This window comes from Patagioenas fasciata, chromosome 2 (assembly GCF_037038585.1).
Source record: "Patagioenas fasciata isolate bPatFas1 chromosome 2, bPatFas1.hap1, whole genome shotgun sequence".
Lineage (NCBI taxonomy): Eukaryota > Metazoa > Chordata > Aves > Columbiformes > Columbidae > Patagioenas > Patagioenas fasciata.
This window is the reverse complement of record NC_092521.1, coordinates 109,677,521-109,749,609: the sequence shown is the minus strand read 5'-3', so window position 1 is coordinate 109,749,609 and position 72,089 is coordinate 109,677,521.

Here is a 72,089-nt window from a genome sequence, read left to right as displayed (position 1 = left end):
GGGACATGCTAGTCTCCTTCTCTCTTGTTGTTGTTCTCTCAATGTCAAATTCCTAAACTTACTCAAAACTCTAATTGAAATACTTTGAGATACTCAAACCTCCTTCTTCTGTAACTGAGTAACACAAACATGCACCTATTCTATACTGTCTTTCAGCACTAATATTCTGGCCTCACATACCACTTCAAAAATATTTTGAAGTCTGTCAGTCCAGGTGCCAGAGAAATTTAAAAAAACTTTGGATATCATGACACTATCCAGCCAATCCTTGGCAAAGAAACAAATGTTGTCAGCTTTCTCTTTCTCACAAGCTCAGGCTTGCTTAACTTTCTCACTCTTAGTAGCTTGCTTTTTCTTAAATTCTCAGGCAACTATTCATCTTTTCAGGTTTCAGTTCCTTCATTAGGTCTCGTGCTGATTTTGCAGTGATGGATTTTTTCCCACTAAGGTGACATAACAGCACAAAATAGTAATGCTTTCTTTTGCTCTCCCTTTCCATTATATCTGTACCTAATAGTTTAGTTAAGCTTTGAATATCCATAGAGAATTGGTTTTCCCTGACTTTTTCATTCTTACGTAGTTGAGGTATGTGGTGTCATCTGCCTGTGAAATAGCACTGGCTATACAGTTCACCAGTTAGAGATTGATATTTAGTCTCAATATTTTGAAAAAAGCAGTTGATGTTCCTGATTTCGGGTATTGTCACCCGAATAGGCCAATCTAGATCTGAATCTTCCTTTCATTTAAGTAAAGTATATTATGAATTACTCTGTATAACTTTGTGAGAGTCTACTGGCATAAAATTAATACATTCATAATACATTTAAATCTGTTTAAATAATAAAATAAAAATTGGCATGGAAATACTTTTTTCCTCTTCTGTGCAATGTAGCAAAACCAAAATCTCTCCCACGGGTACTAATTGGAGAAACCACGGAATTACAAACCCCAGTTCTTTAGCAGTTGTATCTGAAATCTCATATTTAAAGTGTGGGAATCTGTTTCTGGCTTTCTTAATAATTAAGGAGTCACAATTTTCCAGCAGCTGTAGTAATGCACAGTATAACTGTAAGGTGATGAAGTGATTTAGTCTTGACTTTTCAAAGATGGAATTAACACGTGCCTTCCTTTTGGACACTGCTCACTACCATTTGAGTCCTCTAGCTAGTTTGTATGTATTAGCAGATGATCCTTAGAAGGAATGCAAATAAGCCTCATTAACTTCAGGGGACTGATGTTCTGGGTTGGATGTTTATTGTTTATTTTTGTTTATTGTTGTTAATTAGTTGAGGAGTTGCAGCAAATCACTGTTGATGAAGTTATCTCTAAACCAGATTGAAAGAAACCACATTATATATCCTCTGCATTGTGTTAGTGGTGAAAGACTTTTCCAGAGTCACTACATTCTGCTTTACTGTAAGAACTACTGCAGATATTTGAGAATTACATTCAAGCGTTTGCAGTCTTACATTTTTCCCAACACTACTTTAAGCTGTAAATTTCTTGGTGAGACTATGGAAGGATGGATGGTGTATAGGCACTGGTTGTTTGGATTATCCCTGAAGACAAATGACATCTTCACTTTGCATACTATTTTCTGTATTAATACTTTGAAACATAACCTCCTTCACCCATGTGAGAAAATTCTAATGATCTTTTCTTTCTTAAGTTCTAGTTTTTGCATTCTTTAGAGAAGGGAAATTAAAACTGATAGGCCAGTACAAGTATAAGCTTTTTGCACTTCCTGTGTAGAAAACAGCTGGGTGCCTATAGCTATATTAATCAAGATTCTGCCAATATTGGACACTCCCTAGGCTGGAATGGCAAGAACTTTTTTCTGCAGTTTGAAGAACTGTTGGCTGTGGCCTGGTTAGGACCTTCATGCAGGCATCACAACTGAGAGCAGCAAATTAATCTTTTCTAGCTCTCACTGCCACCATTGCAGACACCTTAACCATTTAAAAGAGGAATGACCTAGACTGAATGGAGATGATGGGAATAAGAAGAATGGAGTGAAACAAGTAATTGAGAAGAGGTGCAAGACACTGAGAACCAGAGAGCACAGTTACCTGGACTGGGAAAACAATGGAAAGCAGCAACTAGCTGACTGCCTCAGAGGAGTTTGTGACCAGACAAGAAGCTGAAGGCTTGGAAGAATCCCATGGGTTAGGACTCTAGAATGTAGGTGGTCCAAGAGAGCTGGCTAATATTCAAACATCACTTCCTCCAAGCTCAAGACCAATGCATCCCTGTGAGGAAGAAATCAAGTAAAGGGAGTAGCCGGCCAGCATGGATGAGGTTATCCTACCCTCTACTCTACCCTGCTGAGGCCGCATCTGGAGCACTGCGTCATCCAGTTCTGGGCTCCCCAGTTTAAGAAGGATAAGGAATTACTGGAGGAAGGCCAGTGGCAGGCTACAAAGATGATTAGGGGGCTGGAGCATCTTTCTTATGAGCAGAGACTGAGAGTCTTGGGTCTGTTCAGCCTGGAGAAGAGAAGGCTGAGAGGGGATCTCATCAATGTTTATAAATATCTCCAGTGTGGATGTCAAGAGGATGGGACCAGACTCCTTTCAGTGGTGCCCAACAATACCATGAGGAGCAATGGGCACAGACTGAAGCATGGGAGGTTCCATCTGAATATGAGGAAAAACTTCTTTACCTTGAGAGTAACAGAGCCCTGGAACAGGCTGCCCAGAGAGGTTGTGGAGTCTCCTTCTCTGGAGACATTCAGAACCCGCCTGGACACATTCCTGTGCAATCTGCTCTGGGTGAACCTGCTTTAGCAGGTGGATTGGACTAGATGATCTCCAGAGGCCCCTTCCAACCCCAGCCATTCTGTGATTCTGTGTGAAAGGCTGGAAGAAAAGGAGACTCAGATCTGATGAAGGGATAAGGGTCAGACATGATGATGGAAAAAGTGTCAGTTTTTGAGCAAAGAGCAGGATTGGCATCGATCTTTCACCTTAAGGCAGAGCTTTGAATCATACTTCAGGTCATAGAGGATCTAACTTGAAGTCCCAAGCTTTGTATAGCTTAATGGTGTTTCAAATTCTGCTCTAAACCAAGATGTGAAGCTCAAACTGTTTGGATATACAGACATACCTGAGCAACCAGTGAGACCTGGGATGTCAGATAGAAGACATCTCAAGTTGGAAGGGACGCATAAGGATCAAGTCCAACTCCCTTCTTCTCACAAGACTACTTAAAATTAAACCAGATAACTAAGAGCAAACAGATGCTCTTTGATCTCTGACAGGCTTGGTGCTGTAGACTGCCCTGGGCAGCCTGTTTCAGTGACTGACCGCTCTCTCAGTGCAGAACCTATTTGTAATGTCCATTCTATCCTCCTCACCTATCACTGATCACCAGAGAGAGGAGATCAGCCCCTTCCTGTCCACTGTCCCCCTTGAGGAAGTTGTACTCTGTCACCTGCAACTTAATTAATGGACTACAACATACATGTTATGCTACATTCTACAAGTATGCCGTTAGATGTTATTTTCACCACAGAACACTGGCTATATTCATTGAATATAGTTGGTTAGAGTTGGGTAAAAAACACAAAATGTTTATAAGACTTACGCTAATTTCTTGTAGAACTAGGAATTTATGGAGTAAAAGGAGCATGATTAAGAGTACTGAGGATCTTTGAATCTGTATTTTTCTTAAGGAACAGGACCCTACCCCTGCCTCTAGCAGAGAAATTCAATGTGACTAGCAGCTAGTAGCTAGTAACTTTTCTCACATAGTCATTAAGAATACATTCTTTATTTTCTGGGAATTTGGCTTCAGATTGCTGCATCTCATTTACGGAAAGACTGAGAACACACAGCATCAAGTAAAAGTAGATTTTGAACAGGTAGAATACAATATAATGCTAGGTAATTAGGAAAAAAAAAGAGGAGACTCTGTTATTTTAAATTACTTTGCAATTATAATGGATAATAGTGATTACTGATAGATAATAGTGATAATACACAAAAAATATTTTTAACCTCGGTTTCTACATGCTTGCACTTCTCACTTTATCACGAAGAACTGTTGTACAAATAAATTTATGAGAGTTAGTGAAGTATTCACATATCATGGTGATGAGCACTGTGCAGAAGTCTAGAAAGAAAGTATTCTGTCTTCCAAGCACAATTTGAATATTGTGCAGGAAATAAGATATGGGACCACATATTGAACAAATGAAATAAAGCAAAATATTGAATAGCTGCTGACTAAGTCAGTGGCTTACATTCTGTACCTAAAATGAAGAAGAGACTCTGTGGAAAAATAGAATAGGATCATATAATTAAATGCTGTACCATAACAGATCCTCACTAGCACACAAATTCAATTTCACTGGCAACATTAAATCTTTCATTTGCAAACATTTGAGTGCCTGACTCTGCAATTTAATATTATTATTTTTATTTGAGATTTTTGATATATAATTAATATATAGAATATGTTTATGGTCAGTGACCTGCAGTTATGTAGAAGTATACATGTTAAGAAGTATTCAAGTTCTACAAAACTATGTATATTCATATACAGGCATGCCATATTGTCATCAAAATACAGTGATGATAGATCTAAAATGACGCATAGGTGGAAACTGAAAGTAACATTCACTAAATAAAAATCTCTGCACTTAGTGATTTCTGGACTTCTGCACTCACAAGACTTTCTCAAACACTACCCATAGACTCTGGGAAACTGGTAAATATAAGAAGACAGGAGCTAAAGGCACCTTTGAAAAGGAAATTTAATCTCCTAAATCACTTCAGCATTTTTGATATCTTCACAAGATCCTTGGCCAAACTATGTACTAGTGCTGGTTTTCATTTTATATGGAAGAACAGGGGAAAACATGGGAAAGTTGCATCATCAGAGCTGGAAGTGCCAATAGGGGATCACTGCTATATTTATTCCACTGTTACTATTTTCGCTCTCAGAATTGACTTATGTAAGGCATAAATTTGATCTATTGTGCTTGAAATCCAAGAGAGGAAATATTCCAGTGAAATACTTTAGCCTCAGCAATATGGTTCTTAGCATTTTGCTTTTCTGTTTCAAAAGTAAGAGATCAGTTCCAGTGATTTAATTTCAATATGGGAGTAATTCTTACAGATCAGCAATTACAATCTGCAAAAAGTAAGCAAGAAAAATGGAGCTGCAACTTCAAGGGCTGCAATATGTGATTAGCAGACAAATTCAGCCCTGTGTAAAAAGAAGTACAGACAGGTACTAGCCATGGGGGAGCACTAGATTAAAAGATGTGACTCAGGTCACAGAATCATTTATGCATAGGTAGATGTACCCTGCAGAAGCAAGTATTTTTTTATTCTCCAAATACTGCAATGGTGCAGACAACCTCTCCAATGCACAGTGGTGGATTCTGAGGCAGGAAATAGGCCGCACACCCACTTTGTTTCCAAAGCTCTTCAGCATGACTTGCCGAGTTACTTTTTTTTTGTTGTTTTTAGAACTGAGCAAATGGGGTAGAAACCTATATTCATTCAACTTTCCCTTACATTTTCAGAAAATTAACATGTAGTAACTCATAATTACTTAGAGCACGCTGACATCCCGTTGTACTTGGAGAGCTGTGCATCTGTACTCTTACAGGTTTCCTTTCCTTTGTGAATTTATTTTTACCTTCATCACAGTTTTCCTTTCTCTTCGTATAATGCCGTTTTCAAGCTTTCCGGTCGCTGACACTTGTCCTTCATTGCCCTTTATCTACTTCCCACTGTTGAATTGCTGCTCCCAAGGGCAAAACTGCCACAGACGTCAAGGGACAATGACTTCACACTGGAAGTACAGTTTCTGTATTGATGAACAGAGAGCTTAGTTCTGTTTCTGTTCAAGTAAGTGGCAAAACTCCCAGCGTCTTCATTTTTAACTGGGTCAGACTTTGACTGGACTTCCAGAACACATGGGATTCTCAGTTAAGGTTAGGGGTTGCATTGTGTCTCCTACCACATAGAATTTTTTCTTCACAAAAGTTGTGACAATGATTGAAAAAGGAAAACAAAACAAAACAAAAGTTAATTTTAATCGCTCAGAATTTCAGTTCTAAAACCGTAATAGTTGAATAAATGTCAGAGAGACATTCGTAATCACTGAGATAAAACAAAACAGAGAAAAAAATCCCCAAACAAACCAAACAAAAAAACCAACCAAACAACAAAAGCAACAATGAAAAAATAATGTCTTATGAAAAAAGATCTGCTCAGAAAGGAGGATAAAGCAATTTTACCAAGCCAAAAAGCAGAGCAAAGAGGTTGGGATATAGGGCAGACTCTCCTCATCATGCTGTTTCTCCCTTTGCAAAAGAATTGCTCCTTTCTTTTTAATACTCTTTGAGGACCAGGAATAGGGGGAAGATTTTTTCCTTGGTTAATTACATAAGTACTTGTGTTCTGGTAAGTATAAGCTTCTATTCCAGCTGGCCAGTAGTTAGAGATGTGCTACAGTCTGTTATTTTTATATTTACTAGGAAATTTGATAATCTAAGATCAAGTATTTTTCCTTGTAGTTTATATATCTAGAGCATCCAATTTGTATTAACATGTTTGGTTATACAACCTTAAAATGTATATGTTTCAAAACCTCTTGCTCAGTAAAACTGAAATTCAGATGAAGACAGAAAGGGACAACAAAATGACGCAAAAAAGACCTAGGTCATTTGAGAAACGATCCTTGGGAAATCACTTGTTACAAGTAGTACTTGGTCTTTAAATAACAAGAAAATAAACCTGGTTAAAAAAAAAAAAAAAAGGTAGTTAATACTGCCACATGAGTAGCTAAAACAAGTTAAATGATAATTAATGAATCATATCAAATAATTTATTAGAATACACTGCTGATAGTGCTGATAGCACCTGATGGACAAGGAATAGCTCTGAAAAAATCAGTCATCGTGGAAATCAGTGACGCATTATCTGTCAATCAGAATGGATTTTGTTTTGCTCAAAAAGCTGTAATATAAAGGATATATTCACAGGTTTAGTCTGTGTTAAAATTTCAATTATCATCTATCATTCTAATAAAATATAGATTAAAATACTTTTCTCAAAATGTTGACAGGGAAAGACTGAATAGTCTGATATTTAACTCCTGAACTTCTATATATCTTTATGGTATGAATGCTACTTGGCTTTCATTTGAATCAAAGCACGGGATCACGCTGGTAATAGTGGTAAAGATGAATGCCTAAAACATCTGCAACTGTGAAGTAATAAATTGCATGTCCAAAAAACTGTAGTTATGAGATCAACTAGTACCAGAGGAGCAGTAACCGGTGTTCCAAGAGAAGTGGGACCAAGTATGACGGGAAAGCACCACGCATGAATCAGTGACCAGAAAAAGAGAGGGGCTGATAATTAATGATTTTGAATAACCTTATTTTCTCTGTCACTGGAGAATAATACAACTGTTACTCTTTGGTTTAATGATGAAATTTCACTGACCAGGGGAACAGTAGAATGCTTTAGAGGCTCTCTACACTTCAGTTTGTCCCATTTTCCCTTAAATTAATTTTATTATCATTTATTATTTATTTATGCAGACCAGCACACACACACGGCTTTCTGCAGAGCTATCAACTCTGACCGTGCAAGCATTGTCAGTTTTGTACAAAGTCATTTTGTTTTACTGATCTTCTCCGTATTGGGAATTTTATTGGTTAGCTGTTCAGAAAACCTAACTTGTCTTTCACTAGAGAGGGCACAACTTACCTCTGGACACAGTAAAAACATAAACAGTAGGCAATATAAAATGAACATTGAAAGAATTTGAGCTAGTTTTAGTCATGAATGCTAAGTTCTGATCTGTTTTTAGCTTCTACTTTCAGCAGGTAACTGAGCTATTGAGGTTATATCACTATTGACATTGCTATTGATGTGACTAAACATTCATCAGTAGGATAATAATTGGGCATTTAATATAAATGAAAGACTCTAACATTCAGTGGTTGATCTGGCTCAGAGAGCACCTTATCTCATGCTGCTTTGCAAATGTATGCTCCATTAATATATCCCAGCTGGCTCCTTAAAGGTAGAAACAAACTGAAATCCTACAATGCCACGATCCTACAATGTTATAAAATTAGAAAAATGGTAGAATTAAGTCCCATGACCTTTCTTATGGTGTTGGATAATATTTATTATCACATACAGATTGTTATAGTTCTTATTTAAACAATGCCATTAGCTAGCAAGCAACAGAATTACAGAATTGCAACAACAGCATATGAAAATGGAAGATGTTTGTCTGCTTTGATTAGAACAGCTTGCTCTTTTCTCAGAAATTTTATGTACTATTTACTAAGCTTGCAATTTAACATATACCTAAAAGGACTTATACATAACACAAAAATCACAATATTAAACATTGCATACTACAAGTGTTAGCAAAAAAAATGATGTAGTGCTTCCCAGGAAAGTTCACCGGAACTATCCTTTTAGTTACTTCACTCAGGAAATGGCCTGAGAACAGATGAGCTCTTAACAGCTAAGAGTTGCAGGTTCCCTCAGTCCAAAGGGAGAAGTGAATTGTGTTGTACAGCGCTTTCAATCAACTGTGGGAACAGCAGTTCCTGCTGAAGGGCCTTGGACATATTATGCAGAAGTATGTTTTTTATGAGTGTAAGAAGTGATAGCTCAGGCCAGTGAGAATGATATCTTGGGTCAGAAAACCGCCCCCATCTGTATGATGTGTGAATGTTGGGCCTGGTCTGTGAATGAGTGGGAATGTAACTGAAACAAACATGAGTGTGATGTGTTTTTAATAACAATTCTTAGAAAAAAACATCTTATGTAACATCTTAGTCCAGACCCGTATCTGTAAATCCTATAAATTGTCAATGGCTAATAAAGAGGGACTCTGCCTGGCTCTGCTCTCTTTCCTGAACAAGATCTCTGACTGTGCGTGCATCTCTGTCTGTGTCCCGGTGTGCGTCGTTTCTAATCACCGCAATCAACAACATTCAATTTTAAAATGCATAATTTTAGGAATGCTGCTTAAAAGCCCTGTATTTTATCACAGACATTACAGTGGCTGCTTTTGAAAGGAAAAGGTACCTTCCAAATTGAAGTATAGATTATAAATCCAAACCAACATGTTGATCACACTGTGAACAGAAATTGTGGTTGGTAAATAATATTAGTTAAACAGAAATTACAGGAAATGAACAGTTATGCAATGATATATAAATCTCTGAGCTTCTTCATAGCTCAGGTATCAAAATAAATCAACTTTGTCACTTTTTTTGTCTGTCGTTCCAAACAAATCTGAAGGTACCATGGATTGAATTGACATTTCTTATTTCAATCACTTATCATGTCTTAACTGTAAATTATTCCCTTCATTTTTGAAGCCTCTACCACAAGAGAAATTTCTTCTGATCATCTTTCTGTTCTGCTACAAGTTTTGAAGGCTTCCATTAGATCATGTCAAAGTTACTTTATTTTACAGATGAATTTATGTAACAGTCAGAAAACTATCTGAATTCTGATATAAAACAAAGATATTACACTAATCCTTCAGGATATCTCAAGCAAATCAAAAAGTGGCAAGTGCCAGGCTTCTGTCTGATCACCTTAAACTGTGAAAGACTCATCTTTGCATTCAATAAAAAAAGCAAAACGTTCTATACAGAAATAAGAAAAAAATCACATTGAAAATTCTTTGCTACTCATCTGCCAAGTGTCTACTCTACATATGGATTCTACTGAGCAAGACCAATGCTGTCAACTTTAACTACAGTAACTTGTCATATTCCTTCCATAAACAAAATGATGGGAAGAAAGGAGATTTTTTTAAAATGCAAACCAGTTTGTCTGGATTGTATCTAGACTGGTAGGATGTGATATCTCTCACTGTTGAGGTCACCTCGCTGCTAGCATCCATGATATAGTAGAATACAAAGGTTTTGTTTGTGTGCATGGCTGTGATGTGTTACTATAGTGTCAGTTTCCCATCCCAATCTTTGGCTGCATCCCTGCAAACATCATTTATGCCAAGGGATAATCTTGTCTTCTCTGTTTCCGCATTAATTAAAAACAAAACAAGCAAGTAAATAATCATTTTTAGGAAAAAAAAAAATGCAGGACAAGCTTGCAGTGCCCACTATAGAAACACTGATACCACTGTTAGCTGTGAAATGATGGTTTGTCACAGCAGACAGAAACGTCTTGCCTGTATGCATGGCATTCTCATCCAAACAGGTGTGCACATCATATGATTTATTTCTGTGGATGTAAGAGACTGACAGTAATAAACTATGAGCTTCTCTTGTTATCATAACCCTTGCTTGGATGCAATCCTCTAAACTGTTAGCCCGTGTGCCAATGTACCTTCCCACTGTGATGAATTGTTTCATTTTGGTGAAGGCAGGATAATGTTGATCATCACATGAAAGCTTGGAATGGTGTCTTTAGAGACCGCTTAATTGTGACAAAGTTTTTTGCAAGCAGTAGAATAAACTGACAAGGTAAATCACTAATCCTTACATTTTTTTCTTGCTCAGCACAACATTCTGGCAGTTGCTGACACTTCTACATAGTGAGGTCTGCCAGAATGTGAACAAAATACTTCATTTTCAATTGAGATATGATTCTGTTTCCCCAGAAAATGGGAATTTGGCATTCAGATGTGCCTTGTATTCAGACCTCAGAACAATACCTACGAAGGCTATGTTAACCTGGAATAGGTGTAATCCACAACTTTTGAAATACTGTGGCTAAGTGATCACCTTGCTGTGATCTGGACAGCACAGAACCTTCCCCATATAACTGCCTCAGCTAATGGCCTGTTCTGGGGTCAAGACTGTTGAAAATGTGAGCATTAACTAATTGAATTGCTAGGTCATCAGATGGCTCATCATAAGCTATTAATAATGCTTTTGCATAATTTTTATGTCTCATAGGTCTAGTCAGTGTCAGTCATGCTAATCATGTTTTTTTTCTACTTTCACTTAGCATGTATACTGTCTGAATAATTTCCTATTTTACAAGTGTAATACTTTTCTTCTTCTTTTCTCTTTCTTCTTGAATTAGACCTACATCTCAGTAGTTGGGATATTTCATGGACCACATGTTTCAAGACTGACAGTGGAACCCACTTTAATCTTATATCTCCTAGGAAGCTGCCTCTGTACACAAAATATTACTTCTTATTCTATTTATTAGGTTGTATATCTTAGGAGATTCAACCGGAACTAGAACAAGGACACAAATGACTTTATAAGCTAGTTACTAAACAAGACCAAGACAAAGCACTTGTACTTTTTTTGTTCACATTTATGTAACACTGAATTTTTTTGCATTCCCCCTGCATATATACATGTATAGTCTGGATAGGAAATAATTAACTTTCTATTCCAAGGAAAGCATTTGTGGTCAGTTTATATTCTTGTATATGTTTTTTCATAAACCAATGTGACATTTAGGCTTAACTTGGTGACATTTCTCCTCCCTGCCTCTTTCTGTAACACCTGTTGCTAATCTTGCTGTCATGTGGGAGACTTATCCCATGAAAACACCCTCCGCACTGTATGGTGGCTGATTCTGATTTAATGCATTTTTCATAAAATAATTTATTTCTTTATTTTTATGATGAATCTGTCATGTTTCTGGATGTTCCAGCACTATGTATTTTCTCCCACCCTTGTTCACAAATACTGGGTTTGTTGCACATTTGCATGCCAATTTATGTGATTCCCTCAGAGCTGTTGATGTGACTTTGCTATCAGTTCAGGTCACAGATACTAAATCTACTTGACCTTATGCAGTACACACTTTGCAGCTAATCCAGGCCTGTTTAAAGTACCTACAAATTCATCACTTCATGGATCTACAGCAAGTTACTTGAATTGCACTTCAGTTGAATGCAGCATTTGAAAGATGGGAAAGGAAACAGTGGTTACAAACTTTAGGACTTGAGGTGGGACAAAAAAGATAAAAAGTAGTTTTTCAAGTGCCACATTATTGAGGGACCCAATGGTTTTCTAGGGAAGATCTGTGATTCACTGCACTGCAGGCTCTCATTTTCTTTACATCAGGAGAAAAATTAAAATGGGTGACATTCGGAGACCACCAAGGCTCAGGGTGATATAAATGTGGGTTTTTACCCCTGGTCCATCTTTTTCTTGGTGTGATCAAATAGAGAAAGTAGGTGAAAATCCAAGGAGTCTAAGTGGATGCTGGTTACACTATGAATAGCAAAGTGATTATCAGAGTGCCAGTGTACCTCCTCTTCACAATCAAGTATAAGAGGCTAGAAATTCAGAATTTTTTCTACTAACATCTCATATGTCTGCATTTGTAGTATTTAATACAACACATATAAATTACTCAGCTGCAGAAGGAAAATGCTTCCAAACAGTAGAAGGGATCTTGTATACCATGTGCCCATGAATGTGACACATTGGGGCCTGGCAGCTGATCAAATTGTCGTCCATCCTGTTGCATGGTACCAGAAGTCACAGTAATCTGGTGATACCATCTGTCAATATAATTTATGGGGTCAGTGAACTATACCACTCTCTTAAGGTTTTAGGGATAGCAAACAAGTCTTTGGTGTCAACAAAGCTTTCTGAAGTGATTAAAGACAGCAGTAGATTGAACAAACAAACAAACAAAATCCCTACCAAACAACAAACCAAAACCTGTACTATTTTTTAAAAAGTAATGACGGCATTCACAAACTAAAAAAATACTAATACCAATACTGAGCTTGCTATTTTTTCTTCAAGTATACCATATAGATGTTGTATGTACCTACAAAACAAGCAGAAATGTCATGGGATGGTTTGTGTTGAAAGGGACCTTGAAAGATCATCTGATCCACCCCCCTGCTGCCTATTAAAACAATCATTTGAATTGTGAAGTGAAAGAGTCAGAAGTTGGAAAATGGCAGAATGAAGTTTGCTCGTACAGCTAGCTTTACCTGCATATGAAAAAGCTGGAAGTAACTAATTAACATTCAGTAGAAGTTGAGCATTCCCGTTTAGCTAAGTCAACAATACTAAAGCTTGAATTATTTTTTCAAAACAGCTGATTAGCACTGGTAGAGTACTCTTAATGGCATGTAAGTCATGAGGAAGTGCATTCCTACACATATCAGCAATTTGAGGCATGGATTTGTGACTTGTTTCTTAGACTTTTGTTCTATAAAGTGTGGACTTCATAGGAATTTATCATGTCCACATTAAATGCCTGAGTAATCTTTACCCTTGTATCCAGTGCCTCTGGTTCTCACCCCATTCCTACTGGAGATTTCATATAAAGTACAGCAGCTTATCCTCTTACATTCACTCTCTTTCTATGGTATTTAGGTGAGTGTCTTTCCCACTCCCTGAACCCTTTTGCTTTGGGGAGTTTTAGTTAGCCACCCATACCAAAGTGAAGCTTGAGTGTTAAAGGAAGATTGAGTGTTAAGGGAAGTGTTATCTTTGGTCACCAAAAGTGGAACAAGAATGTAGAATATAAGAACACAGAATTGTAAGAGAGAATGTACTGATTACAGGCTGTTTATCATTGTAGTTCTTTTGGCAGAGCCTTGCCTGACTTCTGTGTCTACATGCTCTACAGTGGTCACACTACACTTATGCACAGCTACTTGTCCAAATTATGCTGATGCTCTTTACTGTCTTTTCTGGATGTACACACAATGGAAATGGGATCATTTTGCATCTCATCATTCTAGACTTATGCTTAGGAAAGCAGAGCTTCTAACACTGAAAAGGTGGTTTACCAATTATTGAGGATATGTACAAGGGAGAACCAAGCACCCTGAAACATGGAGGTCACACAGATCCAGACACAGTCATTGCAGCTGGTTGTTATCTCTGAAATGAACCATTCAGATGAACCATTCAGAACTTTAGATTCCAGAATTTTTGAACTGTAAGAGTCTTTCTTTGGGGCAGGATTGAGGTATAGATTGCTGGACAATCTTGCTCATGACAAGTCTGAGTTTAATTCTCTGATCTGATCTGGATGCTTGCACCAGCATGAGGGTAGCAAGAAATGGAAGAGCAAAGCCCATAGCTGCAAGGAAGTCAGCAGGAGAGGCTCTGGCACTGCGGCCACTGGAGCATTCTGCATAGGAGTCTCTGAGTTGTGTGTTCCCTGTTGTGTCTGCCCACAGACAGCAAATAGTGTCTTGGGAACTATTACTAGTCAAGCCCTGGCCAAGTCCAAACCAGCTGTGATCTGCTCTGGGCTTAGGGCACAAATGGAGCTGGTGTCAGAAGGCAGAAAGTCATAACAAACTCCTTGACAGCTCCTTGCACCATGGTTCCACTCTTGTCTCTTGACTTTAAAATGAAATGACGAGAGATGATCTGCTTAAAGTGCCACACATTTCTGCTGGCAATGGTGGTGTGCAACTAGTCGAGTGCTTTTCTTCTCGCTGTTTCTTGCTGCTGAAAATCTGCAGGGGGAGTAATTAGAAAAAAATTGTCAACACAAATGATGTTTAAGGCCCATGCTAATAGCTCGCTCATTCCATCCGCTTAAGAATACCATCCCTCCAATAATTTCATTTTTAATTTGAATAAGATCCTTGGTTCAGTCACACCACAGTCATTTTTAATTATGTTACTGAGACTGTGTTGGGTTTTTATTGCCCTTCTGGGCTGGTGCTCTGTTTCCTCAGCAGTGCTGACTCTCCTAGACTCTTTATTAGGAAGACAGGGCCTGAAAACATAATACACGAAGCAGATCTGCTACCTTTTTTTTTAAATGTAGGGTGTTGCTTTTTTTTTTTTTCCTAAAAATAAACTCATCCACTTCCCTCATTTCCCCACTGTCACATGGAGAGACTTTTAGCATCTCTTGGTATTAGGAAGCTATAAATAGGGATATATGGGGAGCAAAACTGGGAAATACATTTTTTCCCTCCTCCTTTAAAATAAATGAGAATTAAAAGCATATTTGAAGGAAAACAGTAAAGGAAGGAATGATGAATATGTATGTGTACATTTTCATCTAAATAAAGATAGCAGGTAATCAGTTAAGAGATACATTGCCACTGTGCTTAAAAAAAAAAAGGTGATTCCTACCGAACTCCAGCAGTCTCAACAGATATTTGGATCCCACAAATCATTTTGCATGGTGTTGCATATAGGAGGGTTAATTTAGTAGAGGTAAAGCTCCCTTGCATTCCAGCTTGTCCTCAATGCTTGCAGGGCTGGGGACGGCTGAGCTGAACCCCTGAGTGATGCCCAGTTAAACCCAAATGACCTCAGTTGGCATGATAAGTCTGATCATGCTTAACGGCCAGTCTGGTGTTATGTTGAATTCACACAATTTATGGATTCACTAATAGTGCAGGGTCGGGTTGAGACCATTGAATTTACACGCTTCCACATATTCACAAATAGTATAATATATACTATAAGTCTGGGAGCATCCAATGAGAAATTCTTACTACTAGATCCACAAATAATGAGGTTCATTAAAGCAACAGGTACAAGTTCTTTCAGATGCCGTTGATAAAATATGCTATCTGCTAAAACACACTTTAGTTGCAAAAATACATGTTAGTTACAAGAAATACTTATTGGTACCGAATATGTATATTTTAAGATGACTATATAGTGCTACTGATGTGCTTGTATATACAGGCTTGGAATCTAAGTGTCCCAGGGAGACAGTTGGTATAACCAAGTGTGGAAATCTTACCCAAAAGCATCCTTTTGGGTGGAGAAGATAGGCTCAGCCCATCAACTGATCCCAGAAGTCTGTTATGCTGTACCCTTGACTTCTCAATGATGGTGTCTTCCCTAACTTTTCCCTATTGTTTATGGTATTTTATACTTTTTTCTACATTTAGGTGGAGCTTGAGTGAATTTAGTCATACATACCTTTGTTATGGATTGGTGTAAAAACTCTTGCTTCGATTTTTAAGGTGAAAACTTGGCTGTGCTTGCTCAAAGAGCAATAGGGGCATGAGAGAGGTGTATATCTTTTGAGATGGAGATGTGTTCTGGTGGTATAATGAGATTATATTGAGCAAAGTTCATCCACAGGGCAAATTTCAACACATCTGCTGGCTCAAAACTAGGATTTTGGACAAAAATGAACATTTATCTTTTTTTTTTTAATTGACAGCTCTACCATCTGGTTCCTGTACCTGCCTTATAGACAGGGCCTGGTCATGGTATCTTCACATGGTTTCACTCCCCGATATGTCTTAGCACCAGCACACTGGGCTCCCCCATGCACTACCATCCAAGAATGCAGGCCAGGCTGTGGAGGGTAAACCATGTAGAAAAGATTCCTTACCCACTGCTCAGATGTCTTATATGCTGAAGATGTAGATATAACTTTATTCTCAATAAGTGTATCCTCAATAATTAGTTTCAATAATTTGCCCCCTCAGTAATTATCCAACACATGGGTATTTATTGCAAAAAAATCATGTGCAAACTAAGAAATTTTAAGTGTTCTCCTGCCTACCTTCAGCTTCAACATTTTGTGTGAATTAAATAGTATAGTAAATAGTATGTGAACAGCATATTTGGACTACGCTTCTGATTAGTCAGTCAACAGTAGCACTCACACAACTAGCTCTCTCCTAGGGTAAGTCCAAAGAGTCTCCTCCATGAGGGCAACCTGCTCTGCAATAAAGTCTGCTTCATAGGAAGTGTGATTGATAATCCCTATGGGTAACAAGATATTTCCATTGGAGTGCTGTGAGAAATGCAACAGAAGACAATCAAAAGGATTTAAGGAATTAGCAGTGGCAAGAAGAGAATCAAGATCTCAGATTTAGTGATTCCTTTCAATTTATCATACTATCGGTCATTTCTTGCTTGGCTATTGTTGTTTCCCAGATACTACCTTGTGATGCTTTGCCAATAACTGCAAAAATGTAGTGATTTCTGGAGTGGTAGTTAACTTCTTCCTAAGAGAGATGACACTAGCTTGGCATTTCAACCACTGCATGACCAAGGATATTCTTAGTGCCATGAGCAACAGCAACTGTCCCATGGGCAGCTGCAGCACTGAAAGGAGGAGGATGCTGAATAGCCATTGGCTCTTGACTTGTCTTCCTTGACACAGTACTTTTTACAGGTTTAGTTAGTATGGAGAATTACAGGCTGCAGCCATCACATAACCTCGCAAACTACTTTCTCCCCCTTCATTATCACTCTGTCTCCACTTGTCAAATTAAAAGGAAACTGTCATCTTGCACAGTTTTCTAAAAGTTTGTTTATAGATGCCTAGCCTGAAGGAAGGCTCTTTATTAGACCTCGGTTTGGATCCTGGAAAATAATTTAATTGAATTTCAATAATTCTTAAACTGAGACAAAAGAAGGTGCAGTTGAAAGACTGAAATGTATTACAGCTGTAGGACAAGACTCCAGACTGCTGAACAGTCTTTTGTGCAGTGAACAGTTTTATCCAGGAGAAATGGAAGAGCATCTCACCAAGGGTTCACCAGCAGCACACAGATTTTCAAAAGAAGAGTCATAAGTGACACGTGGTCAGAGCTGTCTTAAGTTAGTTTTTGTAACAGAAGAACTGATTTTATTATCTTAAGCCTCTACCTTATTAAAACTTGGCTGTGATGTTTTCTTTATATTTTGCATTATGTTTCAGGAAATATCTTTTGAATGAGGGTATGAATATGAAATTAATATTTCATGATATATTATAGAGTATTATGATTTTTAATAAATCTTGAAGCTTACTTAGGCAAGGGAAGTATCCTTTCATATTGTGGGATGTGTGGTGTTCTGGAAGTTTTTTATAAAATATCACTAAAAACATACAGATCATTTTTCAACAAAACTAGTACTTTATATGAAAGCGCAAATAAGATCTCATTACTGTAGATAGTTTTGCAGTAGTACAGGCAGGTGAAGCAACAAGATGAGAAGAGCACACTACCCAGGATTTTAAAAGTATATTTACTATGTAGAAGCGTAAGTGCTTACACCTTCACTCTTGTAGTTTAAAGTCATATACAACTGTGCACTTACCGTCTATCTACATTCCTGGCATCTTCTGGGATGGACCTCCACTTTGGTCTATGAATTCAGAACTGTTGTTCTCTTTAGCTTATACTGTGGTCTGTGGAAGAAGGGAATTTTGAACCACTGGGACCAACAGACATGGTTATGAGACTTTGGTGCAGGAAATAACCTACAGATTATGCCAAGATTCTGCCCTACCAGCTCCTGTGTCAGGACGAGGCCCTGCATACTCTTCTTCTTAGTTCAAACAAGCACTGTATGATCTTGACCTTCTTAGTCTGGCAGGAGTTCTCCAAATAAGCCCTCCCTTCCTGTCTGACCCCTCAAAGAGCTTGATAAAGACCCTCTCATCATAGGCTATGCTTGATTCAAAGCCCATGAAATAGCAGAAAAGCAACAAACAAGAAGATTTTTTTCTTCCTGTGATATCAAGTACAAAACATTTTCCCTATAATTTAGGAATGCTAGTGTCCATTGACTTCTCGATATTAGAAGATCATGGAGGAAGTTACTTCTATGATGGTGGCCTATTTTTTTGTTGCGATTACTGATTAAGAGTCCAACAGTTTGAAAGTTGCAGAGCCAGACAGTGGATAAATTTTCTGGATAAAATGTGAGCAACAAGACAAAAGAGCATGAACTACCAGAGCAGAATATGATCTAGGGCATTATAAAGATTATTGGAACATGACAGAAGAGCAATTGTTGTGATAAAGCATGTATTGAAGAGGACGTGCTGCTTTGGGAAGAGAGAAATGGAAGTTAAAGCAGTAGGTTAACACATATATTTATACGTTGCCTACTAAGCCTTAGGAGGAAAGCAAAATAAAACTGAGCTAGGTAAAATAAAAAGCATGTGTTTTTTTTTTTTTTTTTTAGGGAGGCCCAGTAAAAACATTTCTGCTGGAATAATACTGAGAGTCTCGTATGAATTGCAGTGTCAAATTTGAAAATTAACAGAGATTTCTGTATAGCTGTAGAGGAATAAATGCTAACAAGAGTTGATTTCTGAGAAGCAGACTGGAGAATAAGTTTTGCTGACAATGGCAGAGCCTAGATACTCCTCAGTGTTACAGGTGATAGGATTTATTTGTTTGTTTTTTCTTTTATCAAATAGTGGCTGGACTGAAAAGTTTTGATGTTAGTTCAGAGAGGCTGGTATAAGAGACAAGTAGATGCGAGAAGACTATATCACAGAAAATAGTTATGGCTTCCTTCAGTTTAAACTGAAGTTAATTTAATGTGAGTTGGATCAAACTAAAGGAAAGGACTAATTTGAAGAAATTTGTGAGTAAAGTTCCATATTTTGAAAGAGTGAGCTCAGAAATACTTAAGGAAATAGCTAGTAAAGTCAGCTGTATTGGGGATCTGGATATGGAAAGATCTGAATTTATTTAAACCAGAAATGCTAAACTTTTCAGTAAACTGTGTGCGACCTGTATGAAAGAGGTCTAGACTAGGTATATGAATAACCTTAAAATCCTATTAGCAGCTAGCCAAGCCTGGACTAAAGAGTATATCAGACCAGCTTCATACAATTTGCCTGAGCTACAAGCTGAACTCAAACAGAAGTTCCTTCTCAAAATGGGACTGCCTACAGCATATAATACAAGTCTGTCCAGTGTCATTTCTAGAGGCACCTGAAAACGCTTGTAAATATCAAATGCTACACCGTTACAGAAAGGCCTTTGTAGTAATAATTCAATGTTAACAACCTTATTAAAAGTTCAGGTGCTGTGGCTAGTGGAGGTCATAGGTTTAGCATTCGTTTGGGTAACTAGCTAATAAATTTAAATGCTGGCATACACAAGTTACAAAACTTGACAGTTAGGAAAAAATATAAGAAAAATGCAGAGTTAATACAATATGATTTTACATTAAAATATAATCTTATTGGGTCATAATTCAGAGAAATTATTGTTATATAGCACTTTGAGCAAGCGTTTTAGCATCAAAACAACTAATTTCTGTTTTTCATATTGTTATGGACCTATTCTCTGGCTTCTGTCATAATTTATCCCTTTGTTGCATCTTGGTTTCCCTTTCTGGATGATAGATCTGATGCTATCATTCTTCACATAGGATGGTGGAAACTTTGACCAGAAGAAACTGATAAAATAATTTAAGGGTGAGAATTAGAACCTCATGCTTTGAATGAAACAGAGATCTTTGTAACTTAAGAAAACACTGAGTTTCCCATTGTGTGTCTTCAGAATATGTTAAACATTATATATAAAAATGTTCATAATCTGTAAAAATGACTACAGTTTTTGGATTTTGTAAGAGAATGAAATGTTCAGAGTTAGACAAATAGAATGAAATGAAGAAACTTTGAGGAGTATGGCTTCAGCTCTTCGTCTACTAACTAGACTACCACCAAAGCTCTGCAACAAATTCTAGTATCCAAACTCATAAAACATGGATAAAGTGAAGAGAGAAAATAGACAAAAGAATGAATGCCTTATAGATTGGAGAAGCTGTTTTTAAGGAATGTGTCTGTCCCATATGACATCCTTGTCTCTTGGTAGATAAGGAATTGGCTGGATGATCGCACTAAGAGAGTTGTGGTTAATGGAAAAACATCCAAGTGGAGACCAATGATGAGTGGTCTTCTCAGGGGTCAGTATTGGGACCAGTGGTGTTTAACATCTTCAGTGACAACATGGACAGTGGGACTGAACACACCCACAGCAAGTTTGCTGATGACACCAAGCTATGTGATGTGGTTGACATGCTGGAAGGAAGGGATGCCATCCAGAGGGACCTTGACAAACTTGAGAGGTCAGCCCATGTGAACCTCAGGAAGTTCAACAAGGCCAAATGCAAGATCCTGCACCTGGGATGGGGCAATCCCGAGCACAAATACAGGACTTGGGGGTGTTGGCTGATGAGAAGCTCAACATGAGCTGGCAATGTGTCCTTGCATCCCAGAAAGGCAGCTGTATCCTGGGCTGCATCAAAAGAAGCGTGAGGTCAAGAGAGGTGATTCTGTCCCTCTACTCTGCTCTGGTGAGACCCCACCTGTAGTACTGCATTTGTCTCTGTGGCCTCCAACATAAGAAGGACATGGAGCTGTTGGATTGAGTCCAGAGGAGGGCCATGAAGATGATCAGAGGGCTGGAGCACCTCTCCTGTGAAGACAGGCTGAGGGAGTTGAGATTGTTCATCCCAGAGGAGGCAGCATGGAGACCTTATAGCAGTCTTCAGGTACCTAAATGAGGCCTATGAGAAAGCTGGAGAGGGAATTTTTACAAGAACATGTAGTGGTAAGACAAGGGTTAATGGCTTTAAACTGAAAGAGGGTAGTTTTAGATAAGGAAGAAATTTTTCACCATGAGGGTGGTGAGGCATTGAAACAGACTGTGCAGAGAAGTTGTGTATTTCCCACCCCTGGAATTGTTCAAGGCCAGTTTGGATGGGGCTTTGAGGAACCCAGTGTAGTGGAAGGTGTCCCTGCCTGTGGCAGAGTGGTTGGAACTAGATGATCTTTAAGGTCCCTTCCAACCCAAACCATTCTGTGATTCTGTGAAAGTCTAAAGGCTGTTTTCCTTAGTAAACGACCTATTAAGATGCAACTTTCTAGTCTGTACATATGTTTCTTTGTGTGATCAAAACATACAGAATATGTCTGCAGGTATGTTGACAGTAGGTGCTGCTTCCCCATATTCCAGGGCAAAATCCCTTTTTTTAAATGAGAAAAAAGATTCCTCTGTGAAAAAAGGTCCTTTTAAACACTTATAATAGAAACACAGGGACCCACTGGTGTGGAAATGGTGAGAAAAGAAGTAGGAAAGATAATAATGCTAAGAAGAAAGGGTAGGGATAAGAACTCCAGGTTTAGACGAGAACTCCAAAAAGAGAGTGTGGGGAAAAAAGAGACTAACAAAAGATGGCAGAAGTCCTTAAAGTTGCTATGACACAGGAGCAATTGCAAATAAGTCTGATAATTGGCTCAAGAGAGTTTTATTATAGAAGCTTAACACTGCCAGTGATTGAAGTCAGTAGGGTTCTAATTGCCCATTTAAGAAATTATATCAATAGAGTAAATGAACTCCTAAATGCCTGAAGATGCCTTTTTTTTTTTTTCCTCTTTTTCAGGGTTATAAAAATAGCCGTTCAAAATAGCATTGATGGATCTGGCTCACAGATACATTCTTTGCTGTTGTAACTATAACCAGCTGCTTGACTAAAATTTACAAGATCAGAGGAATGTCAGTAATAACCTGTCCTCTTCCTCCTTGGTATAAAGTTTACAGTCAGGTCTCTCAGATATTTTCACTGCATTAACTATACATTATAGTCCTGGTAAGAAATCCATGTAAGCCTGCTAGAGATTTTTCACTGAGTACTTTTGGATCAGGCTGAGCTGGACTTTGCAGAGATGTCATTTGGGCTCTGTACATACCACAAACCATACTAAGCTGTACGCTTTGCAAGGGTTTTAAATGTTTCTTGAGGATAGGAATATCTAAATCCACATTCTTGCAAATTTTTTGTGGATGGAAATTCTAGAAACATTTTCCAAATAAAGTATTCTGTATCTGTAGATTCCATAAAAATAATACGTGAAGCCTGTCCTTGTATTAGAAAATGAGCAGTTTTCCAGGATTTAAACACTCAGCCATTAAATTGGTTAACTGCAGCTAAATAATTTTTTATAATGTGTTGAACAGAATTCCAATCAACCAATCAGTCACCCGCTAAAATATGTAGATTTTTCCTGTTAGGCGTTGATGTTACGTGTAAGTATGTTCAAGAAGTGCTGTCATGGAATAGAGATGTGCATTTCCAGAACATGACCAGACATACACCTGCTACCTGTTGACAGAAACATGCCTTATGATCTCATTATGAATGTGTCATTCTCAAACAAATAGTGTAAAAAGGGCTGTAGAACCTTCGGGGAAAAAAAAGTGGCAAGTAGCTTGGCTCCCAGACCAATTAATTTGCTCCATGATTTCCTCGTGATCCATAAAAGGTAGTCTCAGAGAGAAAGGTAGCATGTTGGCTGAGACATGATGAATTGCTGCAAAACAGATTTGTTTCAGAAGCACCAGGTTTGGGCAGTACTCTAGTTAGAATGATCCAGGAACATCCATACTGTATTGAACAATAATAGGCATAATGATCGCTATGTTTGTGGAGCTGAACATATGCAACTGAAGCAAACTGTAGCAAATTGTTCTCTTCACAGAAAAAAACAGTAATAATACTGGCACAAAATATGAGTCCTAGAAAGAGACAGGAAAAGAGAAAGAGAGAGATAGAAGACAAATACTACATTATTATGATGTTCTCTCTGTGATATCTTGCACATAACGGCAAGAGCATCTTGGGTGGTTACCACACAAAACAATGCTAATTCCTCTGTGTGTGTTTCTTCTGAATTCATATTCATTTCTCAAATCAGTTCAAAAGTTTTCAGCTCATCTTCAAATATAACCGAAATCAGGAACTTACCAAACATTAGTACCACAGTTAAACTCTTCAACAGGTGAGAATACCTTGACTTGGATTTTTGCTCGATGTCTGACTCTCATTTGCACACCTGTAGCATCTTCAGTGAGAATTCACTGGTACTTTGAAAGAACAATTTTAAAGAGTACTTCCTGAGAAAGCAGCAAACAGTTGCTTAAAAACAGTCACTGGGTGTGTGCCACTAGTGTGCCACACTAGCATGCCATCATCTTCAGAGATTTTCATGACTCATTTTGGTTCGTGTGTTGGTACAACCATAATTGATAATTCTACAAGTGTGACCAGTTCCAGATAACACATTATTCTACGCGCAAGCTTAGTATAGTTCTCCATTGCTATGGTACACAGAAGGTGTGGTTCTGTCTTCCATGAGAACAGTTTTGACTGTTGGATCCAGGTGAAATAACTGTGATAACTTTTTACAAGCTCACAGTTTTTCAGGAAACACTTGAAATAACTCACTGATGGATGTGTCTTAGTTACTCTTCACTGATGTCAGATGCCAAGAAAATGGATTCCTAACAGCATAATTGAGTTAACAGGATAATTTAGACTGGGAATGATAGCTAGAGGTTATCTAGCCCAGCCCCCACTCAAAGCAGAGTGATCCCCAATGTACATCATGCTCCCTCGGATCTTGTCAAATCCAGTTTTCATTATCTTCAGAAATGGAGATTGATATTTTATTATCCTATTTTAATATCTATTTCTGATGACTGATATACAGATAAGAATCAATCTAAGAAGAATCTACCTCAGTTTTATGCCAGCGGTGGTGTCCATACCACCGTTGTCAAAGAAGGCTTGACAATTTATGAAAATGAGGCAATAGAATGTATCTTCAGGGGCGATCTCACTTCTGTTCCATTCTCATGTGCACTTATTACCATCGTAATGAGCATCTCAGAGATCCTCAAGACTCCTTGAATATAAAAACACTGCTTTATTCATTGTCAAAGGAACCACTGATGCACACAAATTAGAACCTTTTGTCATAATGTACTTCATACTGTCAAACTTGGATGACCAAACTGAAGCATAAGAGTTTATCTTTTTGCAGAAATAACATTTATCGTCTTTGAACCTATATGGATCACTATATGGTCTGAGTAGAAATTTAGAAAACTGATCTTGTCTATTAATACTGTTGGTGTTAAGTTCCTGATTGTATTGACAACAATATTTCGATTAATTGATGCAATATGATTTTTCTCAGTGTATAGTGATTCTGATTCAGTGGCTAAGGCCTTTTCCTAAACAATTACAAATGATAAATTTGGCTGAAGAAAAAGGTGGTATGGAACTCCAAAGGCAAGATAATTATGTAGCTTGTCATTGTGCAGATCACCAGGTGCAATGCGCAATGATGCAGAGAAACTGAGCAATATAAGCAGCGATGTCCTTATCAGATTGTAAGTTTCACCTGTGAAATTTAAATCACTAGACAGTGATGGATAGGGCAGACATGCAATGCATCTTCTGCAAGTCATGACTTCATCATATGGTGTTTACTTATAACACCTGATTTGCCTATCATATTAGCAATTATCTTGCTCACAGAGAGAGACCAACCTGTTCAGGAGTTTTTCTCTTGTTCGCTTTAAGATAATGCGACAGTCTTTCTGAGTAAGAATCTCTAATGCAGGTTGATTAACATCAGGCTATCCCAGGACGGCCATCCTTGACAGCAAACAGGCATGCACATTAATTTAGATTCTGCAGTGGCAATTCCTTTATCTCGAGTAGGTAAAGTCACAGTAAAGATCGTTCTCTACTGCTCCTAGAAGTGGCTCCAGAAGTTCTATTGCTGCATGTATCAGCAGCATGTAAACCTTGTCACCAGAAATTTGAGAGCATATTTATGAAGCAAAATTACTGGGATCTAGAGTGCACTAATAGGCCTTAATGGCCCTGACCAGCCTCATAAAATCATAGAATGTCCTGAGTTGGAAGGGACTTACAAGGATCATCGAGTCCAACTCCTGTTGGACAACCCCACAGTCCACACCATGTGTCTGAGGGCCTTGTCCAGTCTCTTCTTGGACACTGTCAGGTTTGGGGCCGTGACAACTCCCTGGGGAGCCTGTTCCAGTGCTCCACCACCCTCTAGGTGAAGAACCTTTTCCTGATGTCCAACCTAAACCTCCCCTGGCACATCCTCCTGCCATTCTCTCGAGTTCTGTTGTTGGTCGCTAAAGAGAAGAGTTCAGCACCTGCCCCTCCTCTTCCCCTTGTGAGGAAGCTGTAGACCACAATGAGGTCTCCTCTTAGTCTCTTCTACTTCAGGCTGAACAAACCAAGTGAAGCTCCTCCTACAGCTTCCTCTCCAAACCCTTCACCAGCCTCATAACTCTCTTCTTGACACTTTCCTCTCATGAACCCATGTTGGCTGGGACCAATGACTGCATTGTCATTCAGATTTTTTCAATAACTCCCAGAAAAATCTCCATGATTTTGCCAGGAACAGAAGTGAGGTTGACAGGCCTGTAGTTTCCAGGGTCATCCCTGTTACCCTCCTTGTAGTTTGGGACAATGTTTGCCAGCTTGCAGTCATCCAGGAGCTCTCCAGATTCCCAAAAGCATTGGAAAATCGTGGAGAGAAGTCTTGCTATGACATCAGCCAGCTCTTCAAGCACCCTTGGATGAATCCCATCAGGCCCCATTGACTTGTAAGGATCTAGCTGGAGTAGCAAATCCCATCCTACTTCTGGATTCATTGGGAGCTTATCATTCTCATAGTCATGGTTTTCTAGCCCAGGGTTATGGTGGCCCCCAAGTCCATCATCGGTATTGAAGACCAAGGCAAAGAAAGCATTAAATGTCTCGGCTTTTTCTATGTCTCTGTTAATAAGGTGACCATGCTGATCAACTAATGGCCCAATGTTATTTCTAGTTTGCCTTTTGCCATTAATATATTTTAAAAAGCCTTTTTATTGTCCTTCACTGTGCTGGCCAGCTTCAGTTCTATTTGAACTTTGGCAGAGCAAAGTTCTTCCTTACAGTGGTGAGCAGCCTCTCTGTTGCAGACCTTGCTTCCACTGTCCATGTAATTTCTTTTTTTCCTGTATTTCAAGAAGAAGATCCCTGTTTAAACTGGCTTTTTTTGCCTCACCTGCTAGATTTTTGGCATTTTGGAATTGCCTGGTCTTGTGCTTTTAGTAGGTGGTATTTAAAAATGACCAACACTGGTAGACCCCAATGCCTTCAAAAGCTTCTTCCCAGGGAATCTTACTAAGCAGTTCCCTGAGCAGCCTGAAATCTGCTCTCCTCATATCTAGTGTTAAGGTCTTGATGGCAGTTTTCATCTCATTAGCAAAGATTTTGAACCTGACTGCTTTGTGGTCACTGTGACCAAGGGAGCCACCAATCACCACTTCTCCCACAAGACCCTCTCTGTTAGTGAGAATCAAATCTAGGAAGGCACCTTTCCTGGTGCATTCTTAGGTATCTTCTGGACCTGTCGATGCCAGCTGTGTGATATTCCGAGTTGACATCTGGCAGATTGAAGTCCCCCATAAGGACAAGGGCAGATGACTTGGAGGCTTCGTTTAGTTCCTTAAAGAATAAGTCATCAGTGTCATCATCCTGGCTGGGTGGCCTATAGTAAACACCCACGATGACATCTGCTTTATTTGTCTGACCCTTAATCCTTACTCAGAGGCTCTCAACTTTGCCATTGCCAACTGCCAGCTCCATGCACTCCAGCCCCTCCGCTACATACAATGACACCCCCACCACCACCTCTCCTACCCTGCCTGTCCCTTCTGAATAGCCTGTAGCCATCCATCACGGCACACCAGTCACAGGATTCATGCCACCAGATTTCGCTAATGCCAATTTTATCAAATCCCTGGCATTTGGCCAAGGCTTCTATTTCATCTTGCTTGTTCCTCATGCTGCACGCATTAATGTAGAAGCACTTCAAGTGTGGTTGATTGTGCCCTTCGCCTCATGGTGCAATCTGAAGTATCTCACTGCCAAGCATTTCCTCAAGCTTTGCTGTGCCATCCCACTGCTCATCGCTGACTGGCCTGGTACTGCCCTCTTCCTCCTTCCAATCTAGTTTAAAGCCCTGTCAATCAGCCTTGCAAGCCTCTGAGCAAACACCCTTTTCCCCTTCTGTGAGAGGTGCATTCCATCAGATGTCAGGAGACCTGATAAAGGACTGACTATCCCATGGTCGAAAACCCTGAAGTTCCATCAATGACACTAGTCACGTAGCCATGCGTTGATTAGTTGGGCCTGCCTGTTCCAGTCTATATTCCTGCACGTTACTGAAAGGACGGAGGAGAAAACCACTTGAGCACCTGAGCCATTGACCAACTGCCCCAAAGCTCTGAAATTTCTTTTGATTTGCTTAATACTTCTTTTTCCTATATCTTCCCTGCCAACATTAAAAACCAATAGCAGCTAATAGTCTGAGGATTTTACCAGCCTGGGGAGATGTTGAATCACATCTCCTACCCTGGCCCCAGGGGGGCAGCAGACTTCCCTGTGGGTTGGGTCAGGCTGGGATATCAGGTGCTCTGTTCCCTTCAGAAATGAGTCACCTATGACAATTACCCTTCTTTTTTCCTTTACATGTGAGGTTTTAATGGGTTTTCTGGGTTTCGTGTCAGATGTGGGTTGCTTAGAGGACCCCTCCTTCCCAGCAGCATCAGCTGCTTGCCCATCCAATTCCAGGGCCTCGGACCTGTTGTATACAGGCACCTGGGAAGGTGGGGCAGGCTGAGGGTGTGTTCACCTGCCACCCCAAGCAGTAACCTGTTTCCATTCTCCCCCATCTTCTGGATTGCCCCATACAGCCTGGTGGCAAGAGGGTAAGGGGGTCCTTTGTATCTGGTGCCATGGTTGGTTTCTGCTTCTGCATCAGGGATGGCAGACTGTGAGTCCGCCAGTCAATCTCCTTTTCTGACTCTCTGATGCTTCTCAGCACAGACACCTCATCTTGAAGCTCTGTCACCAAGCTGAACAGCTCCTTCATTTGGGCACATCGCCCACAGGTGAGCTCACTGCTGCTGTCCATCCCCAAGCAGAAACTCAGTCACACTCTGCAGCCTGGGACCTGGACATCTGCATCTTCCCTCCCAAGCTCAGTTTGGGTGGCTGCCTCAGTTCTTGCAGCCAAGCAGATCATGAGGGACACTGAAGGCACTGCTCTTCTCCAGGTGGATACCATGCCTCCTGCTGTTCTTAGCTCCTTGCTAGGGGGTCATAGCCTCTGTTCGAAGTGACAGGGTCCTCCCCACTCGTCCTTGTCGCTTGCCCTTCCAAGTGAACTGCTGCACTAAGAGTCTCGCCCCTGTTTGCTGGTCCTGTTCGCTGCGCTCCTGGCCTCCTGCGCTCCGTAGCGGCTGTTTAAATATCCTGGCAACGCCCCTGCCACTTCATAGTCTAGTGTGAGATCAGCCCATTTCTGGGTGGTCCCTCTGCCCGTACGCATATTTGCCTGGTGCTGGGTCTGCCCCTCTTGTCTCCTTGATCCGTGCTCTGCAGCACAACTTACCATAACTGCCACTGTGCTCCTTGCTTGCTCATTGCAGGCTCATATGGGGTTTTCACCTCTACCTTCAACTGATGAGCCCAGAAGACCCACTTGAGCTTAACTCTGGACCTTCAGTCCCAGTCTAAGCTATGTCACAGGAGTGCTTGTCAGCTGCTCAGCCACAGTCATGTTTGTGTCTGGACACAGACCGTGTTAATCTGGACCCTGATCTGCAGACTGACTTCCTGGCTTGATCTTGAACCTGCCTCATCACAGTGGACCTGCCTGTTGATCACTGGACTGTGCCTGACCCAGGTTATGATTGCTGGACCTGATCCTGACCCTGACCTGCAGATTGACTTCCTGGCTTGACCTTGCACCTGCCTCATCACCACAAACTTGCTTGGCAATCTGAACTCTTGATTGAGCCTGAATACTTCTCTAGAACTGCCTATGCTGCCATTGCTCTGCTCCCTGTCAGTTAGGTCATTGTCCCCAGCCTGCATTGTGTCCACCCTCAACTCCCTGCTTGCTGTCTGTTAGGGAGCAATCCTGCTTTTGCTGTTCCCTGATGCAGCAAAAGCAGGCTGTTTCACAAAGAGAGATGAGCCAGGGGACAAGTCTGCCAACTAGGCTAGCAGGAGCAGCTATTTTCACTAGCAAAGGTCACAGTCCCATGGTATCCAAGCAAGAAAGCAGAACATGTCCAAAGAAAGCAACCTGAGCTGGCCAAAAGTAACAAGCAGTTCCTAGGTCAAGCCAGGAAATCAAGTCAGCAGCAGAGGGTATGGCCCAATAAGGTGACTGGCCAGATTCAGACTTACCTACCATAGTATGAAAGCGGCCAATGGAAAGGACCTGAGCTTAAATGCAGCTTCCAAGTGAAGGGAAGAGGCTCCAGATGAGGCCTGTCACCTCTCTTCCTTACACAGGTCCTTTCACAGAAGTCTGATCCAAGCTGACAGAGTGGCACAGAATTGTATTTGAACACAAATAGCCAAAGCCTGTGGAGGGGATAAGAGACTGCAGAGGCAGCAGGTGCACTCAAGTCCTGACAACAATCCACATGTCTGAAGCAACCAGCAGAAGGTGGTTGTCATTTTGTTGTCAGCAAAATGAAGAGTAACAACCAACAAGATCTGGAAGAAAAGACAGAGGAATCACATACAGTATGAATGGTTTACAAGAAGAGCAAATAATATCCTGCATTGGATGTTTATACTATCTAGATCTGTGACATGATCTCTCTTGGGAGTACTCAACTATTTTTAACTCATGAAAAGCAGGGTTTCTGTGACAGTTTTGGAAGTCTCAAAGTTTGGTTTTATTCTCCATTGGAATAAAACAAACAAAAATATAACATTGGTTCAAAATAACACTTTTGTAACAAAAAACATAAGCTTTTCTGTATATTGGTCTCCACATCTCTTTTCCTGGGTGCTCTAAAACACTGGATGTCAAAATGACCCACAACAAAACTGCATAGATTACGGGTTATATCTGAAAAAATGTTTCTATTGTAAGGAAACAATCTTTTTTCAGTAGAATTACTTTTAGAAAGCAGTTACTAGATGTAACACTGGGTAAATTATTTCTGTGTATGTATGTATGCATTTAATTATAAAAATCTGTGATTTTTAAAAATATCAGTTGAATTCAGTATGACCATCTATACAGCATGAACCAAAAAGCACTGTCAAATAATTTCTACTTCAAGCCCATTTCTTCCTTATGAGGTATGGCAAAAAAAAATTAATGTATGCTGGTGACAGGTTGTGATTTAAAACCCTCAAGACAATCCTCCACTTTTCTAGGTAAAATGTTTCTGTGGTTTACTATTCTTATTTTTACGGTTTTATTAGGTCTTCCGCTAATCTGGATGTAGGTGGTGTGACTTTCCAACCACTGGATTTTATTATGAACTTTTTTTTTTTTTTTTTTTTTGACAGAGTGAAGGAATGAGGCCTATAATTTCTTTTTTTTTTTTTTTTTTTTTTTCTTGTGCAGGCATCCACAGGTTCTGGTCAAGTCACCTTTTAATCTTCTTTTGGAGAAACTAAACAGATTGAGCTTCTTTAGTGTTTCAGTATAAAACAAACAGTGCTGCTGTTTATTGTGAATTTAAGTTTCTAACTCTGAGGAAATTACAATATAAATGAAATAGATCATAATGTAATGAACAGTTGCAACTGGTCAGAATGTCAGAGGAAATGGGTGGAAAGATACTGGCAGAAGGAAAGGAAAGAGCACCTAGGAAAAGCATTATTTTCTAACAACTTAGTTCTGAGCCTCTGATTTGATTTCTCAGTTTTCAAAGGGTATTTTCATGTTATATTAAAGTTCTGTGTCTGATTTCCCATTTTATTGTAGTATTGATCAGGTTTGGGCAAAGAAAGAAAGAGTGACATGTAAACAGGAAGAAGTGAATTCAGTGGAAGGATTTGAAGGATATTTATTTATTTTTCTTCACGTATCTTTTATAACTCTCACAACCATTCCTGAGATTGTTTATAATTCAGCATGCCATTTTCTATAGGAAGAACACAGGTTATTCCAGACCATATTAGATTATCCAATACATCTAGTGCCAGAAAGCACCCATGAGCAGTGATGGGTTCTAAATATTTTAAAAGAAAGTGCAGAAAAATCCCAGCTGGAGTGATGACTGTGACATAAAACAGCCTCAAGGGAAGAGCTACAGCTCTGTGCCAAATTGAGGCCTTGTAAATGCTTCTCAGGAACAGCTGAATTTTGAATATGTAATTTGAGGCAACTTGAAAGAAACGTATTTTCGGGCAGTTGCTGAAAACTGGCCCCACTTTGACCAATGAGTATAAAACATCCAAATAATTACTCAATCCTGAACAACTTGACCTGTACTTTGTACCTGTAGTTGTCAGAATATTTGAAATGTGGACATTTCTTAGATAAACGTCCTCCTTGTCATGCTTTTCCAAACACATTTATAAAATTACATTTAGTAGAATTGGCCTTCTAAGATCACGGACAGATATTATTTACAATTAAATACAGGATATTGTGAGTGACTTCACTGATTTGTCACCAAGGCAGTTCTCAGGACAGGACATAAAGAGAGATAACTTTTAAATTGCGATTACTGCAAAACCGAGTTTTTCCAGGAAAATCAGATAAGAAATATAAATACTCGTAGTCTGATTAAGTACCTTAATTTATTAGTTGTATCCTTCAGCAGGATGAAGGCACCTAATATGTCCTTTTACATTCTTGTTTACTTAAATTGCCTACAAGTTTTTATATTATTGCAAGAAATAACTTTATTTTACTTCAGGTTAGGGTTTGGTTTGTTTCTAAAACATTATATTTAAATGCTCTTGGAATTTGTTAGATTTCTGTGAGATGACCCATACAAAAGGTGATGTAATCTTTTTACCTCTCCTAATCTTTCAAAAAAAATTCAGTAAAACTGAATTTTTGGGAGCATCAAAATATTGACAAAGAAGAAGAGTACCCTACTGATTTAGTTCAAAAGCAGCAGTATAGGTGTGTCCTTCTTTTTTGGCTAAACATATATTGAGTAATTTGAGGTTTACGTGGAACCTTCTTTTTGTAGACACATACAACAATTGAAAATTTTAAGAAAGTAAGTCACTACTTCTGGTAAATAAATTTATGGTACTGGAATCGGAACCATCTTTAGAAGGTGCTTATACTGCTATTACAATAGTATTTGAACACTACATTAATGTCCAGAGAGAACTGGTGTTGGCCCGATTTTATAGACTGTTATGACAATATGACAGCAGAGAGAGTTAGAGTCATCTGCAAGAAGCCCACAATCTAGACCACTCCCTGAGTCTAGTTTCTTTTTAGCTAAGTCATTTTTCCTTGACTAGTATTTTATTTTATACTATTCCCTTTGACTGGCTCTTTACAGATGCATAATCTTTTCCATTGCCTAAAATCAGAGATTAAAAATTGGGATTTCTGAATTTGAACATAAGTGACTTCATATAAACATTTGGAATTGAATTCATCATTTCCCAGCATGAATTATTATATACAGGGTGAGTCTTACTCTTATGGAACCTGAGATGAAAACATATGTTCATCAGTATTGTTTGAGTAATTTCAGACTCAAAAAATAAGAACAGTAAACTCTGGTTTTAAGTGTTTTATTCATTAATTTCCTTCTAATGTTAATTCTCTTCATGGAGACAAACTCTGAACTTTTAACTGTGGCAGTAACTGCTGTTCAATAGTGGATTCATCTGATTTGTTTCAGAGCATAGTTAATAAAACTGCTTCACAGGTTTCCAAAGGAAATATGCTATTATTTGGCCCAAAGTTATTTTTATCTCCTTTACTATTAACTAAAGAAATCTATGAAAACATATTTAAGCAACATTTGTGTTGCTCTTCTCTTTTTCTAGAGGAGTATGTACCTGGCGTGTCATTCCCTCAGTGTGAAGCTGAACTGTGTCTTCATTTGCTTCTGGAACGGAAACATGAGCAAGTATTTCTATCGTGTTCATGATAATACTCTAGAGCTGTCAGTACAATGACAAACCTCTGTCCCAAGGGAGAGTAGTTCAGTGAGTTGATTGGAAAATCAGGCAAACAGAGGTATTTTCAGGAGAGATATGATAAGTTGGCTTTAAAAGGTCATTTGTGGTTGTGAACATTAGTTAAATGGCTAAATACAATAATTTACACCTGTCTGTTCATGGTGTGATTATACTGGGTGCCTTCCAGAAGACATTGTATCCGAGGGAGAAAATTAGAAGGGACAAAGCCCAACTAGAGCTGAGCCTGGCTCCTGCTGTAGAATAGAATAAAAAAGCTTCTGTAAATACATCAGCAACAAAAGGAGGGCTAGGGAAAATCTCCACACTCTGGGGGATGTGGGGGAAACACAGGGACAGAGGATGAGGGAAAGGCTGAGGTACTAAATGGTTTCTTTGCCTCAGTATTTAATAGTAAGACCAGTTGTGCTCCAGGTACACACCCCTCCTCAAGCCAGAAGACAGAGATGGGGAGCTAAATAAAGCCCAAAGAATCCAAGGAGAAATGGTTGTCAACCTGCTACACCACTCAGACACACCAAGTCTACGGGGCCAGATGGGATCCATCCAAGGATACTGAGGGAGCTGGCAGGGGTGCTCACCAAGCCGCTTTAAATTATTTACGAGCAGTCGTGGCTAACCGGGGAGGTCTCAGTTGATTAGAAGTTGGCAAATATGATGCCTGTCTACAAGGAGGATTGGAAGGAGTATCCAGAAAATTACAGGTCTGTCAGTCTGACCTCGGTACCAGAGAAGGTCATAGAACAGATCAACCTGAGTGCCATCAAATGGCACACACAAGGCAAAAAAGCGATGAGGCCCAGTCAGCACATGGGTTTATGAAAGGCAGGTCATGCTTGACTCAACCTGATCTCCTTCTATGACAAGGTAACCCACTTAGTGAGTGAGGGAAAGGCTTGTGAAGGGTTGTGAAGCAGTGAAACAGGCTGCCCAGGGAAGTGATGGAGTCACCATCCCTGGAGGTATTTAAAAGACTTTGACATGAGGCTCTTAGGGACATGTTTTAGTGCTAGATTTAAGTTATGGTTGCACTCAATGATCTTGAGGGTCTCTTCCAAACAAAATGATTCTATGATTCTGTGATCTTCAGCAGACCATATCTGCTCTATTGGGTCTTGAACTCGAGGTCTGAGCAGCCTGTAGGCTGGCATGAGTATCTGCTGCAAGGAATCTGCTGTAGTGCCCCGTGTCAGGCTGTGCTGTGTGATAGTGGGTGTTATTACAGACAAAGCATTTCAGTCTGTCAGGAGAAGTATCTGGTTTTTGGTTTTACACAAAATGAAAGGCACCATGGCATGGGATAGAGGAGGAACCTCTGCATGAACAGGATCTGTGCAGTGCACAGTGGGAAAATCCATCTGGAGTTGGCCTGATGCTATGTGAGAAAGTAGGATTCCCAGCATCTGAAGGGATGTAAGATTTACTTGATATCCATATTCTTCTTTTTGTTACACCTTACTAAACCAGGTATTTTATTACAGTTTGGTTTAGGGCCTTTCTTACTCAGATGCAGAAAGAATGCTGCACCATCTCTCTGTGTCCCCCACCACCTCTGCCCTGCTGAACTTGGTGGGATCCTGTTTCTTGACTATGATAGACTCTGAAAAGGTTTGTTAGTCGGTAACCAGTCAGTGAGAAAGAACTGTTAAGAGATCTTGAGCTAGCCCAGAATGACACCATTCCTTTTTTTTCTATTCAAGGAGCAGAGATTAGCAGGGAGACAAGAATCCGTAAAGTACCTGTATTTAGAGACATACCAGAATTGCCTAGAGGAGGTAAGAAAAAAGTCAGAGATAACAAAGCAGTGGAGACTGCATTTGGGCAATCTTGGTAACAGGCAGGATCAGCAGAGGTTCTAGGTGGTAGAAAGGATGACAGAAATAAGCTGTGGTATGTGGGGAGAATCCAGTGCAGAGTTTAGGAAAAGGGACAGAAAGAGGGCTGCTCAGGCGAGAACAAGTTCTAAGATTTGGCATGCATTGAACATTAAAATTAATGCTTTCTCTATGGAATAGTGTTATTTGCAGCCTAATGAATATTATTTTTGTCATTCTAAGTAAAGGTCCTTGGGATTTCTGCTGATTGACAATGTAGGGTTTGGGTTTTCTCAGGGCCTGCCTTTGCCTGAATCGATAGTGCCCTGTTGAGCAACCAGTGGCTAAGAGGCTAGCGCCCAGTTAGTTCTGAGGTTAATTTCTGAGTCTTGTATATGAGAAAAGTCTGCAAAACACAGACTAAAATTTGCTGTTCTGTGCTTATTATGTCCTACTTAAGGCTCTTAGGGGCATATAAGAAATAAGTGCCATAGAAGGCTTGTACTGGCTTTCTACAAAAGGATAATTTTGAATAATAACATTGAAATATGTCTTTCTTGATCTCAGGTCATCCTGCTTATATCCCTTCTTGTCACTGTATCCTTCAATCTCCTTCATGAAATTGTCCTATGTCTCCAGCAGTCATTTATGTTCTTTGCTTCAATGACCTTACTTGACAACTTACTCCAAGTGTTTACTGCTCTTTGAACAAAGTAGTTCTGCCTGAATTCAGGTGCAGTTAAGCGATAATAGTATTGCTGCTCTGTTTTATGAAGCAATAAGATGGTTCAGCTGAGTAGTTTATCCCAACAAGAGAACTAGAATATTGCAAAGTAAAACACTCACATAGCTCTTTGGCTGCAAAATATGTTTGTAACCAAACACTTTAAACAAGAAGCAGCTTATTCAAAGCTACATCACAATTTACAAGTACTTCCCTGTTGTCCTTCTTAGGCAGAGAGTCACCTCACAAGTAGCATGTTTCACTGAGCTTTTGGTCCAGTAGAATAGCCCAGGCTCCAGCATTGACTGGACCAGTGTATCTGGATCCCCTTGGTGCACTATACTAGGTCAAAACCTCACTAAAAGAGGTTGAAATATCAGCCCTGTTGTCTTATTTGTCTGAAGAAGGGGAGAAACATCTCTGACAATTCACAACAAGGGAGGCTTCTGAGGAACTGGTGAATGAAGTTGCTAAGCCATTATCCATGAGAACTTAGAGGGCTTGGTGGTCCAGTGAAGATCCTACTGAGTGGAAAAGGGGAAATAAACTGCATTTTTATTAAAGGGAAAAAAGAAGACCTGGGAACTACAGGCCAGTCAGTCTTACCTTTGTGCCCAGCAAGATCATGGAGCAGATCCTCCTGGAAACTGTACTAGGGCATATGAAGGTGACCGGGGACAGCCAACACGGTTTCACTACAGAAAATCATGCCTGAAAAATTTGGTTGCCTTGTACGGTGAGGTTACAGCATTGGTGGACAAGGGAAGAGCAACAAACATCATGTTCCTGGACTTGTGCAAAGCATTTGACAGTGTCCCACACAATATTCTTGTTTCTAAATTTGAGACACAGGGATCTGACAAATGGACCACTCAATGGATAAGGAATTGGCTGTATGGTTGCACTCATAGAGTTGTGGAGGCCAGTGATGAGTGGTGTTCCTCAGGGGTCTGTATTGAGATGGGCGCTGTTTAACATCTCTATTGATGATGTGGACAGTGGGACTGAGTGCACCATCAGCAAGCTTGCCAATGACAGCATGCGATGTGGTGCAATCGACACATTGGAGGGAAGAGGTGCCAAACAGAGAGACCTTGACAAACTTGAGAGGTCAGCCCAGGTGAACCTCATGAAGTTCAACAAGGCCAAGTGCAAGATCCTGCACCTGGCTTGGGGCAATCCTAGGCACAAATACAGGCTGGGTGGAGAATGTATTGAGAGCAGCCCTCAGGAAAAGGACTTGGAGGGTGTTGGTTGAAGAGAATTTCAACATGAGCTGGCAATGTGTCCTTGCATCCCAGAAAGCCAGCTGTATCCTGGGCCACATTAAAAGAAGCGTGAGGTCAAGAGAGATGATTCTGTCCCTCTACTCTACTCTGGTGAGACCCCATCTGTAGTACTGCATTCGTCTCTGTGGTTTGTAACATAAGAAAGACATGGAGCTGTTGGATCAAGTCCAGAGGAGGGCCACAAAGATGATCAGAGAGTTGGATCACCTCTCCTATGAAAAAAAAATAAAACACAGAAGTAGCACAAGATGAGGGTGAAAGCAGACCAGAACTACATCATCTCTATCAGATATTTTTAACTGGAGTCTGATACTGATGTTCCATTCAGTACCTACAATGCACCAGCTCCTTGGGGAAATACCATGTTGCTGAATCACCAGTGAAAACCTGTTGCTTTAACATGTCAATAGGAGGCAGAAATCCTTTTCAGCTTTTGTTTCAGAAGTCAAGCAGTGTGCACGTTTTTTTCAATCTCAAACCATGGTATGTATGGATGGCCTCATTATATTTGAAAATAAGTGACAAGGTGCTTTGAGTTTCAATGTATATATTGTATATATACAATATGTATATATTTCAATGTTTTACTGAACCTATGAAACTTGTATTAAAAGATGCAGATGAAGTGTTTTAGCTCACCACACAAGAGACTCTGACTATTTCAAATGAAAGTAGCAGTGTGACTGTATCACGATATTTGCCAGCATAAAATGGATATCACAAAGCACTTAGTGAAATCTGAATTCATATAGTTTTTAACTTCACTTTTTAACTTATGAGGAAGGTTCAGTCAAATCATTGTCCTACTAGAACCAACAAAGGTTTCACCCTAGATTCCTAGAATCCAATAACTGTAATAATAATTTTTCATTTGGTTTTGCTTAGAAGGCTGTTCTGATAAATCTAGTAAACAGCAGTAACTATTTTATTAAATTGACAAGAAATAAAAGTCAATTAAGGAGATAACTCTGCTCACATATCCCCTCTCTGAATTTTTTTATTTAAAACCCCAATTAATTTAATGATTGTAATGTTGATTACTAACTTTTAAATGTCATATTAGTTATTTCAGTTCACACAGTGTATTTAGTCAGAAAAAACTTTAACCATTGTGAAAAAAAAAGAAGATAATAAAATAGAAGATGAATGGTCAGTTGCAGAATTTTGTGAAATTTCATTATAAAATCCATGCTTTGACTCACGTAAGGCGGTAACAAGCTTTATTATAAATTCAAACTCTAACCTAGAATTTTTAACTGACCCTGGGACAACAGGTTTTCATTCAGAAACCATGTAAAACATAGGCCTTTGGAGGACCTGCATTGCTTATTCATTTGGGCATCATGCTGTTCAGCTGTTTGAGCTGTTTACTGAACTTCCTCTAAAGTTGCTGTGAGAATGGATAGTATAGACTGAATGGTTTCAGTTAAAAGTTAGGTTAAGATCAGTAGTTGCTGCACTTATTTATTTCTGCTGGAGAGCATAGACACAGCAAAAGGTGAAGTATGAAGTGGAATTATAATTTTAAGAAGTGCAATAGCCCCTGATGACTTATAGAATCACAGAATCATTTTGGTTGGCAGAGGCCAACCATTGAGTCCAACCATGACCTAACTCAGGCACTAAACCATGTCCCTAAGAGCCTCATATATACATCTTTTAAACACCTCCAGGGATGGTGACTCAACCACTTCCCTGGGCAGCCTGTTCCAGTGCTTCACAATGCTTTCCATGAAGACATGTTCCCTAATATCCAATCTGAACCTTTCCTGGCACAACTTGAGGCCACTTCCTCTTGTCTTATCACTTGCTACTTGGGAGAAGAGACCAACACCCTCCATGCTACAACCTCCTTTCACATAGTTGTAGACAGTGATAAGGTCTCCCCTCAGCCTCCTTTTCTCCAGGCTGAACAGCCCCAGCTCCCTCAGCTGCTCCTCATAAGACTTGCGCTCCAGATTCCTCACCAGCTTTGTTGACCTCCTCTGCACTATCTCTAGTACCTCAATGTCTTTCCTGTAGTTAGGGCCCAAAACTGAACACAGTATTCAAGGTGGGGACTCACCAGTGCTGAGTACACAGGAATGATCATTACCCTAGTCCTGCTGTTTGGCCACACTATTCCTGATACAAGCCAGGATGCTCATTGGCCTTTTTGGCCACCTTGGCACACTGCTGGCTCATATTCAGCTGGCTGTCAATCAACACTCTGAGATCCTTTTTCAACAGGCAGCTTTCCAGCCACTCTTCCCTGAGCCTGTAGCGCTCCCTGGGGTTGTTGTGACACAAGTGCAGGACCCAGCACTTGGCCTTGTTGAGCTGCGTACAATTGGCCTCAGCCCATCGATGCAGCCAGTCCAGATCCCTCTGTAGATCCTTCCTACCCTCAGGCAGATCAACACTTCTACCCAACTTGGTGTCGACTGCAAACTTACTGAGGCTGCACTCAATCCCCTCATCCAGATCACTGATAAAGAGATTAAACAGAACTGGCCTCAATACTGAGCCCTGGGGAACACCACTCAAGACCAGCCGCCAGCTGGATTTGACTCTCTTGACTACAACTCTTTGGGCCTGGCCATCCAGCCAATTCTTTACCCAGAGAAGAGTATGCCTGTCTAGGCCATGAGTTGCTGGTTTCTCCAGGAAAATGCTGTGGAAATATGGTGTCAAAGGCTTTACTAAACTCTAAGTACACAGGATCCACAGCCTTTCCCTCACGTATTAAGTGGGTCACCTTGTCATAGAAGGAGATCAGCATGACCTGCCTTTCATAAACCCATGTGCTGACTGGGTCTCATCACTTGGTTGTGTTGTATGTGCCACATGATGGCACTCAGGATTATCTGTTCCATGACCTTTACCAGCACCAAGGTCAGACTGACAGACCTATAGTTCCCCACATCCTCCTTCCAACCCTTCTTGTAGATGGGTGTCACATTTGCCAACTTCCAGTCAGCTGGGATCTCCACGGTTAGCCATCACTGCTCATAAATAATTTAAAGTGGTTTGGTGAGCATCTCTGCCAGCTCCCTTGATATCCTTGGATGGATCCCATCTGGCTCCATAGACTTGTGTGTGTCTGAGTGGTGTAGCAGGTCATTAACCATTTCCCCTTAGATTATTTGGGCTTGACTTCAGGTGCTTTGCTTACAAGAGACGAGGTTTGATCTTGTAGAGCCTGAGGATCCTGTAGGGCCTATGTAGTAATTTGAAACCTGAGCAAACTCAGAAGAAAGGGTAGCAAGCGAGATTCATTGTGTCCCAAACCATGTTTGAGAGAAAAGCACGCTATCTTTTTGTATTGTAGACTTTTTTTTTTTTTTTTTTTTTTTTTGCCATGGCTGGATCATTTCAAACAGCCCTGATGGGTCCTGTTTATTGCACCATAATCGTGAACTATCTTGAGGCTTGAAAGAATGCTATCCTCAGTTCAGATGGACATCAGTGGCAAACTATTCAAAATGTTTCCTTTTATAACCCCAACTAGCACCTTCATTTATCCAAGTCACAAGGCTTATTTTCAGAAGATCTAATATATTTTAACATTTTAGCCTCTATCAAAGTCCGTAAGAAGGTGAGTGATCGGGGCCATTAAAATGAACTGCATGTCTCTTCACAGACTGGACTTTATTCTCAAGTGTCTAGAATAATTAGATGAATACATTTTCTAGTGCTAATTGAAAGTTATATTGCCTCTTTCAAAGAGAGATTAAAACTGAAGACAGGATTATGGTCAACCAGACAAACCTGATAAATTCGAATTTTATTACTATTACTCTTCTAGTAGTAACACAAACTACATCCAGATTGTTAAGCATTGCTCTAATCCAATGAGAAAAGAAATAGAAATCTTAAGTGTTCTCAGGGTCAGCAGTGGCTTGGATAAGTTTGACTTTTCAATCATTGTGTGCAATTTCTAATTAAGGTCTTAAAATTTGGCAGTTCTTCCCTTCTACTTGAAAGAAGCCTATGAGATATAGCCCTGGGGAGAAGAGATGACGAGGAAATCTGGCTTTTTTTGAAGGGTCTCAACATCTAAGCTTAAGAATGGTCCATCCACAGAAGCAAAAAAACCTGCAGTGTCAGCAAAAGGCATGTGTATATGATCAAGAAACTCTGTCATAAATAGAAAGCGTACAAGAGGTGGAAGCTAGGACAGGTACCCAGGAAAGCTATAGAAACACTGTCTGAGCATTCAGGGATGGAGTTAGGGAAGTGAGAACCCATGTGCTGCGGAATGTGAAAGGCAACATGAAAGGGTCTACAAGTACATTGACAACAGAAGGACCTGCTGCTGAATGGGGCAGGGGACCTGATGACAAAGAACATGAAAAAAACTGAAATACTCAATCCCTTCCTCACTTCAATATTTACTGGGAAGGCTTCTCTTCAGGAGTCTGAGGTCACTGGGACCTGTGGGAAAGTCTAGAGCAAGGGAGACTTACCCTAGATAGAGGAGGATCAGGTTAGGTAATACTTAAATTAGATATATCCAAGTGCAGAAGGCATCATTGGATACACCTGTGAGAGCTGAGGAGCCTGGTTGAAGCCATTGCAAGGCCACTCTGTTATCTTTGAAAGCTCATGGCAATTTTGAGGGAGGTTCCTGAGGACTGGAAGAAAGCAGATGTCACTCCTATCTTCAAGACAGCAATCCTGAAAACTACAAGCTGGTCAGCCTCACCTTGACTAGAGGCAAGGTGATGGAGTAAATCCACCTGTAAACCTTTTTCAACCACATGAAGGTTATGAAGGTGATTGGGAGTAGTCAGCATGGTTTTACAGAGAGAAATTCTGCCTGACCAACTGGACAGACTTGTACAATGAGCTGAGTGGTTGCCGGATGAGGGGAAAGCAGGGGATATTGTTTACCTTGACTATGATAAGGAATTTGGCACTGTATACCATAGCATTCACATGGCCAAACTGAAGTACAGGTTAGGTAAATGCAGCGTTGGGTTGACTGAGAAATTATTTAACTGCCAGTCTGAAAGAATCAGTAGCGTAAAGTACAGCTGGGGGCCAGTGGAGTATCCTGGGGTCACTACTGACACTGATTACCTGGATAATGGGACAAAGTACACACCCAGCAAGTGTGCTGATGATACAAAACTTGGAGGAGTGACTTACATGCCAGGCTGTTGTGCTGCCATTCAGGAAGACTTCTATAGCCTGGAGAATTGGGCTGTCAGGAATCTCCTTAAGTTTAACAGAGAAATGCAGAGTCCTGCATCTGGAGAGGAGGAATAACCTAATGCACCAGTACACACTGGAGTCTGACCAGCTGGAAAGCAGCTTGACAGAGGACCTCCAGGTTTTCATGTGCAACAGATTAAACATGAGTCAGCAATGCATCCTTGTCTCAAAGAAGCACCATGAACTCTATCAAGAGGAGAAGTGCCAGCAGCTTGAGGGAGGTCATCCCTTTGTTCTGCTCAGCACTGGAGAGGCCACATCTGGAGTGCAGGGTCCACTTCTGGATGTGTGAAATGAACCTGACTGGATGACCACTGGAGTTAATGGTCAACAGTTAACCTGAGTATGCCTGGGCTCGTGCTGGGCTGCACTGTGCTGCATGACCAGTGGAGCCTTCAGACCTGAGTTGTGCTGCACAAAACCTGTGTCTGCAGGGCAAACTCAGCCGCCTCAGCATAACAAAGAATCTTGCAGGCAGCTCTTGTCTGATACCAGCAATTACGCCACCTGTGTGGACCTGCCTTTACCTAGGAGAGCAGCAAGGAGTTGTCATGTGAACATCCTTCCTGTTTAATACTGGAAATCATTAATAGAGTTATTTTCTTGTAAGAAAAGATCTGTAATAACTCGAATGACCAAGAAGGGAGAACATCTCCTATGGAGAGGTCTGCATGATGTGCTGTGCATGGTTCAGGGGCCCATTGGTTGCTACACGACTTGGGGTTCCAGCATCTGAAGGGACATAGGATTATCTATACTCTTCTGTCGTTATAGTGTTAGCTCTATATAAATAACATTTTAAAAGATGTCTTAGAGAGAGTCAGTGCCTTTCTTGCTGGGTTCATAAAGGACCGGCACCTGCTGGTTTAAAACCATTACTCCTTGTTCTATCGCAATATGCCCTGCTAAAAAGTCTGTCCCCATCTTTCTTACAGGCTCCTTTTAAGTACTGAAAAGACACAAGAAGGTTTCCCCATAGCCTTCTCTTCTCCAGGCTGAACAACCGCAACTCTCACATTTTTTCCTCATAGGAGTGGTGTATCAACCCTCTGATCATTTTTGGGGACTCCTCTGGCCCCCTCCAACAGGTCCATGTCTTTCCTGTACTGAGGCCTCCGGAACTGGATGCAGTACACCAGGTCGGGTCTCACCAGAGCAGAAGGGCAGAATCACCTCGCTCAACCTGCTGGCTGTGCTTCTTTTGATACAGCCCAGGTTATGGTTGGCTTTCTGGGCTGCAAGCACACATTGCCGGCCCATGTCCAGCTTTTCACTCAAAAGATCTTCTCCAAAGGGCTATTCTCATTGCCTTCATGCCCCAGCCTGTATTGATACCGGGTTGCCCTGACCAATGTGCAGCCTCTGGCACTTGGCCTTGTTGAACCTCAGCTGTGTAAACTGCACCACTCACCTTGGTGTCATCAGCAAATCTGCTGAGGGTACACTTGATCCCACTGTCTGTGTCATTGATGAAGATATTAAATACTAGTGGTCCCAATATGGACATCTGAGGGACACCACTTATCACCAGTGTCCATCCAGACATTGCACCATTGACCACTACTCTCTGGGTGCAACCATCCAGTCAGTTCCTCATCCACTGAACAGTCCACCCATCAAATCCATATGTCTCCAATTTAGAGAGAAGAATGTTGTAGGGGACCATGTCAAAGGCTTTACAGAGATCACTGTCCTGTCCTCCATGTGCTTTAGCATAGCTTCTAGGAGGATCTGTTCCATGATCTTGCCAGTCACAGAGGTGAGGCTGGCAGGTTGGTAGTTCCCAGGGTGCTCCTTTCTATCCTTTTAAAAAATGGGTGCGATGTTTCCATTTTTCTGGTCACAGGGACTTCACCTGGCTGCCATGACTTTTCAGATATCATGGAGAAAGGCTTGGTAGCTACATCAGCCAATTCCCTCAGGACTCTGGAATGCATTTCATCAGGTCCCATAGACTTATGTATATTCAGGTTCCTCAAGTTCCTGATCTTCAATTACAGTGGGAGGAACTTTGCTCCCCCAGTCCCTGTCTTGCAGTTCGTCCACTCGAGAAGTGTGTCAAGAGAGCTTGCCAGTGACGACTGAGGCAAAGAAGTTGTTGAGTACCTCAGCCTTCTCCTTGTCCATTGTTACTATGTTACTAGTTTGCCAGTCTTGCTCATCATGTGGGCCACACTTCCTTTGACCTTCCTTTTCTGTTTGACATACCTGTAGAAGCCCTTGTAATTCTTTGCGTCCCTTGCCAAGTTCAGCTCCAGCTATGTCCTGGCCTTCCTGACCCCACCTCTGCACAACTGGGCAGTGTCTCTAAACTCTTCCAAAGATACCTGTCCTTGCTTCCACTGCCTGTGCATTTCATTCTTGTCTTTTAGTATGACCAACAGGTCTCAACTCAGCCACACCAGCCTCTTGCCCTCCTCACCTGATTAATGCAGGATCAGTCGACCATACCTGAAAGCAATTTCATTACTGTTTTAATCCTAATAAAAATCTTAGAAACCTCAGAAAAAAGTATGAAGATGTGCTTGAATACTTAATTTGTTTCCATTTTTTCACTTGTATGGTTTCTTTGAGCATTACCCTGTCATTTCTATAGTGCCAGGTCCTCCTGGTAGGCTATCAGATATATCAATAGGGGCAGAGTTAAAGCTACCCACTATTTCCTTTCCTGAATTGTTTTGTTCATTAGTATCACTTAAATGAATACAAAGGAACTGCTGAGAAAGTAGCCCCTGGGGAAACAGACCTTACAACGTCTGGGAATTTTCCCCAATTCGGTAGCCAGCACAGACCTTCTAAAGACACTGCACTTGCATGCAGAAACTGGAAAGCAGAAGATACTTTATGCTGATAATTAAGCTGGATGGGTGTGGTGCATGGCTGTGCATCTGATAGTACTCCAGATAGTTAAAAATTTGAATTCTTTGACTTTTCCAAAGACAAATACAAAATGAAGGGTTTGGAACTGTCCAGAACCCTAAGACTGTCCCAATTTATCAAAATTGCTGATTTGTATATTTTAAATCAGTCTGAATATAATAATTTTAGCATCATACCAGAAAAGTAAGTTTGTTACTCGAGCTCATTAATTGCATAGAGTAGTTCTAATTCCTAGATAAGCAAAGCTGTGTTGCAATGCAAGATGAAATTATATGACTGCATGCTAAAACAGGACAATCGTATCAGCATAGAACAAGAGGTATCTTTAATGTAGTAATATAGTAATGGCTCTCTGTTTTACTTGATATGCATCACTAGTAAACAAATGTTCAGTCCCAATATGCTGTTTGAACTCTGGGCTGACAAAACACACTTACTCTGGCATGATAGTATATTTTTGTGTGGTTTCCTTTGAGGATGCTACATTGCTCCGAACATTAATAGAAAACGCCATGGGAACAGGCCTCTAATTTTAAATAAATAGAAAATGTTTGCAGTGCCTAGTAGGTGGGCATCTCCTTGAAATTAGTTTGTCATCTGGCTCCATATGATTCAATTTCAGACAAGTTGTCTTTCCTCAACGGCATTCTTGGCACAGCAATAAAGACTGTCATTCTACTCAGGTGGATAGCCTCTTTTATTTTGTAATGTCCTTAAATATTTAGAATATATTTTTGCATCACTTAACACTTCTCAGGAAATGTTAATGCCGTAGTGGTCTTGAGAAAGTTATAAAGGATGTAATGGGCATTTCTAGTGGGCAGGAATGTAGTCAGTTTTGTAGAATTTCACTCCAGTTATCTACTTCTTCCTTAGCTTTTCTATAATTAGAATATCAGTTGAGTTCAAGAAAGTGGTTGACAGCTCAACTGAAATATATCATAAGCATTAGAACGAATACATAAGTGTGTTAAGCAATGTGCAGTAGGACTTCATATGACTTGAAAGATATTTGAAGGATTCTTGTTAGTGGAAATAATAAACCTTCAATATGAATGGCAAAAATCAAGAATCTGGAACTTCTTAAATTACTTCTAAGGTGTTAAAAACTATTTTTAAAACTTATTGGTGTTAGATTTGCCTTTATTTCCTAAGGAAATGAATCTTATGCAAACATGTGATTGTATTTGCATGTTTTGACAGTTCTAAATATTTATCTCAAGTATTATTGTTTTTACCAATCGTGTGAAAACATGCATATGTATACAGCAGAAAATCTGTTACAGATTCCACTGAAAGAGTGATTTGAACTCACCTGTGGAAATCCACTTCTTGGATGAGGATTCCTTCCTTTATCAGTTTCTGTAGTTGAGATTTTTCAAATGTAATTTGTCTAGAAAGTCATTAGATCAAAACATGCAAATACATTAAAAAGTCTTCTGTGCTCAGGGAACTAATTCCTGATTTTCTTGGAACTCTACATGAGAGATGGGCAGTCCAGGGAAGAAAAGACTCAATAGAAGGAGCATATTATAGTGAAGTCGAGACTTTTTAGCAAAAGGTATTCAGCACATATCAGAAGAAGTAAATAGAAAGAATGATGGGAGATAATCCAGTATAAGAGAAGACAGGAAAAATGAGCTGTAACAGAAATGTGATGTTTCAGGACCAAGGGGAATTGCATCAACAGTATAAAAATACAGGTGGTGACTCGGAAAAGTGAAGGTTTTCACTGGTAATGTGACTAAAATTCAAACTCTGTCTCAGTGTAAATACAGAGAAAGCACATTGCATGCAGAGTTGTCAGGAACCCCTAGAAAGCTAAGTCTGTCTCCTGAATGCATGGGCATGCAGATTTCAAACTATCTAGTAGCGAAATATTTTCTGATGTGAACATCTTTAATTATCTGGGTTATTAAGAGGATGTTTGCATTCTTAAGAAGCGTAGTACTTTGTTACATTAACCACAGGAGTATGACAGCACTATACTTTTATTGTGGCTCATGAACATTCCTTTTTTCACATCCCAGTCAAAAGCCCCTGTGTGTGTACAACAGCTGCTGGAAAGCCTAGTGACTTGGACAAAGGTCAGATAATCATCTGCAGCTGCTCTGAGACTTTTCCCTTGTTTTCTAATAATTAAGTAGTGGATTTAGTGATTGTGGAGGTTGTTGAGCTGATCTGGCAAGTAACATGAAGGATGGGATAAGTTATGTGGAAATAATCTCGCTCTTGTGTAGTTAAAAGGTAAATTGTTCCAAATAATTAGGCCAACATCATTGTTGCTATTAATGTCATTCCCATTTTTAAAACATGGTAATTGACAATTGCTGGTTTAGTCCCTCTCTTTCCATTCCAACTCCCAAAAGTGAAGCAGAAATACCTACTTTTCTACTTTCACATTTTCAAAATGAAAATCCTAGTATTTCTTTCTCAACAGGATTTTGTGTATTAATGAAAAAACAAAGAATTAAATGATATGAACCAAAAGGCTAAGGAAAGTAAACAGAAAATGCACCTTTACCTTATGTATTCAAGGCACTAGTGTTACTTTCAGTACACTTTGTGCTAGAGTCTTGATGAATATATGTGCATAAATGCTATGATGTTGATTTTGAATTGTATGCTTAGCAGAAGCTGGTTTTAAGTGTATTTAGTACAATTATTGTTACCTTTCTTTCTGCAGGACACTAAAATCAAAATCAGGCTTTAGTCTTTCCTATTTGCTTTAGACTTCAAAATAACATTGACTATTGTCAATTTATTAATTTTGCAACACAGATTTCTTTTTTGTTGCTTTTATATAGCACACTATATGCTTGTGATTTTTCTGAAGCATTATTATTGGCAGTCTGATTTCTCTGCGGGAGAGCTGATAGCTAGTGGTAGAAGAATCATTAAGTAGTATCTTGTTCCTAGTTTTTTTCAACTTGAAATCTCAGTTTTCCAAAATAGCTAAATGTGCCAGTCTACTTATTCAGGATGAAGCAGCAAAGGATTGTATGAATGAACTTGCCACATGACTGGACTCAGAATAGGTAGAGGACTTTGGACCCTCTGACTTGCAGTTGTAGTATTTACAAAATTTCTAGTACTCTCTGACATTCACGTATTTGCATTACATTTGCAAAGGACTCTATCTGCGTATGTATGGCTTTTTCCTAAGCTCATTTGGCCTCTTATTTTGATTCCTTTTCTGGTTTGACAGGTCGGTTTCTTTGGGCCTTATTACAGCATGTGTTACTTTAAATTATGTTGGCTGCCTGAGTGCCCTCTGCAATAGAGTAATTGAACACAGGTTCCTATGTTAGGCTGCAAAATGGCTTTCTGTTCCTGCTGAGCAACCATTTCTTACGGATTTTATTTTTCAACGCAAAATTTTGTGTGTGTGTAGCTTTGTGTGTATAGCAGTATACAGCAACTTCCTCTTACATTTTTATTAATAGTTACCGTCACTGAATTAATACTCCGTTGTACTCCCGTGCACATTGTGTTTAGTAGAGAAGGACCCAGATTCCCAATTTGTACAAAGTGATGCAGCTCAAAGTCCAGGAGTCCTGGTTCAGTTGACGGCAATTTCAGAAGTGCCTTCCTGCAGTAGGGGCCTTGATTTTCTCCGTGGAGCATATACCCACAAGGAAGTGGAACCAGGTCAGCTGAGTTAGCAACACTAGCTGGCAGCAAGGTAACAGATGTGACACTCAAGTACTGGCCACCAGATACAAAAAGGTAGTTGATTGAACACCTTCAAATGCAGTGAAGGATCAAATGGTACAGTGGATGTGTTTTGACTAGCTTACAGAATCACAGAATGTTAGGGATTGGAAAGGACCTCGAAAGATCATCTAGTCCAATCCTCCTGCCAGAGCAGAAACGCCTAGGTGAGGTCGCACAGGAACATGTCCAGGCGGGTTTTGAATGTCTCTAGAGTGGGAGACTCCACAACCCCCCTGAGCAGCCTGTTCCAGTGCTCTGTCACCCTCACTGAGAAGTCATCTCTTCTCAAATTTAAGTGGAACCTCTTGTGTTCCAGTTTGCACCCATTACTCCTTGTCCTACCATTGGTTATCACCGAGGAGAGCCTGGCTCCATCCTCGTGACACTCACCCTTTACATATTTAATAACATTAATGAGGTCACCCCTCAGTCTCCTCTACGCTAAAGAGACCCAGCTCCCTCAGCCTTTCCTCTTAAGGGAGATGCTCCACTCCCTTCAGCATCTTTGTTGCCCTGCACTGGACTCTCTCCAGCAGTCCCCTGTCGTTCTTGAACTGAGGGGCCCAAAACTGGACACAATATTCCAGATGTTACATGTTACACATGGTGATTGAAACAACCAGCCAGAACAAAAAAAAAAAATCCCTAGGATCAGGTATCATGTTCTTCAGGAAAGAGAACAGGCAACCTGTTTCCTGAAGAAATGAACACGTAACTCTCTCTCTTTCTCAATACGAAGAAGAGGATTCATGTCAATAGGTCAGATTAATCAGACTATAATTCTTATTTAATTTGCGTATATAATTTTATAGCATTATAAAGTAAGTAAGAGACCCAATTTATAGGGATACTAGCCCTCATTAAGTCTACAGTAATAAAGTGAGTACATAGTACTTTTTAAACGTTGGAATCTTTATAGACATTCAGACATGTCACAGACTTTCAGACACGTAGAAGACAAACTCAGCAATGTCCGCCTGGATTTTAATTCTAGGCGATACTTCATACTTGGCTAACTTTCAGTATTCCTTGTATTAGTTTTGGCATTTTAAATGAAAGGGAAGATGAGATTCTTTCCCTCTATAGTCCCCACTGTGAATGGTACCAGAGTTGTATCTACAAGCAGACATGGTCACTTAAACTTTTAGAAGGTCAGGTTTACATGCAGGAATCAGAAAACGAGATAAAAACAAACAAACAAACAAAAACAAACCACCAAACTTTTTGCCACTGTTTCTATGTAAACTTTAATTTTAATTGTGGCTCTCCTCTGCTTATTTCATAACTACAGTGAGAATAACAATAGAATTACATTTCTTAAAGTGCTTTCAGATCCAAAGGATAAAAGTCTAAAAAAGTATGGGTATTCTATGAGCTTTCCTCTCAGGAAGTAACAGTTTAACATGAAAACAGATTTGTATTAATAAGTAAAAGAAAGCCTGTTTATGGTTATATTCATTTTAAGAAAAATAATTATGACTTGTACGATAAAAAAAAGTTTACTTTTAATACTTTTTGAAAAGTCACATATGCCTTAATTTTCAAATAATTTCCAAATATCTTGAGAGAAAATAGGTATCAAATTTTGGTCAGTTTCCTAACAGTAATGCTGCTCTTTAAAGCACAAAAATATATGTGAATTTTGCATGTCTTTGAATTGCAGCAGTAGCAGTCTTCATGTCATTTTTAATAGCAACTTTTAAACTTCTGACTGTTATTTTTTTGTGTTTTGTTGTTGTTGGATGTGGGATTTGTTTGTTTATTTCTTTGTTTCTTTTGTTTGTTTGAAAATTGCCAGACTGCTTAAAGTAGGGTCCATGTGCAATCACAATCTGACTGCAAAATTCCACATTGCAGATAGGATCACATTAGACAACTGGAGAAAAACCTCTAACCTTTGATTTTGGAAAGCATTTAGCATTAAGTTTCCTCTCATGGTGTCAGCAGAAGATTTATTATTGATGTCAACAAAAATACACTGATTTTTTTTTTTTTTTTTAAGCTCTAAATTGAATCAGTACATTGTGATAGGCAGTATATATCATCTTTGGATACCTCTACAAGTCAGTTTATTGGCAGATATAGGATTAAGAGATGGGTCATTCCCAGCCACTTCAGAAAGGGCTTTGTATTAACATACACCTGGAAGTAATTTATTAGGAATTCAGACAAATGTGAATATCTGTAATTATACAGGCTGTAAGAAGGAAGAGGGCAGAAATTCTGAGCTCAGTTATATTAATTATAGGTGGCAAAGACCCGAGATATTATTTCTGGGTTCTGATCCCTTGGCCTTTTGCAGAATTTGGATTTGGACCTATTTTTTAACTTCAGTTTGTGTTTGGTAAGGACTTGACTTGTATTGAAGCTTTCAACCATACATGTTTTCTATATCAAGATTTTCAGAAAAGTTTGATTTACCTGTATCTTGCTTCAAGCGGTCTTGTTAGAAAGTCAGAAAAGGATTTTAGCCAAAATGTGTCTCAGGTGCCGCTTTAAGCTTCATCTTGATGTCAACAGTCTAATTTTTTTTTTCCTTAACTGCCTTTTTCTCCCCCGAGCTTTTAGTTATATAGCATGTATCTCTGAAGTCCATTCACATGCAACTCAGACTAAGTCTCACACTGACTTTTCAGCAAGACAGCTGAATCAGGGGTAATGTACAACTCCCAATTCAACATTTATCTAAAATTAAATGAACGAAGAAGAAAATCCTCTTATTGTTGAGCCTGGGAGAGTTAGGGCTAAGCCTGGCTGAGAAGAAGATAAGAAAGGTAGGGAGAGACTGGCAAGAAAACACACAGAAGCCCTGGAGAAGAACGATAAAGGGAATTTTCCTGAGCATGATGATATTTTTTTCTGTTTAATATGTTACATTCTGATTGATCACTAGCTGCTGTGTACAAAGTGTTCACTGATATATTGGTGATGTGGGTCAGCCAACACAAAAGAGCCTGACCCAGGTGGTTATGTTGGGTTAGTGCTTAGTGATGAAAACTAATCAGTTGAAATAGATGATTTACCACCTCAATTTTATACTACAGTGCATTTCTATTCTTTCTGATTCTATATATGCAAGAGTGATTATGTTATCAGCTGCTCAAGTTGTATTGTCTGTGATGCTCAGATATCTATATTTTTTTACTGCTTTTTAACTTACATAAAGCAACACTGCAGAATGGTACTAGTAAAAACACTAAACCCACCTGAAGTGGGTCAAAGTTTTACTTCACTGCACCTCACTGTATCTCAGTTTTGTTATCCATGTAAGAGAGAGACACTCAGAGACAAACAAGGTACTCCTTACAGGAATATAGCAAAGTTACATCACTTAGGACATGCAGCATTCAGCAGATATTAAGATTAATGTTTTAAGTATTGTTAGCACAGCCAACACTGCGAGGAGGTATTGAGGATAATCACATTGTCATGGAGTAACAATAGGTTGACAGGGGACTCAGAAGGTTGAAACCCCCTATTCCAAGCAGTTCCAGCTTAGGTGAGGTAGCTCAGGGCCATGTCTATTTCAGTTTTCAAGGATGGAGGTCTCACAACCTCTCTGGGTAAGTTGCCCCTGTATTTCACCACTCTTAGCCTGACCATTTCTTTCGGTGTGGGAGAGCACTAGCTCTTGATTTTGAGACACCTGTTTTTGGGGAAATCACTGCGAGTCACCAGAAAGTCTGCTCTTTACTTGATTTTGTCCAGCTTTATCCAGGACTTGGATTCATGCAGAGTTGTCTGCTGAGAGATAGATAACAGTTTCAGCTCCTTCTGAAGAAGGAGGGAGTTCTCTGCACTCACTGTGCAGCCTTTGTTCTCAAAGCAGTGGGCACTTTATCATAAAACAAGCTACTGCATCAAATTACCTGTACTTATTCATTTGACCCAATTTCTTCTCTGGTAAGAAACTGGCTACAGCTTGGATTTCTGTTCATAAGCAGCAGCCTTAAGGAGCCCTTGCTTTCCATCTGAACTAATCAAGGTGTTTTCATTCCTTACTTCAGAAGTTATGTTCTAGGCAAGTTCAAGATTATGAATGATGCAAAATTATTTCTCTCCCCAGGGTGGTTTAGTGCTTCCAGCTCTCAGCTTATGAGGATAACACTCTTGCATAGGTTTGAATTTTAGGAGTCCTAAGCAAGAAAGTAACTGGGAAGGGTTTGTCTTGCCCTTCTGAGGCCTTTTTTGTTGTATCTGGTCACAAACTTACATTTGAGCTGAGCAATAATACACATAGGAGAATATGCCACTATTAATATTTTTTTTTCTCTAATCTGACTGGTTAATACTGGGCTGGATTTTATCGTAATAAAATAAACTTTCTATTTTGTTCTAACGAGGACCAAAACTCTCATTATATTGTTGCATTGGGATATGAGCTTCTGTAGGGAGCGATGGATTTTGTGGGTACTACTTCTTGAATGTCCATGCATGGCAACAATTTTGTGGTATTTGCAAGACAGTGCAGAAATTCAGTTCAGAAGCCTCTGATTTTGAAAATGAACTCCATATGCTCTCTAGCTCTGGAAGTAAACATAGACATATCTACTATTGTCTAGAGGCTCTGTCTTGCAACTGCAACTTGCATAATCAGTCCCAAAAATGCACATGGTAAATTTGAGGTCAATACGCTTATCTAACAAACTGAATAATTAGCCTGAAAAGGATATGAATGGTGTAAAAATAAAAAAAGAGAGAAGTCAAGTCAGGGCATTATTTAAACTTTATTCTTTCCCCTTGTATTCTCTTTTCTTTTGTGAGACTCTTCCTAAAAATATTTAAATTTCTAACTGTGTCATCAAAGCACAGATGTCCTTTCTGATACTCCCTTCCATCACAGAATCACAGAATGGTTTAGACTGTAAGGCACCTTCAAAAATTATACAGTCCAACTTCCTTGCCGTGGGCAGGGACATCTTTCACTTGCTCAAAGCACTGACCAAGCTGACCTTGAACATAGAATCATAGAATAAGTTGGGTTGGAAGGAACCTTCAAACGTCATCTAGTGAAACCCCCCTGCCACGAGCAGGGACATCTTTGACCAAATCAGGTTGCTCAGAGCCCCGTCCAGCCTGGCCTTGAGTGTCTCCAGTGATGAGGCATCTACCACCTCTCTGGCAAACCTGTTTCACCATTCTATCATCCTCATTGTAAAAAATTTCTTCCTCATGTCTAACCTGAATCTCCTCTCTTTTAGTTTAAAACCATTACTGCTTATCCTGTCATAACATGCCGTTCTAAAAAGTCTGTCCCCATCTTTCTTATAGGCTCCTTTTAAGTACTGAAAGGCCACAAGAAGGTTTCCCTGTAGCCTTCTCTTCTCCAGGCTGAACAACCGCAACTCTCACATCTTTTCCTCATAGGAGACATGTTCCATCTCTCTGATCATTTTTGTGCCCTTCCTCTGGCCTATCTGCAATGCAGTAGTCCAGGTGGCATCTCACCAGAGTGGAGTAAGGGGGCAGAATAACCTCCCCCGACTTGCTGACCAGGCTGCTGCTGATGCAGTCCAATATACAATTGGCCTTCTGGGCTGCAAGTGCACATTGGTAGTTCATGTCCAGTCTTTTGTCCACCAGTGTCCCCAAGTCGTTCTCCACGGTGTTTGTTCACACTTTTTCCTCGTTAGTATAAACCCTTGTATATAAGTCTCCAACAACCAGAGCCTGGCTAACTTTTGACTCTTGAAGTGCTACAAAGTTTTGAGTGTGTGTCTTGATAGTGATCAGTCATGCATCATGCTGTGGGGTGTTTTCTGCGTCTTTTTAATCAGGTGTCAGAAAAGAGCATATTTCATTGTCCTCCACATCCTCTTTATTTTCTTCGTAGATGAAGCAATTTGAAAGATACATTCAATTACTCTTGTATGAATGAGGATTTAGTTGTTCTGCACATTTAGCATCTTTAGAAAAGCACAATCTATAAATCTATAATCTGATAAATAATTTGTTATTGAAAATATTTCCTGAGGTCATTTTGGAAGCTTTCTAGCTTGTCAGTTATAGAAAGTTAGGTGTCTCTTGCACTTTTTGTCTGCCTTTCTACCCATGTCAACAGTAGTAATCCTATAGCTATTCACAAGAAAGGTGTGCTTGAGGCTTAGTATCTGGTATGAAAAAATACTAATATTGTTGTTTATGGAAAAGTTGCTTCATTCAGGAATTTTTGTCATGTATCTTCCTTTCAAAGTGTTTAATAAAGTCTTCTAGCTATTTTAACTACCATCTGAACTTTATTATTCAACTTGTATAGTATAGCGGTATTCAAACTGATCTCATCGTGTCCAATGAATTATGTAAGAGATGGGGAAAGATAAGGGTTTGCTTGGAACTACTGTTGGAATAGTATGTCTGATGAAATTCTCAGTCTATGATAGCCTTTATGGTAGTGTCTCATAGTTTGTTTCCTTTCCAAAAGCCCAAGGAGTATGAGACTGGTTTTGTAGCTCCTGGCAGAAAGGCCCATTTGTCCCCAGACCTCTGGAGAGCACTGGATTTTCCTTCTCTCACTTTGTCACTTGTACCCTAACTATTTACAAGTTTGCAATCAGCCTTGACCACAACTTTTAATTTAAGGTGTGTGTACTATCTAGAAGTTTCCAGAAGCTCTAGTCCAAAACCAGGCTCAATACAGCCTTGGCAGGACTCCCTGTTTCCTATAAGGCTTTATTCTGGTTGACTGCTCTTATGTATTAAACCTGTTGGATGCTTATCTCTTTCTAGCTTGCTGGGAAACAGCTGGGTGTTTTTCATTCTGAAATGCTCTTTCTGACCGTCCCAACAGTAAAAAGGCCAAGGAGGAACCCTCACTATTTTTTGTCCTTTCTGTTTCTCTATTGGAGTCTTTCTATCACTGGTCTAGAAACCAGCACATAATAGGCTTAGTTTAAGCTTTCTTTGTATTTCAGCCAAATGTCGTTCTTCATATATTTCTTTAGTTGCTATATTTTAATACTGCAAAGTGACTTTGGAGAAGAAGCCAGCATATGGATGCTAATTGTTTTCATATGTATTTAAAGGTTTCACCTTCTACTCAGTTTTCTGTCCATGAACATGGCCATTGTATTTTCTGCATGGTACAACTATGATAACTTGCTCTGTTGTGATGTTTTTGCATGCGTTTCACTGCCCAGAATGTCTTTGATGTGAGAGTATTGGTTTGTTGCTTGGGTGTTAGGTGAAGTAATTAATCACTGAGGGAATATGTCAAGTATACATCCTTTATTGCAGTTCTGTCTAGGTTTGTATTTAATTTTACAGATTTGTCTCTTGCCTACGTAAAAATTATACTAGAGCTTCTACCATCCCATGTCAAGGATTGTACAGTGGAAGTTATCATGTGTGACAAATTCATTTGGGCCACTGAATCTACCTGTTGGCATACAAAATGAGTGCAGTAGCTGCCTGCTGTAGCAATCATTGGTGTTTGCCTTTGGCATTCTATCTGCAGTGTTTCTTCTTTAGTCAAGTCAGAAAATACTTTTTCCATTGCAGAAATTTGGCAGTGAGCAGTGTTTAAACTGGGTTTATGTAAATAAGCTGCTTCAAGGGCTATTGTGCAGATTTTCCAACTCGTGGTCTCTATAGCTTTTGCAATGATGTGAAGTTTTTCTTGTTTTTGTTCTCTCCAGTGTACGTTATTGCTCTCATATTTTTCTTTTCTGGTGGTTGAATTATTTTATACATTTCCAGGTGTCATATGTCTGAAATTCATCATGGTCTGAAAAAAACATTTTGGTAGTCTTTTTGGTAGCTTTGCATTGGAGAGACAATCGTGAAATGCTTGCTCTGAACAAGTTTGCTTACTTTTGATTGTGTTTTTGTTCTATGAATAATTTATTTGACTTGAGTGTCACTAGGATATCCCACAAGGATCTCTTCCTACTGTGGACATAATCTGTATAAACTGAAATCTCTGACTTCATAGCTATCTCTGGATCTTTGCTGTTCTAACTGCTATTTATTTTGGTCCTGTTCATACTGTGATCATACCATTATGAAATGGCAATTTGGCTTTGTGAGTTTGCAATCTCATTTCCCTCTCTTGCACATTCTGAAGAAGTCTTTAACCTTGTCTACGCTAGAGAGGTTCTGCTGCGCCATCAGCAAACCCCCTTAGTGTAGACCACAGAGCATGCTGACACAAGCTCTTTGGCTTGCTTAATAACACCAGGTCCCTGAATAACAGCAAAAAACATCTTCTGTTAGCATTACTGCACCCACACCAAGGTTCTACTGGCACAATAAAATCACCTGAGGGGCATGATCTTTTTCACACCCTGGGCCAACATAGATGGGCCCAAATCCATATTCTGGATGTGGCCTTTATTGTTGTCCAGCTGTCTACTTGTGCTTTTCTATTTTGTGTTTGCATCTGGTGACAGACTATTAGTTGCCTGTTTTGCACTGCATCACTGTCATAAATAGACTCAGCAATTTACTGCTTTCTTACTTCCAAAAATGTTCAATATGCTGAGAAATCTTTTTTGAATGGAGTAAAGATGAGAGCCATAATCTCTAGTTATCACAAACCTATTTTCTAAGATACACGTGGGGTTTTTTTGGGGTAATTCTGATATATCAGGTTTTCAAATTCATACATAGGTCCAAAACAGTATAAATCCTTAGAAAAATGCTTCCAATTATAAAACATTATCCTTAAAAGTATCATAGAAATACATTTTGATAGCTTCTTAGCTTTTTTTCAAGTTAAAAGATGGAAGAACTGATGCTGTTCCTTAAAATGGCATTTTTCACCAAAAATAGTCCTGTAATTCCTGTCTCAAACTCCCCTCTACTTATGCATGTATAAAATCTCACCCGTCTGATATTACTTTAATAGGGTACATATTTGTTTCCATTGGACATGAGTTCACGGGTCTTTACACACAACACCATGTTTTTTTTTTCCCTGCATATCCTTTATGTCACTTCAGCCATGACTCTTCTTAACATTTCTGCTTTTAAGTTCATGTGCATTTTGAAAAATTTTTCCTTTCTCATTTGCATTAGCAAATTATCTTAGCTGTGCTCTTATCTAGAGGTGAGCTTATTCAGTAAGTTTGCTTAAAGAACTGTGGATTCTCTGAGCATCCTGCTTTGACCTTCTTTGTCTCTAATTCATAAAATGGCTTCATTACAAATTATTTAATCTTATAATTGGACAGCCTTCTGAGTTTAGCAATGCACTCTTCTATTACTTCCCTTAAATTCTCAGTTATTGTTTTGAAAATATGTCATTCTTAGATGTCACTTTCTGTGAGTTCAAAATGCTCTTGGATTGTCCAGGAGTTTTGAGAGCACTCAATATACTGCTTAAATATTCAGATACCATTTGAGTGTGTCTGTGTCAGTGTCAGCCTCTGTGTCAGCTGCTTTGCTTTCCTTTCTACACAGCATTCTTGCAATTTTGTAGTTTCCCTGTTGTCACCTATGGGCTCCCGAGTTGTTCAATACATCCCCTGTGATGTGCATCTCTGTGGAGACAGAAAGCTGGTAAGTTGCCATGATCTTTAGCAAAGTTTCTTCAAGGCTTTTCTGCAGTGTAGGCACGAAAGCAGGACTAAGGGCAGGCTGTTCCTGACCCCAACAGAGCTGAATGAAGGAGAAAGGACAGAGCTGGGATGGAGAGCTGTGGGGAAAGCCCTGCAGAGCCAGGCTCTTGTCTCCTCTTCCTACCAGTGGGAGGCCAGAAATAGATCTGAAAGCTGCTGGGTTTGTTTAGGTCCCCCACAGCTGCAACCAAAAAGCCTGTTTTTACAGATCTTTAGCTCTAAGTATAAAACAGGAACAGTAAATCTGCTAGGGGTGGCCTGCTTTCTGTAGGTAAATGAACGGCGTGATCGTGGCCTTTTTTTCATTTTTCCCCGTAATTCAATGCTGTTGTTGCTTACTTACTGGAGAAAACCGACAACTGAAAGAAAAATTACAGACATGAATCTCTGTCACTGTGAGGGCGCTCTGTCATCAAACACTTCATGAAACAGAGATCCCAGAATTTCTGGCTGTCCTCACAGGATACAGCACCCCTAATGTGAAGGTTTATATGGTTTGAGCTGTCTGCTCGTACAGTGAGCAGCAGCAGGATGTGTCATGGCATAATAAATGAGTGTATATTCATTTTTTGATATAGATCTGCTTAGATCTGTTTAGATCTGCTTAGATCTTAACCAAAAAAAATCCTTCCATGTGTTCGGGAAACTGTGAAACAAGGCAGTAATTTCTATCTTTCTCTGTAACTGAAAGCACCCTTATCCCAGGATCATTCCTGAAAAGTAAGAATATTATATTTATCAGAGACAAACACAAGAGACAGAAAGAACAGAGCTTTCCAAAAAGCCTAAAGGTCTTGGCAGACAGAGACTCATGAAAAGTCAGCAAGTTACACCTGAAGTAAGGGCATGCATCATGTTAAAGCAGTTTACATCTCATCTCTTAAGACTACATTACAGAAAAATGAGCTCTGCCTCCTTTAGTACTAGAAGCTTTTTAATATTTGTTTCAGTGAGTGTATCTGGTGAATCACTATCCCTTCTTAAAAGAAGAAGTCAGACAAGGTCTTAAAGTACAGGATAAATTAATGGCTTTTACATCATGATATGGAAGATAGCAATGTAACTCTGCAAGTACATTTGCCCATATGGTATCAGCTGTAATAATCTACACTATATTTTAAATTCTGAACATTTTGTAGTTCTGCAACAACATGCTTCTGGCAGTTCCCCAAAAGAGGATGTGGGTTTAAATGATATAATCTAACTTGTGAGCCATTTCTACCATCTACCTAGGGCCAGGAGCTTACCTACCTCACAATCAAGCAGTACCTAATTGTATGTAGAGATAATAAAGACCCCTGGGACATTTCCAAAACTCATGGTGTTTGTAGTATCATCAAAATCGGAATTGTCTTATTTTGCACAATCCTACTACGTATTAATAGTAAATAAGAATTTCAAGAATATGTCTTGATCCAACCTTCAGACTAGATCCCTACCTGTCTTCGAGTTGGTAGCTTTTAAAACACCTGTAGTAGTCATGTTAAATCATCAGATATGGACAACCCAGAGCCTGGACAAGGTTAGGTCACATTTTCAATGTCTATTCTGTTTGGAGAGGTGGCTTGCAAGAAGGTCAATAATTTACAGCCAGAAGTGCCTTCACTGTTTCAAGTCTTGAAGACTATATAGAAATAAACCTTTGGAAAGCAATAATAGTAATAAAATAGAGTGTACACTACCAGACAAAATGACAAATCCTGTAGAGATAACTAGCAACATTTTTGTAATCTGGAAAGCTACAAGATAGTTGAAAGAGTGGAAAATAAAAGAGAATTTGTTTTGAAATCATTTTAAAAATTCAGATGATGCTTCTTCATATATTTTGTTCTGAATGCCAGAGTCTGTGTGCTGAGAACCATGTCACTTTAGTGAATTTCAAGACTTTCAAATAGCAGTATTTAAAACAGAAATCAACATATGGGGGAGGCAGGTGGTCATTTTCCTCAATAATGGGATATGATATGAGTTCATTTAGAGTACTAAATTGAACCGTGATAGGTTCCAAAATACAGAAGCAAAACAAGTACAACACTCGCCATGTTTTAAATAACATTATTAGGGCTATTTCATGGATGGCTCTGTCAGCAGATAGATATTAGCTGTTTCAAGAGAAGCAGAGCTGCAATATCAGTGCATTTATTGCTACATTTCTGTAAAGTACCCATGTGAAAAAAATGAGCCTCAAAAATACTTCCGAAATTAACAAGAAATAGAAAATGAATTAATAAGAACTTTCAGACACAATTCTGTACCTCATGGTCCATGATCTCATCTGGAAAAGCACACCATCAACTAGAGAAATTTGTCACATCAGAACAGTTAAGGTAACTTTGCTGAAATGCTTAGAAAGAAATCAGAAACATAAAGAACTCCTTAAAGTCCTGCATGATTTATAGTCTTCTAAATTTTTCCATGTACCACATTATGTAGTTTGCAGCAAACACTCTAAGAAAAATCACATGGTTCTAAATTCCATTACCACTTTTCAACAAGACATTCATAATTGTCTGTCTCCAGGACTCTAGGAGGTACCATTTCCCTTGGAAGACTATTTTGCACTCTTACAGGATGCCCCGAGCCAAAACTTTAGTATCGTTAGAGAACCCAAATTGAGAGGGAGAAGTATTTCACCCAGAAGCTCCCATTCTCCATTCATTTACAACATGCTATTGGACTCACTTCAGAGAAGCATCTAATCTATAAAATTGTACTTAAGTTTGCTTTAGCGATGTACATGTGTGAGAGAACTTCTGTGTGTTTAGATTTCATGCATAATATTGTAAGAAAACAAATAGATTATATATGACATTAACCCCTTACACTGCCCCCATAAAGGCTCACCAGAAGAATGGTTCACCTTATAAGAGGATCCTGTGCAACACATAGAGGGCAAGAAGCATAGACCAGGAACAAGTAATATAAAAAAAATCTATGAGAAATTTAAGCACACCTTTTTTTTTTTTTTTTTTTAAAATTTTGGATGTTTACCATGCCATACTGCTACATGGCTTTTCTTACCTCCTTCTCCACCTTGGCAGGTTAACTTACTCGTCAATAGTGGTGTCTCAGCTGTGGCCGCATTATATTCTATTGAGGATGAGTGAGGGAGGAGGACTGTAAGCTGCTGAATAGAAGCCATTACCACTCACAGCCAAACACAGCAACATTGCCAGTAGAACAGTCCAAAACAAGCAGCTGCTCCCTTGCCCCATATTCTGTCCAGCCTCAGCTCTCAGAAAATCTGCTAACTTTGGAGAATGCCGCTGGAACCTGGAAAGGCTGCTGCTGTTATAAGGAACTGGAATTTGCAGGTTTTGATCCTTCCTCTCACAGCACTGCACATTTCGTGGTGTTTTTCTGGGTGATCATAGTTCGGTTGGGGTCTCTGCTTGCTTGCACACTTTTTACTTGTACAGAAGCTGAAATCTCATCAAAGGCAAACAAAAATGAACGTGATGGGCCATTTACCAGGAAACTCTTTGCAAAACTGCCTATATAGAATAGGATGAAGAAAACTGCAGTCTGTTTAAAATGTTATTAAGCATGCTGAGTGCTTCCACCCATATTTCCAAGTATCCAAAGCCTGTAAGAGGACTGCAAGGCCAGAGAAAGAAACTTAGCAGTTAGAAATGAGCAGATTGCTGTATGTTATTGATATAGATTTTATGGAAAAAAAAAGAACCTCCCCTCTACAGATGAATAGAACCATAAATCCCATGTACTTTAATTAGAGAGCTGTCCTGACCATTATGCTCACTTTTATCAGCATTCATTATCTTACATTGTGCTTTACTAGCATTCTGTGAAGCATTTCAGACTTTCTTAAATCAGTTGTCAAATTTCTTAAAAAGCAAATATCTTCTTCTCTGTCAGTGAGAACATCTTGAGTTCTGGAAAAGCAGAGATGTTTTGTTGCTGTTTTTTATGTTAACTGTTGGCACACTCAGCCTGGTAATGAGAGAAATCAGTATTTAGAGATATCAAGTAAAGAAGAACTTATGAAGAGTACATGGGATTAGACTGTGGGCGATCCCAGTGGCTACAAAAATGCTTAGAACTGTTTGTGTTGTTTTTCTCTCACTATAAATTTTTGGTTCAGCAAAACCTTAATAGTAGAGCTAAAAAACATGGCAGAAAATGATGTTTTGTTAACTTTTCTACATTTCCATGGGTTTTTCTGGGCTGTTCGCTTTTTGTGCACTTTTCTTCCATGGGGACACACTACATAACATTCTTTTGTAACTCTAATTACAAAACTAAAATAAAAATGTGGTATGCAAGCCCAGGAATACATCATTGCAGAAAAAAATAGTGACATTTCCAAGTCTTTGAGTTGCAGAAGTTTAGCACCAGCCTTCCAAGTCCTGAAATAGTCAAGTGTTGTATGGTGGAGGTTTTTGTTATGCAAAGCATGCACAATTTAAACATGGAATGGTTCTCCAGAAAGATGAATTTCAATATGCTGTAGGGAATGACATGTTTACACAACTGTGTTTCAATAGACTTTTCAATGTATAATTCTCTGCTCTGCTCCAAGGAGCAAGACTTAAGGCACAATTCAGAGTGTTGCATTCCATATACGTAACAACTATCAAAATCAATTGGAGCTGGGTACACGAAGTGCATCTCAGATCAGGCTTGCACTTTAAAAACAGACAGGCCCAACAGACATTTGATTCCACAAAATGTGAGCAACCTAACCAAATTCAGAAACGCTTAAGTAGATGAACAGACCATACCAAAGATGGTTCTCAGCACCTTCCAGGATCAAGCCTTCAGGGAGCATAGAAAACTTTGCAGCAACGGTTAAAATAGTGTTCAAACACAGATTCTACACTCAAAAATACATGAAGTAAGGGGTTTCTTTATCTTATCCCACCCCTGTCCTCACAAGGAATGTCACTGCTTTCTGGATCATTTAATCATCTAGAGCTGGAATAACAAACCAGTCACTCACGTCTTCTCTGTTTCAAATATAAGAGAGATGAGAAGATGATCTAGTATTGTTTAGCTGCCTTCTGTTCTTGGCTGATATTTCAGTATTTCTGGGATTGCTGGCAACCATTTCTTTCAAATATTACCAAGTACATATGCTTCCTGAACTGTATTATGAATTGCTAAAGGAGAACCAAGATGTAGGGCTGTTGTATTTTAGTTGCTCTTCTGTGAAGTGAAGCAAGCATTTGGTTTCATCTGAGGCCGTAAAGTAACATTTTCTGAAAGAAAATGTGACCACGCAATTAAGAAATAGCATAGAAAGGCAAATATTTTAGAACATTCGGAAAGCGTGAAAGCTATGCTACCTTTTCCAGATGTGCAAATGTGCATATCATTAACTGTAAACTTGTTATTTGATAGTACTGACCAAGGGCTTAGAGGTAAGCATGTGCTTAAAAATCTGTAGATAGGGTCTAAAATATCTACTGAGACTAAAATTATTGTATTTGAAAAACTACCCATATTCAGGTGACATTTGTGTTCTGTTTGTCCCACAGTTTGCACGAAATAGTCACTTCCCAAGTTGTACTTGCCATGATGCTATAAATCCCTGTAAGAGTCACCTTTAGTTGCAATGGCTTTTAATGTTGCTATTTGAGTTATGTTAAATAGATACATAAACCTGAGTCAACACCATTACAGGTTTCTTAGTGAGCTTTCCAGTAAGAGGAGAAAACTAATGGCTACTGCCAAGTTACAGTTGGACATCAGGTATAATTTTCAAAAACCATTACAAGGCAAGAGGAATGAGGACACCAAGTGGTTATATCTAATTGTCTTACACTTGTGAACTGTGCACTGTGTTTGCACAGAGCATTGAAACAACAAAGGATTAGATTGACATCTATATGGTAACACGGTGATGCAATGAAAGGATTTTGCCTGCATGTGTTAGAGAAGTCTGTTAGAGGCAGCTTTGCCAATGAAGTTACACAGAGTTAGTGAGAAGAAGACAAAAAGACCTTTCTGGCAACCTAAAAAGCAAAGGTAGAGCAAAGATGGCAGGTGGGTTCATTCAAGTCCCCTCTCACAAATTCCCAGCTACCTTGTAAGTCTGCACTGGCACTGTCCACTGGCTTGCAGTGTGGTACCAAAACTAAAAGTAGTCCTAGTTTTCTGTGTAAATTTGGAATATTGCCATAATCATATAAAATATTATTAAGAATTTCTGATATTAATTATATTAGCATTGCCATAATTATTACGTTTCATATATTTAAATTATATATTGGTTCAGCATATTACTCATTTTGCTTCAGGAAATTGAAGACTTTCTTTAAAACAACAAAATCCATTTTCAAAATTAGTCTTTTCTTTGCAGACAGAAATTAAATGCTTTAATTGCCATAGACACATATTTGTAACTGCGATTCAAGAGCAAGTATATGGAATTGGAAGGCAAAGCCCAGTTTTTATCTGGATAAGGCAATACCCATTTCTTGCAGGCAGTAACTTTTCCTGGAGTAAGCAGGAAGAAATTGGAAAGAATATCCACTGGTGCAGATGTCCATAACAGAAGAAATCAGAGAAACTGAAAACTGGTCTAGAAAGAGAACAAAATAGCTATTCTATTCTATTATGCTGTTGCATGAGTTTCACTTATGGGGCATCTGGTTTACAAAACAGTGCCTTTTGCCTGAGATTTCTTCTTGTTCTAGAAAATACACAAGCAATCATCATAAGACCTTCCATTTTATAGGGTTATTTTCAGCAGTATTATGTGATTGTTCAAAGGTGATATACAACTATTTCTGAAATAGTTGCAGTGTATTCTGGAGAAAAATATAGTGCTTCCAATGTGTTTTCATTACGAGTTGTTTGGGTTTTTTACAAGAGATTTGCTTTTCTTTGAAAGAGTAATACCTCTTTTGAATAGCATATCTTTCATTATAAGACTACTGAACCTAATCATCCAAGGAGCAGATATATTCTGCATAAATAACTTAAATTTTAGGAAATAGCAAGTTTTACTAATTGCATTCATCTTGTAATTTAATAAACTACTGACCATATATTTAAAAATTGACTTTGTCTCCATATTACATCTATGATGTTCATAAATTGCATATCTGCTGACATAAAGGCACACAGATGAAACCCATTACATTTGCGTATTACTAAGGAAAATTAGATTTTGATTAATATATAAAATCATCCTCATCTCCTAAAATGAAATATTTGCAGTGACTCTACTAAGTACCCTGCTAGTTTGCTTCTAGTGTCAACCTTTTAAAAATAATTAATAGCACATGAAACTGAGCTTATTGATTAAGCTTGATACTTCCCAGAAAATTTAAGGAAAATTACCTTACTAAAGATGCAATACCAACAGTTCTCAATTCCAAACATGATATCAGAAAGGAAGACTGTAAAATGCTGAATGTTTTAATGAATATGCACAGGCTAGCAGGGTTTAATTCCCTGTGAAAGTTACTTAATATTTTTCTTATCATGTTTTTCTGTTGTATTTCTGTGTTTCTGTGTTTGTGACTATAAAATATCACCTTTTTGAAGCATAATTGATTTTTTCTTTATTCTCATTTTTTCCGCATAAAGAAAAGGAAGTTCAATTCTGATGTTCAGGGTTTATTTTATTTTTAAATAGTGATTTTGTTTTCTGTACGGATGATTTGATCTCTTCACAGAAATATAGTCACTGTTCTAAATTTTTCTGTTTTCTAATAACAGAAATCTTTCTGTTTAGATCACAAGATCGTGATCACATTTGCTTCTTCACACACACACACTCAAAAAGAGGTTGAAATGCATAGCTGAATTCTAAAATGGCCAATTTAATGAGCATCTTCATATGCATCCTTTAACAAAGAGGGACACTGAGGAGAACCATAGACTTTCTGTGATGAATAAAATTTCTCTAATAAAATTTCTGATTAAAATTTGTTACTTTAGCCTGCCCCCTCTCCCCCCCGTTGTTTTTTTTTTTTTCGCGTGAGTCTTTTAAATGCTGTGTTGCCACCATGTTTCTCTTCAGTACCTTCAGCTTCCTAATTGCTGAGATCAGCTGCTGATACTCCCCAAAGAATATCCTAAGATGCCATGGAGAACTGCTCTGAAGAATCTCTGCTCTATTTTTAATTTACATTTTCTGTTTGCTCTGTTGCACTGCATCTCAAAAAGAGCTGCCTGGAAAGGATATTGCTGGCTCAGGTGCAGGATTTGGGCAGGAAGCTGCACACTATTGCTCTGTGTTATGTCACTGTAGGCGAATGGACTCACAGGTCAAAGAAGTAGTGGGGGTATGGGAGAATAATCTCACTTCAGTGTTTGTGTTTTAGAACTGCTTATGATTGGAATTTGGGATGAAAGAGTTAAACTTGAGAAAGCTGAATGGGAATTCAAGGTAAGAACTATATCTCAGGATCAACTTGTGCAAATAAGAGTCTTATCCTCTGCTTGTAAAAGCTGATAATGAACATTTTTTCAGCCTTGCAAAACACTTCATTGAGCAAATACAGGTTTGAGGCTCTCATAATTTAGGATAACTTTATTTTCTGAAAGAGATCAGTGACACAGACTTTAGCTGTCTTTTGCAGTGTCTTTTATTTACAAAGTGTTGACAGTTGTATTTTGAATAGAACAGTCCAAGGCAATACCAAAGTAGTTCCAGAAAACCTCACCTTACATCCTACTAGTCCTTCAGGTTTTGTAGCCAATGGATTACCCTTCTTAACTCTTAGTCCCTTTTCTTTATTTTTACTGCATGCTTCTAAGATGCAAAAACATCTCAGATGGAGGTCATTGGTCTTAACTAATTTCCACAGTTGTAAATCAATTATCATTCTCAGTTAGAATGAAATATTTTTAGAAAATTTGATATTTTCATTTCAAACTGAAAAGCAAAATAATGTATTTTAACAGTGGCACAATGAGATCTGCTAATTCTGCTGAAATCTTGTGTTAAAAATGTTTCAATTCTGACAATACTCACATGTTAAAAAATCTATATATATTCTCTTTTGAAATGTCTTTGCCCATTCCTGCTGATTCTTGTCAGTACTTAATAGACTTCTTCTCATGGATAAAGATACATAGCCCATCCTTTTATGGCATCATTCTGAAAAATTTCTGTGGCCCAACTATTCACACATCTGCTATAACCTTCTTTGTTAGGGTTCATGTGGATAAATGACAGCTTCTAAACCCAAATAATTTCCTTTAACAGACATGCAGGTGAGAATCAACACTTTACAATGAAAGATTCTGTGGGAAAGCCGACTTTCACACTGAATTACTATTACTGATACTTTATCACAACTGTCTCATAAACCTCCATGCATAATAGAATCACAGAACTGTTTAGGTTGGAAAAGACCTTTAAGATCATCAAATCCAATTGCTAACCTAACAGTGTCAAGTCCACCTCTAAATCATGACCCTAAACACCTCATCTACATGTCTTTTAAACATCTCCAGGGCTGGCAAATCAACCATTTCTCTGTGCAGCCTGTTCCAATGGCAAGCATTGAATCTAAATGCTTTAGACTCATATCATAGTGTTTGCTCTTGATAATGAGATAGGTTCTCTTGGTAGACTCTGAAATTATTTGTATTTTTAACCCAGTAGAGATCATTATGATTATTTCACTGAACTGCCTGTGTAACACAGGACATAGATTTCATTCCAGGATTTCTGCCTGAATTCCAGCTACCTGTGGCTGAGCTAGGACCTAAACTTCAATTGAAAATGTAATTTGGTGTTAAAGATTCTCTGCCTAATTAAAGGTTCTACTTCCCCAGTGATGTGTTCCTTCCATGATGACTGTCATCAGTAATTACATGTACAGTGTAAGCTGAATACCTTTTGTGTAATATAGTTTTTCTTGAAGCATCTTGGAGGAATGTTAAGAACTTTTAAGTTTTCTGAGAATTTTGAGACACTTCTTTTTGCTCAGGCAATTGAAATATATCTGCACGGCAAGAGCAGTTCAAAGTTGCCGATATAAGGGGAGACAGGTGCCTCTTAAATTATAGATCTCTGCTGATGGGGGTTTTGACGTCTTTCTTTTCCTTTTTCCTTTTTTCTTTTTTCCTTTTTCCTTTTTCTTTTCCTCCCTGATGGAGATGGATTTAATATCTCAATTGCACTCTTAGCTCCATGAATAGATATGGGAAATGTAAAGGCAAAGCTTCAGCTAGGAACAGAGCAGAAAGTCTGATCTGGTTTAACAGATTCTCTGTCTCTTAATCAGTGGCAACTATCTTAGGTTGTTAAGGTGCTTTACAGAAAAGCCTTTAAGCCTTTTTTTTTTGTTAACTTCTCATTGATAACTATGGCTTTTTGTGGCAACAACCCAAGAGGATCAGAGGTGGAAGATGAGCTCCCCAAGCACACCAAATGGTTTATTATGTATATTTTGACCAGTCCTGTAAAAAAATTAATTTTTTGTTTTTGTTGTTTTTTTTGAGGGGAGAGGATTACAAGAATGAATAGCTGACTGACTATTAATTTTAGCTTTAATCTGTCACCATTTATCTCCAGAAATTACCTTAGTTATTCTCATCCTCAATGTTTGTTTCTTCTCTGTGTTTATAAGATGTATTTTATTCATCACCCTTTCTTCTTCAAAAAAAAAGAAAAATAAAGATTCTGCATTGTAGCTATATCCTTTACATCCTTGTCTTACCTGAGGTAAAAATATCTTCCGAAATCCTTTTTCCTTTTTCATCTCACTTGTTGTTTATTCCTCACTTTTTTATCTATTAAACCTCCATGCATCCAGTCAAAGAGATGGATTAACCTGCTATATAATGGCACATGATTCAAACATCTGATGTCAAGTTTGAAAATAAAGTGAGAAGTCAATGTATATTCAAAAATAGAAGACCTTGAAAAAGGAAATCTCAGTCAAGAAAGATATCATCTCAAGACAGTATTTAATACAAATGTTATGCAGGAATGTGCATGAGTGAATAGAAAAACTTGTGAAAAAGGTGATCTATTGCAGCTTGCATTTGGCAATGATCAATAAAAGAATCTTAGCTGTCAGCAGGCTTCCCAGGTCTGACCTTCAAATGTTAGGATTTAAGATGGCTGAAGTTTGTCATAGACCCCAAAACATCTTGAAGGCTGGGAACCAGTTCTGCCAGGTGCTGAATTCCTTGACAGTATATTACACACTTAAATAGGTTGAGAAAAGTTCACTCTTGCCTCTGAAAAATGGGAAAGTGAATCTTAGGATAAGAATTCTTCCATTGAAACACAACTTGGCCTAAAATTTTAGTGTCTTGAGCTGTTTCTCCTGTCCTATGGTCCTTTTGTATTATCTGAAATCACAACAGAGGCATTCACACATAAAAACTGCAGCATGCTATTAATCAGAATTTTTTTGACTTCTTCTAGAGTTCCTCTCAGGTTGCAGTAGATAGATGCTGAGGCTGTGTTTTGTTTGGTACTATATTTCTTTCTGAAAGGAATAAAAAATAAAAGTCAGTTGTGCCTGCATGTTTTGGTGATCCCCTGTATCTTCACATGGAGACTGAGTGTTGCTGTAGTCTGGATTGGTGTAAAAGCCATTCAATACTCTCTGTTCCATTAAAAGGGTCTTTTCATATTGTGGTCCTAGACCTAGATGCTGTAATAATGCATTTTACTGGTGGGTAAAAACAGAAAGCAAGGCATCAACATATGCACCAAAAATTTCAAAATAAACCTCTTTTGCACCTTCACGTCACTATACCCTGTGAACCTTCAGTGGCTTGCCCTGTCAGTATACAATAAATTGGTTTTACTGCCAAGGCCTGGATTAGTGCTATGGTGGATGTCTCAGGTTTTTACTTTTTTTGTTAGTATTTCAACCGCTGGGAAATGAGAAATTATTAGAGACTGTCCACATGCAACAAAGCTCCATTGGCTTGTCCCCAGAACATCTTGTCCAAAAATCTTGTTGTTTCCTAGCATTATGAGCAACAGCTTCTTTTTTCTCATGGGATACATCTACAGCATAAGCATTATTGGGAGTGCATGTAGTTAAGTATATTTAAACTATTTTATTATTATCCAGTATTCTAATGAGCAAGGATTTATCATAAGTAAATGGAAAAATTCAGATGTCATTCATACCTGACCTTGAGTAAAATAATCAGTTTTTTCAGAGGGCAATGTTATGTTGTGGGGTTTTTTTAATGCAATGTCAAATGTACTATATGTATTACATGTAGACAGGTTCTTCTTACATAAATGTTAGATTTTTTATTTTATTTTATTTTTTTGCTAATATTTAATTCTCAAAGGCATAATACTGCTGATGAAGAAATACCTTTAAACTTTTTCTTGACCTTAAAAGATTTGGCTAATCAAAATACCTAGCTCTTCAGTATGAGTTAGTCATAGTGCTAGAAAAGTATATTGCTATCCATGTTATATAAACAGTCATGCCTATATTTAATGTAATACACACAAGATAACTCAGGCTCTCTATGTCCAATTCCATGGCCTTACACCAGACTGTGTGGTCATGAGCAAATAATTTAATCTTCTAATGCCTATATTTCTTCATTTAACACTTGGAAATAAGTGCTGCCTTTCTTCTTTTTATCATGTTTACTTAGATTATATCCTATCAAGTATGAACTGTCTGGTGGTATGTTTTGCAGTGTTGATCATGTTTAGCCACAGATCTCAAGGGGACATTCCAACATAAAAAATAATTTTCGTTAGAACTGTAAGGTTATCAAAAGATGGCTGTTACTGTCATACTTCACCTGTGTCTCACAGCATTTTCACACCTTCAGAGACTAGTGGGCCAGAAGTTTCGAGTAATATAGGTGCAGTTAAGTGTACCACCTACATATGTTAGTATTTAGTTATAATAGCAAATCATCTACCCGTCCCAATGTAAGTTTATGTGGTTGTTCAGATGTTCTTCTACCAAATCAGCACATGCTAACTTGAGGACTCTAAATGTAGTTTGGTATTCCCAAATGAAAATTTAGTGTGATATCCCAAGCATTCCTGAGTAAGCAGAGGTAATGTTTTGTTGTTAGTTTACTAGTAGTATTAGTATTAGTATTTTTTCTTGAATGTATAATACATGACCTCTAAGGTAACCCATACTATGGTTTGCATGTTAAAGGACTGTGTCCATTCAAGGTATGAAGGAACATAGGTTTTAAGAGTTATGTCATGACTGATAGTCAGGAACATTGTCAAAGAAACAAAAGCACTGTCATTCCCATTCAAATTGAATTAATTTCAAAATTCATTGATAGTGGCAGTATTTTTCTTTACATGTTTCTATTCACTCAATAAAAAAACCCCACTTTAATCAATAGTCAGATTAAATCTTTCCCGAAATACTGAGAAGCTAAAATCCCTTCTTAGCTCAAACAAATCTAGTTCTCTGCGTCAAGCATATCAGCAATCATATGTTTCTC